The sequence below is a fragment of the Lottia gigantea genome, assembly GCF_000327385.1.
Source record: "Lottia gigantea unplaced genomic scaffold LOTGIsca_53, whole genome shotgun sequence".
NCBI lineage: Eukaryota > Metazoa > Mollusca > Gastropoda > Lottiidae > Lottia > Lottia gigantea.
In genome coordinates this window covers 462,964-535,052 of record NW_008709815.1, presented here as the reverse complement: position 1 = coordinate 535,052, position 72,089 = coordinate 462,964, and the positions used below count along the sequence as shown (strand labels likewise).

Here is a 72,089-nt window from a genome sequence, read left to right as displayed (position 1 = left end):
TAGATGCTGGCCCGACTTTGGCCCCCACTTTCATTTTTTTTTTTTGCCATTTTCCACAGTGAAAGAATGTTTCCGTCCTGGAAAATTTTGAAGCCCTTGCTCGGCCCCCTCACCTGCTTTTCAGAACAACTCTTCAGAGATAATATTAATGTACCATTAAAAGGTTTTTCATGATCTAAGTTACAAAATTCGTTAAAAAACAGAGTGGGCCTCAAGTTTGATATATTAAATTGAATAAGGTGAATTAACACTTAATTGTATAACGAGCAATTTATTTTTAGTTTGCTTACGAACTAACTAAATCGAGCACATCTCTTGATGTTTTAACTAATATTGGGTGCATAGGACAGAGTGTGAATGCATAGAAAAATTGTTTTACCACCTAAAAGCAATGACTTCCAATTATGATCATATTATATATATATACATTGTTCACAGTACAGGTGTAAAGGACCTCCCACTATTGTTATCCCTGATAACGATTGGCTATAATACACCGCGTGGTCACGTCTACAAACCGTGGTCGGGTGTTCAATCACGCCATGTTTTACAATGCATAGGTCTTTAAACATTGTTTAACCAGTAAGGCTTTACAATTATCATTATTGATTGCTGATTTCTGTAAGGAATTCCCACAAGGGATCCTTTACACTGGATCTGAGATGTTTTGATACTATATCTCTTTTGATAATCATTAAATGAATGTGGTGCATGATCCTATTTCACAACTATGGGCTCCCTTTTTGTATATATTCAAATTCATTTGGTAAAAACGCACATATACATCAAATTAAAAAACAGACAAAATAAGCTGGAAAGCAACGCCATTGCACTTTCCAACCTACTTTCGCAGATTTGGGCTTGTAAATAAAGATCTCTCCTCTACTCTAGATACTTGAGTGTTTTTATAAATGCCCTAATCCCACTCCCTTATAATATGTAATACAAATCATATATCCATGTCATTTAAGAGACAATCTGGCATAAAATCACGATTCCTCTGAAACTGAGTGAACTAGAAAGTGTGCTACATAAATCCTCTAACCAAGCTCAACACAAAGCCGACTTTAAATTACGCTAGTGTGGTCGGACTTTTTGTCGTATGATCATGTAATTTCGAGAGATAATTATTTCAAGGGAATAAAATATATGAATAATGTAACCAGTCGGTGTCTCAAGTCCAACTGATTCGGTCTAGCAGTCATGATGTACAAGGTAACCATTTTTAGTAATATCTTCTTTGAATGTCCAGTGACATAGGCGTACGGGCCGATGGCCTGTTGGTTGACAGGCTGGTTTGCCCGAAATTTTCTCACGCATTTTACCTGCATTTTTCTTTGTTTTCGGGTTGTTGTCCGATATTTGTTGATAATATTTGGCGTCTCTTACACCCATAAATAGTGATTCCAAAAATGAATTATTTACATTGGCACCACAATACAGCTCCGTGTGATATTCCTGCATTGTGGTACTGTGTGGGGAAAGGGTCATAGTTGAATATTCAGTGTTTTGATGGACTCAGCTTTATTTAGATACTTTAAAATGAATAGGAGCAACTTCGATCAAAATTACCTTTTTATATCCGGTCCTAAACATGCCGATATGATATCCCGTCCGTATATATGGTATATTTGTCGGGTTATATATATCTCAGAATTGATTTTCTTAAATTTATAGGATGTATCTTTCGAAAAAAGGGTATTTTCGAATTTGTGTTCATGTTTTTAATAAACTTTCAAAATTCTTGCGAATATGAATAGCGGTAATATGATTCGAACGCAGTTCTCATGCAACTGAATTGTGAATTGCGTTCAGTACTCATTCATTATTCGCAATCATATACACAACTGGTTATCGTTATGATGTGTGGGCACCTTTAAAATTAATCATACGATCGATCAGGCGACCAATTTCACTGTTGCACGAGGGTGGGAAAGAGGGTATATGTTGGGTATCTTTGGCATCAAGCAGGCCTGTAACTTTTGTAACTCCTCGTTCGTGTTGATCCATGGGGGTAATGCCTCGTGGTTTTAGAAAATCGAAGAAAAATTCCCAAATAAAATATCAATAGATTTGAAGATATTTCATTGCCAAAATTAACCTATACTGATTCATACAAAAAATAGCTCCGTAATTCACTCTGCAGAAAATCTTCGTTTTACATTCTGACCTTGCTTTATATTTCTCACGAACCAGACGTTGATTCTACGCGCTAAAATATCTTTCTGTTTTGATGCTGTTTAAGCGGAAATAATGAGGAATGAAAAGAGAGAGACCTAATCCCTTTTATGAATAATGCTTGCGCAATAGAATGAGGTGACAATCGAACTAGGCATGTCAAATCGTTGTAGGGTGTAGAAAAAAACTATCTTCGTGTCCTTTTAAAATAAGTCTAGAATGAGTAAAATATTATGTTAATCCGCACTGAACAGATGTGTCAGTTACGGATTTGTCAGGATTACCTCCCCTGTGGTTTCTTTTCCCATCAGCCTAACAGAACCTCATCTGTATTTCTGATCGAACTCACCACTTATTGCGACCTACTTTACAAATTATTGTGCAATTACACTTATTTCCTCAAACCGTCCGTAGGGGGGGCTTGACCCTATGCAGTTACCCCCTGGTGTCACCACTGTACATAGTAAACGACAGTCTTCTGTAGGCCTATAACACTTTCAAAAATCTGATTAAAATACAGATACAGATATTTTTTTCTTTTAATTTCTTTGGGCTTCTTCACTTGCAATTGGATCTAAGACACTTTGATGTGTCGCTGGCCACTTTTCAATTCAGTGTTATTCAATAAGGTATCAAAGCCAAATAAGAGCATAATCTTTTGAGCTCATCATGAAATAAATATTATAAACTTTTCTTAAAGAATTGAATTCTTAAACACTTTGAAATAGCAGCACTTTGTTAAAATGTCGAAAGTAATTATGTTAATTTTACCAAAATCTTGAGTTGAATAAATGGTCAATGTGGTCATTATTTTGCAACACAAACCAACCTTAAACGAGGTTTCCAAGAAAAAATTGTCTTCCGGATTTTTATATGAAATAGTGCACATTTTGAAATTTCAAAAGCAGTTTTATCATGAAATGCAAAGTGTTATGTTTTTATTTTTCTGAGCTGCCCGATATACATAATGAACACTCTATATTCTGAACGTTTGCGATTTACGATTGCCCAGTGCTGAATGGATACAAATTGGGGTCTGGATATAGGAGAAATGTTTAAGTGAAGATGATCGCCAAAGATTTTATAATATTGCCTTTTATCTTAAAAGGGGATGCCAGAATAATTATGTAATGTAGGCGTAAAACACAAAATTGTTAGTGTTAAATAGCGTTCAAACATCAATCGTAGAGCGAAAAAGCGCTAAAGAAACATTAAAATTATTATAGCTGTTTTTGCAAATTAGGCCAGCTGTTCAAAAAGGCATTTTCCATCAACCAATGTTTTGCTCTGTCCATCCTGGTCCCCAGTCAATTAGTCCATGAAATAGGCAATAAATAGATCAATTTTTAATGAATTATAATTATGAAAATTAGTTATTATTTTCATCGACTCAGCAATTTATATACCGGTATCAACATATGAAAACGAGAATTTACTACTACGATCTGTTACCAACGTTATTCGGTCGGAAACATGCTTTAATGGACAGATTAGACATCCGTTTGACCAACCGTAGCAAAGTCTTAGAAACCAGATTTTTTTTTTTTTTGGCTAAGCTAATAGTGCAGCTCACACACTGGCGGAACCAGGTTTACGTCCTACAAAAAGGGGGGGAGGAGAGATTTCTAACCTGGTTATATTTTTGCCAGAAAAACTTGCTTTCGGGGCTGCGAGGGGGTGGGGCTGCCTCCTCAGTTCACCATTTGGCTCCGCCACTGAGCTCACCGTCGAAATTTGAACCTTTAAATCCATGAATTTAGAGGTATTTCTGAAGGGATTACGCGTGTAGTACTTTTGAAGACTTCTTACATGTATTCAAGACCCTAATTAAATTGGAGAATTTGTTCCTTTAAGGTTTGCGTCTGAAAGATATATCGAATGTGGGTTTATACCCATTATGTTATATAATCACTATACATCTTATCTTTATTGCAAACTGTTCTGAAAAATTCGTTATATACAAATAAACTAATGTCTAAAAATGGGTATTGGGTGTAGGGGAGACAGGGACTTGGTGGAATTAGATGTTTACATAGGTCTATTTCAATTTGGTCCCCTTTCTCAACTTTATAGTCCTTGTGATTTTGTGTACGTGTCTACAGTCATGACGCCTTTATATTCCCTAGGGAATCGGTATAATATAGGCTGATCTTTAAAAATTTTTAAATTTTTTGTGTAAAGATAACCTTTTATATTTCTCTGTTCGACTGTTCAATAGGTCCATATACAATAAATAATGTAGGGACACAAGTGTAAGTTTTATCTCTGAAAATCTTGCTTCTGGACCCATAGGCCTACTTCAATTTTCAGTCCACCTCCCCTCTCATGTTATGATTTTATTGTAACGTTGGCCTTTCCCCTGATAATCTTAGGTTTAACCCGCTTAAATAATTTACACCTTATACTAAATATATTTTTCGGGGGAGGGGGGAGGTCTAATCCCACTACCACCACTTTTGTTCGACTTTTTTCATTTGATCATCTACGCCTACTGGCTTTAAGACAATGCTGGTTCTTAGATCATTTTACAAGTCGTGGATTTAAAGGGTGGGGTGGATATCAATTTCAATAATTTAAATTATCGACATTGTTTATTTGTTTTTTGAATCATCCAACCTGTGCGCGTGGTGTGATGTCATTTATTGAAATTATTGCGTCTATCAGCCCAGGGTTAAGTACAGAAATACTCTACTATTCTCTTAGTGACCTTATACAAGTATAAACCAATCAGAATGTCTTGTTAAATATCAGCTGACGACTCGAACCATACCGGCACAATAAATGAATTAACCACTCACTCTACATGGTAACAGGGGAGAAATTTTGAATATTTTTCACATAAAATTCTTTGAAATTGGAATCTCAAAAGGTAATTTAAAGTGTTATTTCATAATAACTCTTCTTATCTTTTTGTTATTAAATGTAGAACAACGTCTGTCGGGTTATTGACTCTTTTGTACCGAAAAAGTGCAGACGACAGTTTACGCAAATAATTTATTTGGATAATTTCAGCAGAAGTTTAATTGCCATCGCCATTCACCGAATTAACGAATACTTAAGTAAAAATAATTACCTATTTATCCCAATAAATCATAATTTTGGTTGAGAACTAACTGAAGATACATGATTTACATATTTAAATTCGAATGTCTACTGAATTCTAAAAATAGTATCATGGGACACACCTTTTGTTTCTAAAAATAGATTGCCTTCATTGGACATTCTGTGAATGTATTTTAGGCACAGTAAAATGTTAAACTTTTAAATTAATTGATTTTTAAGCATTGTCTTGAAATTATTTCTACAGAGAATGTTTTTCTATGAATTTTACGAAACCATTTTGAGTGGCTATTTTGCTTTTGTTTCTAGCTCCGCATAGACCTGAGTGATTTTCTAAAAATAAATTACGGTTATGAAAACTGTTTGGACACACGTTGTTAAAAATGATTTTCTTTCACTTTGAACTCTTGGTGACCAAAATCGAACTCAACTGAGTAGTAGATATGAAGATTCACAGAAGAAACAACATAATCTCTTAGTGCCATTCTAGATTTAGTAAGTAGGCCTACCGGTAGGCTTGACTGGACACCAAATCATAATCCTGACCCTGTCCCTGTTTTCCTGATTTATTTACAACAATGACGACTAGGCCTAACGTTCATTTTATACCTGTCATCTCTGAATAAGTCTTGAACCTGGATTTTGATTGATTTTCTCTCAGAGCCTTCCTATTTTCTTTCTCACTTTGAGATGTCATTCTTCATACTTTTGACCTATAGTATAGGCCTAACCACTCAGTGTCTCAATCTCGAGATCATCACCAGCAACCGAAATTCCATAAGCCTGAAAATTCAGATGAGACAGTGCATGAATGAATGATATATATTTCTTGATAAAAAATCAAATCGGGCAGATATTTTGCAAATACTTTTTTGCCCCTTTGAGCAGTTCCTGCAATCAAATTGAACTTTAGCATCGTTGACAAAAACTCAAAATGATAACAAGACAAAGACTAAATTAGACCTACATAGAGCTACATACCACCAGTAGTAATAAAGTATCCAGTAGATCTTAACTAGCCTATTAGGCCTACACATCTTCTGAATGATTGTTTTGTTTTCACGTTTTGACATCGTGTTAGAGAGGATGGGAATTGAATTAATGACCGGTACCATTTGTGTACCAAATTATAATAAATTAGCAATTGTATCAGTAATTGACTAATTTGGATTATCTGGACTAATTATTAATTATTGGGGCAGATCAGAAGGATAATCTGTGACCATCCCTTGCTTTAAAATCACTTTTTGTGAAAGAAGTCAGACTGTCAACATGGAACCTTGTCAAATTATCTGGCTAGCTTACTGTGTTTTTAACTTCATGAGTTTGATGAAAGTGGAAATTTTGATGAAGGTAGGCACTGTAAATTAGAGTCTAAGCAGGATGAATATTAAAGTTAAATTTTAGAACAATTTTGATGTTGATATTTAGTGTTCAAAGAAACAGACCAGAGTGTGGATCTTTTTTTCGGGAAATATGTGAAGATTTATGAAGTATATTAATTTATAATAATTAATTATATTAATGTAGTAAGAAACAAAATCAAGGGGTAGGAGATGTCTAGGGTAAAATTTTGGTGTTAAAATATTTGAAAATTAATTGAAAAAAAAACATGATGTTGGAACATTTTAAACATAATTTGAATCAATCAGGAATTGTAATGTCGTTACTGTAATTTTAATTAGACCTTTAGTTTCATTTTTTGAGAGTTCTGATTTTAGATGTAGATATTGGCGTCCTATTATCAACAAAGTTGGCTAGTGTTAACATTAAAACAACATTTTATGCAGTTTTCTAAATAATGATTGTTTTGTTTTAAAATCAATGTTTCAAGTTGGGCACAAGTTCTGTTTAAATATCACATTAACCTGATATTTTTCTGTAACACTGAGAATTATTTCATCAGAAAATAATTATGAAGGTAGTTTTTGTGATGTAGGGAAGTTAAATAAGGCTTTTTAATTACAGTGGAGTGCCTAGGTCAAAGTAATGGTTCTTCAGTTTACTTGGTTGAACTTAATAATGTTGTTTTTACAAGTCTGTACCAATTTTGTACTATTTAGTGGTTTGCAGTTTTGTAAAATTTGTGTATAATTTTGAAAATTATGTATATTTTTGTAAGATAAATAAATATATACAGATAATATAAGCTTATAGAAGAACTACTATTATGTTTTTTTATTATTTTTTTTACTTATTTTTTCGGACTTAATAAAAATTGACATTTGTAAAATACAAATTGTATATTTTCAGATAGTACCACAGTTCGCTCCTGGAAAATTTGCCATGTTGTCCAGTCTATTCAGAGCCCATGGACAATTCTGTGCCACACATCCATGGGAAGTTATAATTGGAACAGTAACTATTACCCTATGCCTAATGTCCATGAGTTTATTTACCAGTACAGAAAAAGTATGTGGTTGGAATTATATTTGTCCTCAAAATGATATCCATGTAAGTTGATACAAATTATTTTATTTTCATTGACATTGTGAAGATACTATAAATTTGGTGAAATGAATATTTACAGTTGCTTAGCATGTGCCCTTATGATTAAAAACAAAGCACGTTATAACTACATTTCTATTAAAATTTCCCCCATTGCTTACTGTATTGCTTGTTTTGTCTGTATTCAATACCCCCTGGCAAATAAGGTGCAGATCAGAAGAATGTTCAGATTTAATTTGTTTTTCAGCCTGATATGAAAAGTTCGGATTTGATTATTATGACCATAACAAGATGTTTAGCTGTGATTTATATTTATCTACAATTTAGAAATCTTCGTAGATTAGGTTCCAAATATTTATTAGGTAAGACTGAATCGTATTTTAAAAGTGTTCATCACATACAATCACAATCAGATTGGTGAAAAGTCAGGACTTCTGTCATTAAGGATGTATAGCTATTAGGGGGTGAAATACAATAAAAATGGTATGTTATATCCATGTTATGTTTTGTAATTCCAGGTGTATCAGGTGTTTTTACCATCTTTTCTAGTTTTGTATTCAGCATGGCTGTTATTCATTTACTTGGTAATGATTTGACAGGCTTAGAGTAAGTACAGTATATTATATACATAGAACATTACACACAGGCTCACATGCTATCAACTGAACATTAACATCCTTAACAGATAAAAATCAAGGAAATGTTAAAATTTTCTTCATTGCCCAATGCATTATGTATTTTCTGAAACAAAATATCAGTAAGGTTTTTGTTTTTCAGTGAAGCTCTTCCATTTTTCTTACTGTTAATAGACCTATCAAAAGCCAGTGCCTTGGCAAGATTTGCTCTGAGTTCAGCCTCGCATGCAGAAGTGAAGGATAATATAGCTAAAGGAATGGCTATCATTGGACCATCTATAACATTAGATGCTATAGTAGAAACTTTAGTTATTGGTGTGGGCACACTATCAGGTATGTTTATTCTATTCAGGGAATCTATATTTCGGTTTATCCGAACTTGTTTCCATTCAATCAACAGCCCTTTTGAAATTTATGGTCTTGATGCTGAAGCACTTGTAGTCGAATTTTGCTTTTATGTTGGATTTGAACTCAAATTAGTATGAATGTGACAATATTTCAAAAATTGTCTTTGAGTTACTTCCCCTGATCAATGTTGTTATATACATAATGTTTTGTATTATAGGTCTTCGTCAGTTAGAAACTATGTGTTGTTTTGGTTGTTTATCTGTTATAGCTAATTATTTAGCTTTTATGACCTTTTATCCTGCTTGTTTAGCCTTAGTTTTAGAGGTAAGATAAACCAAATGTATTTTCTTTGTTTTTTTTTTATCCATTTCTTCAATTGTTACATTGAGAATGTAAACAAACGTGTATCATGTCCTTGACCTCATGTCTCTATATTTGCCCTTGCTTAACTTCTGTTCATAACTTCAACCTCAAATTCTGGGCTAATTCTTTATATTATTTCTTATGAACAGATTTCTTATTGGAAAAGAAATGTAAGATGTCTTACAATTGACAGGTAAATGAGTTAAAATTATAAAACATAATGATAATCCAATAATTTAGTTGCTAAATGTTCAAATGAAAATTGTATTTTTCCAGTTGTCAAGAGAAAGAAATGGCCGCCCACTATGGCAGTTACAACAGATATCTAAAATATTACAAGAAGAAGAAGAGGAAAAAAAACCAAATCCTGTCACTCAAAGAGTTAAAATTATCATGGTAAGTGTTTATACACATATATCATGCAAAGGGATGGGTTTGAATATGAAAACTTTTCATCTTAGCATATTGGAAGGATGTATCCCATTGTCACTTGTGAATGCGATGGATACTTAATGATGATTTCTGATAATAGAGCTTTCAACTTGTGATATATATAGTAAAATCTCTTGCTGAATATTATATTATGCTTTGCAGCCGATAACGGATTTTGTGATTGATTCTAAAGAAATTACTTGTCTAAAACCTTAAAAAGTGGAAGCTCATGAAATTTCTATTTCTAATTATAGTCTGCTGGTCTAGTTTTGGTTCATGCTCACAGTCGCTTAACAGCTGGTTTTACATCACCCAATACATCAACATCAAAATTAGATATTAGTTTAACATCAGCTGAACAGGCTTTAATGGATAAACGCATCACTCCAGATATGCCGTTATGGCAATTTTATCTCTATAAGTAAGTCTTTCATAATATTATGTTTATTGATAAAATTACCACCTTTATGCATAAATTATCAGTCATCTGTGAATAAAGCATAAATAAATTATGTATTTTCAAATTACTAACCTTCAATACAGATTACAGTATAACATTTGGTCTACCTGCTATTTTCAGATTACTAACCTTCAATACCGATTACAGTATAACATTTGGTCTAGCTGCCATATTAACTATAAAATATGTATTTTCAGATTACTAACCTTCAATACAGATTTCAGTATAACATTTGGTCTAGCTGCCATATTAACTATAAAATATGTATTTTCAGATTACTAACCTTCAATACAGATTGCAGTATAACATTTGGTCTAGCTGCCATATTAACTATAAAATATGTATTTTCAGATTACTAACCTTCAATACAGATTACAGTATAACATTTGGTCTAGCTGCTATATTAGCTATAAAATATGTATTTTTTGATGAGAGTGTAGACAGAGAGGTGCAGAAATTAATCCAGGATCATGATGTAACAAAAGATATTTCAACATCTACTAGTATGAATACTATTATTCAGTCAAACGGTAAGTCATTTATATACAAAGCAATTTTTGCTTTTTCTATTTTGTGCAATATATTATGATGGTGAGTGTTAAAACTTAAACCAATACCAAGCTCTAGTCTCCAGGAGATAGCATGTTAAATGAAATGTGTGACATTCTAGGTCATATACCTGTAATAGAAGAAGAAAAAGATTATAAAAATGATGCATCATTTATAATTGGTGATTCTGATAGTGATGATGATGATAGTTCTAAAGAAGATAAAGAGACCCAAACTGAACTAGTAGATGATTTCACCCAATTAGAATTATTACAGTCACCAGCTAAACCACGTTCTTTAGAACATTGTATTGCCACTTTAAAATCTGATGTAAGTTGAATCTCTTTTTTATGAGAAAAAATACTTTTGATTTCAATGGAGTGTTTCTTAGATATTTTGAAAGATTCTTATCTTGTGATACTGCCTTAACCATCTTCACAACTGCAGGTTTTTTTCACTGACTAATAACCACAGTTCTTGTATAACGGAAGTAAGTAAATGCTGCGATTTGATTGGATTGTACACTAGCAGAGCTGTCATAATGTTTACAGTCTAACTGTCGAGGGCTCTGATTAGCTGTTTTCACTGGTGTGCAATCCAATCAAATAGCTACACTACACAATATTGGTTATTGCTGTTAGGATCTAAGACGAAAATGCAAATACAAATTTTAATGAAAAAATATTCTGTATGATTATAGAGTGGACCAAATAGTTTAACAGATGAAGAAATATTAATGTTAGTTGGTAGTAAACATATTCCAGCTTATAAATTAGAAAATATGTTAGGTGATCATGTTAGAGGAGTTGGTATCAGGTAAATATCATTTTTACTCTCCATTTGAATGTTTCTAATTTCAACATATTCTAAATATACCAAGCATATCAAGTTGATCTTTTTTTTTATATAATTTTAAATCTTGTTTCATTGTAGACGAAAATTAATATCTAAAACATTACCTGATATAGAGGCTTTACAGAAATTACCTTTTATGCATTATGATTATACTTATGTAAGTTAACAAAGTTATAATATTGTCTTATACAGATATATTCAATTGCTACAAATTAATTTCAGTAATATTTAAAGATGGGTTTCCTTATTTTTTTAGTGTCAAATTAAGCAATCTATGTGATTAATTATGAATGAATTATGTATTCATAAATTTCCATGTATATACAGTCTGAATAAACTAAAAAAAGAATTGGAATTCTGTTGGTAATTCTCTTCTAATTTAGCTAATTATGAATTAATTATTGACATGTGAGACAAACTGGTATTTTTCCATGTCATTAGAACACCTCTACTTTCTTTTCATATGATGAAAATAAGGGAACCTATCTTTAAATAGGCAATTCCATTTGGAATTTGATGAAGGGAATGATTTCTTACATATAGTCCAGAATTTGTTTACTAGAAAGTCGTCAATACTGATTTGGACAGAAAGATAGCTGCACATATACAGTCTTATGTTGTTGTTTGGTGATGTTCCATTTACTATTAAATGGTTTTGTAAATTGAATGTTTATATGTACTTGTATTATGATCTAATGTTATATTATAATGTAGGTTGAAGGAGCTTGTTGTGAGAATGTAGTAGGTTATATGCCTGTACCAGTTGGTGTAGCTGGTCCTTTATTACTCAATGATAAAAGATATCATATACCAATGGCCACTACAGAAGGTTGTTTAATAGCTAGTACTAATAGAGGATGTCGTGCAATAGAGGTAGGAAACTTACATTTTTGATGATGACCATAAACCAGCTTGCAGGCCAGATTTCAGGAATTGATTTCCAAAATCTTGAAAGGAAAAGAAACCATGAAATTAGCTGCAATAGACATGTATTTTCCTACCAGCTTTCTACAAAACATGTTTAAAAACTGAAAATTGCATTGAGACAGACATGAATATAGTTTGACAGCCATCTTGGATCATACACAACTGAAGAAATAATTGACCAGTTTTCTGTAGAAACAGCAAGCACATGCTGTCAATGCACTGCAAGTTTTTTGTCTCATTTTGTTTAATTCTGACAAAGTTTGGTTGATTTGTCTTCAGCAAAGTGGTGGAGCATTAAGTACAGTTATTGGTGAGGGAATGACCAGAGGACCAGTAGTAAGATTTGTAACAGCTAAAAAAGCTAGTGAAGTCAAACTGTGGTTAGAAAAAGAAGAAAATTTCCAACAAGTGGAGGAATGTTTCAATATGACCAGCAGGTAATGTTGACTTCTGTTTTATATATATTTGTATAGTGACAACCATTTTGCACTTATTTTTCCCCATTTCTAAACAACATTAACAAGATGATACCTTGGCATTTTTCAACCTGATTTCTCCTGTGTTATTGATGCAGGTTGGAAGGACTGACATGGAAGGGATGGGACAATAAACTGAGGTCCTGTGCATGTTCAAACTCTTCAACAGATGGAAAAGGAAAAAAAAAGAATGCTTAAGCAAACAATTTCTCACATTGCACCCTGCATAGCATTGAGAGACTGGATGTTTGATAAATTTGCTAAAATTTCAATGACATGTGTTTATTGGTCAGATATAGGATGGGTTTGAATATGACAATTTGTCACATACACGTAACTTTTTTGCTAATTTCAGATTTGCAAGGTTACAAAAATTACATATAGCTCAAGGTGGAAGATGTTTATATATAAGATTTGTAGCGTCTACTGGAGATGCTATGGGAATGAATATGTTATCAAAGGTAAGAATGGAATGCTTGTTTAGTTAAAAATCACTTAAAGAGCTAATGAAAATAATTCAAGGTGAATTGCTGTCCACTGCAAAATTTATTCAAAATATAATGTGCTTTATTTTTTTATTTTAGGGCACAGAAAGAGCATTAAATTTTATTGTAGAACAGCATCCTGAGATGGAAATTGTTAGTTTAAGTGGTAATTATTGTACAGATAAGAAACCTGCTGCTATTAATTGGTAAGACATCATACTTTCACTTTTAATGGTGGCTCAATTTTAGTTAATAAGAGTATTGCAGAAGACAGAAGAAGCTCTATAGTAGGAAAGAGATAATGCGTTACAATGGCAGGATAGTCTTAGAATTGAAATGTTTGGTTAGGACAAATATGAACTGATAACCTACAGGCTGTAAATATTGTTAAAGTCACCACCAGCTTCTCCATCTTCTGTCCTTGGGTCATTTCTATTGTATATCACTATCAGTTCTCATTAACTTCATCATACTCATGAAAATTTCATTGTATTTTTTTGCAGGATTGAAGGTCGTGGAAAATCAGTAGTAACAGAAGCTATTATACCAGCTAATATAGTTAAAACAGTATTAAAAACAACGGTACCAGCTCTTGTTGAATTGAATATTAATAAAAATCTGGTAGGATCAGCCATGGCCGGCAGTATTGGTGGTTTTAATGCTCATGCTGCTAATATAGTAACAGCTATTTATATTGCTACTGGACAGGTTAGTTTCATACTTTTATAAACACTCTTTTATGATAATGATCTATAATGAAATCTATATTGAGACAATTGCCAAAAAAACAAATTCTCCTGTTTGAAGATCATTTTGTTATCAAATTGGTTATGCTGAAGAAAACTTTGGTACCTCTTCTTATTACATGCTTTCAGAGATCACCATTCTGAAGGACTTCAAAGAGTTTAATAAATTCAACCCAATTCATTGAAATATTCAATAGTTAAATTAAACCAGGGATATAAAAGAAGGTGCATAAAATCAATTAGCACTCTTCACAGAAACACCAATATTAGTGTCTCTTATTACAGGACCCAGCCCAGAATATTGCTAGTTCTAATTGCATAACATTAATGGAAGCTACAGGACCAACACATGAGGATTTACATATAACCTGTACAATGCCATCAATAGAATTAGGTACTGTAGGCGGTGGAACTGTCCTACCACCACAAGCTGCTTGCTTACAGGTAAGGTGTTGTTGAATATTTCTATTTATAGATGTTAAAAGCTCTTGTTTCTATTTATAGATGCTAGGTGTTAAGGACTCTGTTTCTATTTATAGATGCTAGGTGTTAAATACTCTATTTATAGATGCTAGGTGTTAAGGACTCTGTTTCTATTTATAGATGCTAGGTGTTAAATACTCTATTTATAGATGCTAGGTGTTAAGGACTCTGTTTCTATTTATAGATGCTAGGTGTTAAATACTCTATTTATAGATGCTAGGTGTTAAATACTCTATTTATAGATGCTAGGTGTTAAATATTCTATTTATAGATGCTAGATGTTAAATACTCTATTTATAGATGCTAGGTGTTAAATACTCTATTTATAGATGCTAGGTGTTAAATACTCTATTTATAGATGCTAGGTGTTAAATACGCTATTTATAGATGCTAGGTGTTAAATATTCTATTTATAGATGCTAGGTGTTAAATACTCTATTTATAGATGCTAGGTGTTAAATACTCTATTTATAGATGCTAGGTGTTAAATACTCTATTTATAGATGCTAGGTGTTTATAGATGCTAGGTGTTAAATACTCTATTTATAGATGCTAGGTGTTAAATACTCTATTTATAGATGCTAGGTGTTTATAGATGCTAGGTGTTAAATACTCTATTTATAGATGCTAGGTGTTAAATACTCTATTTATAGATGCTAGGTGTTTATAGATGCTAGGTGTTAAATACTCTATTTATAGATGCTAGGTGTTAAAGACTATTATTTCTATTTATAGATGTTAGGTGTTAAAGGTGCTAGTCAAGAATCACCTGGTGATAATGCTAGGTTATTAGCTCAGATCGTGTGTACTACTGTTTTGGCCGGTGAATTATCTTTAATGTCAGCTCTAGCTGCTGGTCATCTTGTAAAAAGTCATCTGAAACATAACAGGTTAGTGTCAACTATCTTTTATGATATTTATAGGTTTGACACCAGCAGATAAGTCACTCTTGACTACTCAGTCCAAAACAAGAAATTGTGTGCTTGCTTTATTCGTATAAATGTTAGCACTGTTTCATGTTAATTTCAAGATGAAAGCATCAATGCAAGAAATTAAGTCACTGTTGAAATTCAAACAAAATAGCAAAAGGCAAAAAATATGATCTTTTATGGATAGATTTTGTTAAAATTCTATTTTGTTAATATTATAGATCCAGTCTAAATGTAGCTTCCAGTGCAAATTTAGCAAGAAGACCAAGTGAAATTATAAAAATGCCAGGAACTTGTACCAGCTTGGCATCCTGAAATCAGACAAACTCAAACAACTTGTGATAATAAGAACTTATCAAAACTTTTGTTTATTATTTATTTTATAAAAACAACTGTCTGTGGGAGAAATCTGTTTCCAGCAAAACAAGAAATTTGTTTCCAATCAAAAATAGAAATCTGTTCCCAGCAAAGCAAGAAATCTGTTTCCAGCTAAAATAGAAATCTTTTTCCAACTAAACTGAAAATCTGTTTTAAGCAGAAATTTGGTTCCAACAAAACAAGAAATCTGTTTCCAACTAAACTGAAAATCTGTTACTAGCAGAAATTTGGTTCCAGCAAAAGAGGAAAACTGTTTCCAGCAAAAATAGAAATCTGATTCCAGCAAAAGTAGAAATGTTTCCAGCAAAAATAGAAATCTGATTCCAGCAAAAGTAGAAATCTGTTTCCAGCAATAATAGAAAATATGTTGAAGAAAATCTGAATATGTTTCCATCAAGACTTTATATGTATATTAAAAAAAGGTAGAAATCCATCAACAATTAAACATGGTGCTAAAAGTTTGAAGCTGGATAATTTATTACATGCATTGTGACATAAATATCAGGAAGATTGGCACCAGCTTTTCCTGAAAGAAACATGAAATATGAATGTTATTTGTTATATTTTCAAATATAAACCATAAATTATTTTTATTTATTACTTAATTTCATTGTTTACTATTGGTTGTGTTAAATTCCTACTGGAGGGCAATATCATAAATAAGCTCTTGGTTGAGCTTAAGGAGAAAAAGCTGTCTAAGTATTTACTAACATGATGATAGAGCTGAATTTTATCGTTTTCTTCTTACCACTATAACGAATGAATTCAAACATGTAGTGGGCTTGAATAAAAATGTTCATGTAAAAAAGACAAAAGTCCCAAGTCTCCAGATCTTGGTTGATATTCTATTATGAAGATAGCATTTCTACATGTCCTAATTCTGTTAAACACAAAGCAAAAGAACCACTATATCTGTTCCATTTGGTGTATTTTCAAAAAGCCTAAGGTGTAGAATTTTGATTACCTTAAACCACAAAACAGTGTTAAACCACCTCATTAATACTTCAATGGACTAATTCAATTAACTTGCTGGTGAAAGAACATAAATGTTCATGTTAATTGTCAAACCAAATGCATTGAAATAACAAATTGCAAAGTTATGAATCCTAATGTCTTTTCTGAAGGTAAGCCTACTATAAGTAAGCTTCATCTATTGTACACTCTTGAGCCACTAAACCACATTAAAAAGGTTTCCTTGAAATATTTTCCAAAGATTTATATATTTTTATATTGAAATGGTATGATCACTATAGCTTTAAAAATACTTTCAAATACTTTCCTACTTAGACTTTGTGGCTCTTTGATAAAGCTTAAAACTTACCCTCGCTATCTTTGGAAAAACTGTCGATGAATTTTTCACTTCAACTAAATTATTGAACACCTTGAATAAATACTTACATGGTTTGTTAAATTCCCTTCGGCCCAAGTACTGGATCTGTTAGTATGAAAGAGCCACACTCACTGTGTAGAAACTAAACTGTTATAGTATGATAAATTGAGTTGTTTACGTTTTGTTAATTTGTTGTAAATAATGAAATAAAAAAAAGAAACACCAATGGCTCATTTCATGGCAGTAAATACAAGTCAATGTTGGAATTGGTATCAAGAGCTATATTGACAAATGGAATGCGTTTTTGAAATGTGTATTTATTATTGAGAAGATGTGCTAGTTCCGCACAATGTCGTGAATAAAGACTGTAGTCAAAGCAACAAATTATGTCCACAACATGTGCTTTCTTTGCTCTTTGTATTCTGATTTCATTTCAAGCTAATGTTTTAACTCTGATGAAAAGTTAATTACTAAAGAAAGTTATTTGTTTATTCTGGTTACTAAAACTTTGCAATGATGTTAAGTTTCTTTGCGGGCACATTCACAGAAATGTCAAGAGATATGAGCCAAGTTTATAAACATCTGGATTGCGATACGTATTATCGTGTCTTGTTCTGAAATCACAAGGATATCTCCAGTAGATATTACTAACCCAAGTGATATGTAAAAATGGGCTTTTACTTAAAGTAGCTCTCTGGAATCTGGAGAGCCTTGCTGGAATACCTAAAGGATCCTACAATATTCCAATGCTTGGAACCCATGGAGCAAGATTCCGGAAAATACATGTGCAAACTAAAGAAAATAAATTGTTATTTTATTAATCTTGGTAATTGAAATGGAAATAGGTCAGTGTGGCAATTTACTAGAGTTTCAGTAGGGCATTTGACAACTAGGTTAGTAGGTCAGGGGCTTATAGTTTCATTAGAAGGACAGCAGATTAATAGGTCAAGGGCTTATAGTTTCATTAGAAGGGCAGTAGCTTAATAGGTCAGGGGCTTAAAGTTTCATTAGAAGGACAGTAGGTTAAAAGGTCGGGGGCTTATAGTTTTATTAGAAGGGCAGTAGGTTAATAGGTCAGGGGCTTATAGTTTCATTAGAAGGACAGTAGGTTAATAGGTCAGGGGCTAATAGTTTCATAAGAAAGACAGTAGATTAATCGGCCAGGGGCTTATAGTTTCAATAGAAAGGCAGTGGGTTAATAGGTCAGGGGCTTATAGTTTCATTAGAAGGGCAGTAGCTTAATAGGCCAGGGGCTTATAGTTTCATTAGAAGGACAGCAGGTTAATAGGTCAGGGGCTTATAGTTTCATTAGAAGGGCAGTAGGTTAATAGGTCAGGGGCCTATAATAGTTTCATTAGAAGGGCAGTAGGTTAATAGGTCAGCGGCTTATAGTTTCATTAGAAAGACAGTAGATTAATCGGCCAGGGGCTTATAGTTTCAATAGAAAGGCAGTGGGTTAATAGGTCAGGGGCTTATAGTTTCAATAGAAAGGCAGTGGGTTAATAGGTCAGGGGCTTATAGTTTCATTAGAAAGACAGTAGGTTAATAGGTCAGGGGCTAATAGTTTCATTAGAAGGGCAGTAGGTTAATAGGTAAGGGGCTTATATTTTCAATAGAAAGGCAGTTTGTTAATAGGTCATGGGCTTATAGTTTCATTAGAAAGGCAGTGGGTTAATAGGTCAGGGGTTTATAGTTTCATTAGAAAGACAGTAGGTTAATAGGTCAAGGGTTTATAGTTTCAATAGAAAGACAGTGGGTTAATAGGTCAGGGGCTTATAGTTTCATTAGAAAGGCAGTAGGTTAATAGGTCAGGGGCTAATAGTTTCATTAGAAAGACAGTAGGTTAATAGGTCAGAGGAAAAGTTTCAATAGGAGTCAAGTAAGTTAATAGGTCAGTGGCACGGGAAGTAGGTCAATGGTTTTAGTTTCATTAGAAGGGCTGTAGTTTAATAGGTCATTGGTTTCATTAGAAGGCGGTAAGTAGATCAGTGGCCTATTGGACGGACACTAGGTCAGTAGGCTATTACAAGGGCAATTGGTTAATAGGTCAGTGGCACGGGAAGTAGGTCAATTGTTTTAGTTTCATTAGAAGGGCAGTGGATTAATAGGTCAGTGGCTTATATTTTAAATAGAAGGTTAGTGGAACAGTGGCTTATAGTTTTATTAGAAGGGCAGTGGCTTATACTTTAAATAGAAGATTATCAGTTTCGAGTTTCATTGCACACTGACTGGCATTGTCCGTCTTCATTATTCTAATAGGGCAGTAGGTTAGTAGGTCAGTGGCTTATAGTTTCAATGGAAGGTTAGTGGGACAGTGGCTTATAGTTTATAATTATGGGGTTGGTAGATAAGTGGGTTTTTTTTATAGGTGAGTGGCCTATTGTTTCTTTAGAAAGGCAGTGGGTTAGTAGGTCAGTGGCTTATATTTTAAATAGAAGGTTAGTGGGACAGTGGCTTATAATTGTATTAGAAGGGCAGTGGCTTATACTTTAAATAGATGGTTATCGGTTTCGAGTTTCATTGCACACTGACTGGCATTGTCCGTCTTCGTTATGCTAATAATGTGCAGAAAAATACAATTTCATTTGTAATTCGGTTTATAATCATTTCATTATTCGAGGACGTGAGCGTTAATTGGGAGATGTGAAAAGATATATTAGGACAGGAACTAAGACACTATATAGCCTATATTGTTATTAGATCAATTTTCATGATTCTATGGTTTAATAATAGGTCTAACAGGTTTCTTATAGATGAAGGATGACTCCTAAATGTTTAAACCTTAAATTTGAGGTTAGGCTACTTATTTATCCCTCTTAAGTCTTTTATTAAGTGAACGTTATTTGTATATTTAATTCCGTGATTGTCCGGAACTCTATAATAATCATAACGTCATAATACTAGCCGAACCTCCGAAAAGTTCCGAAGCTAAGCGTAGCGTAGTTACTAACAATAGGACACATAGTGACCGGCATTAAAACAGTACTGTAAATTGTGTTATCTTGTTTTCAAGTCAATTTATTTTGGAATATGGGAGGCTTGTTTTCGGGTTGTCGGAAACCTACAGAACGGAAAAATGTCCGAAATATTCAAGTTCTTCCAGTCGGAAGCGTTGATGGTCATACACAGAAAACTGATTATGGAGTTTTCTGTGTATCCAACACAAAGTCTGTGAAGAACTCGACTACTGGTGAAACTTCTGATACACCAACAAAATCTTCATCACCAACAGAAGATTTTAAGTTGGAAGACGAAGAAGATAGTGTTTCAGAAGAAGGAAAGAAAGAATGTCCACCTCAGAAAGGAGAAGTGCCAGAATCTCTTGGTAAGAATCTGTGTTTATAAATTGAACTAATATATCTGGTTACAGAACTATCTTTAATAACTTATTTTATAAATCATTGTGAAAATAAAACCGATTGTGTAAATTAACTTAACATTTAATATAAAATACTACCTTATTATAGGAGTGAAGAAATTGAGTGAAGAAAATGTGAAGACCATACTGGAACAAGAAGGTCTGGTTACCAATCTCAAAGGTCTTTCATCTAAAGGACTGGCCTTTGAGATTGTGGAAATATCAAGGGATGATGTAGTACCTCCAGCAAGATTGGGGGAAATAATAAAAAGCAGAGAAAAGCGAGCAGAACCAACTGTGGAGGAGATAAAGCAAAAACTCTTTGAAGCAGAACGGCGCCGCAAAGTAAGTTTTTTTTCTATTTAAACTTATCATCATCAGACATCAGTCCATCAAATGTATTATATGTAAGAATGATCATCATCAACATCAGTAGCCATTAAATCTATTAATTTATTCTTCTCCTATTCTTGTAGCAATTGGAAGAGGAACGAATAATTCGAGTTCGAGCCATGAAAAAAACAGAAACTGCTGGTGCTATCAAGGCCTATGAACAAAAGCAAAAGGCCTTGGAAGACCAGCAGACTCAAAAAATGGATGTCGCCGTGGCTGCTCGCCAGAATCATCTCCGTGAAATCAGAGACAAATTAAAGGAGAAAAGAAGACATGCCAATCTAGTTCGTCAGCGAAAAAATCTAAACCTGGATGATATGGATCCACCACCACCAGAAGAGCCACGTTTTAGATTTCATCATAACTGAATTATTTGTTCTTTTTTTTCTTTTTTTGGAGCGGGAGGGGATTAATAATTCCTGATTTATTTCTCAATAGGCTAGTCCAACCCCAAAGTATTTACTACAGTATACACAGTTTGATACGTTTGTGGTGATGATGAGATCAGTAATGATTAATAGTCAGATTGTATTTTGTAGTTGAGGCCAATATCTTATTCGTCAGGTCCTTAAAGGGATTGTAAAGAGTTTTTCTTTTTTTTGTGTATCGGGATCACTGATAGGTTCAATTTGCACCATTCTAATTTCAATCAGACGTTTGTGCTTTCCGCAATTCTACAGAAATTTGTGTTGGATGACGTCACTAATCGCAAACTATGCCCAAGTCCCTTGCGATTAGTGATGTCATCAAACACTTAGTTTTAGTGGAATTGCAGGATCTATTGACGTTTAATTGAGATTTAGAGTGGTGAAAATTGATGCTATCAGTGTCCCAGATATACAATAAAAATATCATTGTGTATATCTGGGACACTGATAAGTTCAATTTGTACCATTCTAATTTCAGTCCGACGTCTGTGGTTCCTGCAATTACACAGAAATTTGTGTTGGATGTCGTCACTAATCGCAAAATATGCCCAAGTCTCTTGCGATTAGTGACATCATCAAGCGCTTAGTGCTTCCTGCAATTCTACAGAAATTTGTGTTGGATAACGTTATTAATCGCAAACTATGCCCAAGTCCTTTGCGATTAGTGATGTCTTAAAACACTTAGTTTTAGTGGAATTGTAGGATCTACAGACGTTTAATTGAGATTTGGAATGGTGAAAATTGATGCTATCAGTGTCCCCGATATACAATAAAAATAGCATTGTGTGTATCTGGGATACTGATAAGTTCAATTTGTACCATTCTAATTTCAGTCCGACGTCTGTGGTTCCTGCAATTCTACAGAAATTTGTGTTGGATTACGTTATTAATCGCAAACTATGCCCAAGTCCTTTGCGATTAGTGATGTCTTAAAACACTTAGTTTTAGTGGAATTGTAGGATCTACAGACGTTTAATTGAGATTTAGAGTGGTGAAAATTGATGCTATCAGTGTCCCCGATATACAATAAAAATAGCATTGTGTGTATCTGGGACACTGATAGGTTCAATTTGCACCATTCTAATTTCAATCAGGCGGCTATGGTTTCCGCAATTCCAAAGAAATTTGTGTTGGATGATGTCACTAATCGCAAGATATGCCCAAGTCTCTTGCGATTAGTGACATCATAAAGCACTTAGTGGTTCCTGCAATTACACAGAAATTTGTGTTGGATGACGTCACTAATCGTAAAATATGCCCAAGTCTTTTGCGATTAGTGATGTCATCGAACACTTAGTCTTAGTGGAATTTGAAGGATCTACAGACGTTTATTTGAGATTTGGAATGGTGAAAATTGATGCTATCAGTGTCCCCGATATACAATAAAAATAGCATTGTGTGTATCTGGGATACTGATTCAATACAGGTTCAATTTGCACCATTCTAATTTCAGTCCGACATCTGTGGTTTCTGAAATTACACAGAAATTTGTGTTGGGTGACGTCACTAATCGCAAAATATGCCCAAGTCCTTGTGCTTAGTGACTTCATCAAACACTTAGTTTTAGACGAATTGCAGGAACCACAGACGTCTGATTGAATTTGAAAAATTGTAGCTACCATTGCCCCCTATACACATGAAATTTTTAGAAAACCTTTTTACAATCCCTTTAACATTTTATATTATATTTGGTAATTTTAAACTCATACTGTCGGGAGATGAGTCAACATCCTTCAAGCTGGTCTCGAGTCTGAGTAAATCTCCTCTCCTCCCCTCTGACTTCAAGTAAAGTTTTTGTTTTTTACTGTTATAAAAGATTTATTATTAATAAACTTAAATAGAAGAATGTTTTTTTTTTAATTAATATTACCTATCAAGTATAGTTCATGTGAGAAAAGATACAATACAACACTTCAGGTATTTTCGCACCTTCACCCAATCTGTTCCGATGCCTTTTATCCAGTCAGGGGCTTATAGTTTCATTAGAAGGGCACTAGGTTAATAGGTCAGGGCCTTATAGTTTCATTAGAAGAGCAGTAGGTTAATAGGTCAGGGGCTTATAGTTTCATTAGAAGAGCAGTAGGTTAATAGGTCAGGGGCTTATAGTTTCATTAGAAGAGCAGTAGGTTAATAGGTCAGGGGCTTTTAGTTTCATTAGAAGGACAGCAGATTAATAGGTCAGGGGCTAATAGTTTCATTAGAAGGGCAGTAGGTTAATAGGTCAGGATCTAATGGTTTCATTAGAAGGGTTGTAGGTTAATAGGTCAGTGTCTTATAGTTTCAATAGAAGAGCAGTGGGTTATTAGGTCAGTGGCCTATGATTTCGTAGTTAAGGAGGTTAGTAGGTCACTTGCCTTTAGTTCCATAAAGAGGACAGGTCCATAAGGTCAGTGTCTTATGGTTCCAATAGAAGGAAAGTAGGTTAATTGGTCAGTGGCCGATATTTCATTAAAAGCTTGGTAGGTAAGTAGGTCAGTTGCATTTAGTTCCATAAGGGCGGTAGATTAGTAGGTTTGTGGCCTATAAGAAATGCAGTAGATAAGTGACTTAAAGGTTCATTAGGGCAGTAGGCCAATGGCTTTAAGTTCAATTTAAAGGGTAGTTGGTCGGTGGCATCTAGTTTCAATAGGAGTCAAGTAAATTTATAGGTCAGTGGCACGGGAAGTAGGTCAATGGTTTTAGTTTCATTAGAAGGATGTAGTTTAATAGGTCATTGGTTTCATTAGAAGGCGGTAAGTAGATCAGTGGCCTATTGAACGGACAATAGGTTAGTAGGCCATTAGAAGGGCAGTTGGTTAATACGTCAGTGGCACGGGAAGTAGGTCAATTGTTTTAGTTTCATTAGAAGGGCAGTAGGTTAATAGGTCAGTGTTTTTTTTATAGGTGAGTGGCCTATTGTTTCATTAGAAAGGCAATGGGTTAGTAGGTCAGTGGATTACATTTTAAATAGAAGGTTAGTGGGACAGTGGCTTATAGATTTATTAGAAGGGCAGTGGCTTATAGTTTAAATAGAAGATTATCAGTTTCGAGTTTCATTGCATACTGACTGGCATTGTCCGTCTTCATTATGCTAATAATGTGCAGAAAAATATAATTTCATTTGTGATCGGTTTATAATCTGTTCAATATTCTAATACGAGAGCTTTAATTGGGAAATGTGAAGAGATATATTAGGACTGGGACTAAGGCACTATATTGTTATTAGATCAATTTTCATGATTCTATGGTATAATAATAGGTCTAACAGGTTTCTTATAGATGAAGGATGACTCCTAAATGTTTAAACCTTAAATTTGAGGTTAGACTACTTATTTATCCCTCTTAAGTCTTTTATTAAGTGAACGTTATTTGTATATTTAATTCCGTGATTGTCCGGAACTCTATAATAATCATAACGTCATAATACAAGCCAAACCTCCGAAAAGTTCCGAAGCTAAGCGTAGCGTAGTTACTAACAATAGGACACATAGTGACCGGCATTAAAACAGTGCTGTAAATTGTGTTTTATTGTTTTCAAATCAATTTATTTTGGAATATGGGAGGTTTGTTTTCGAGTTGTCGGAAACCTACCGAACGGAAAAATGTCCGAAATATTCAAGTTCTTCCAGTCGGAAACGCTGATGGTCATTCACAGAAAACTGATTATGGAGTTTTCTGTGTATCCAACACAAAGTCTGTGAAGAACTCGAGTACTGGTGAAACTTCTGATGCACAAACAAAATCTTCATCACCAACAGAAGATTTTAAGTTGGAAGAAGAAGAAGATAGTGTTTCAGAAGAAGGAAAGAAAGAATGTCCACCTGAGAAAGGAGTAGCACCAGAATCTCTTGGTAAGAATCTGTGTTTATAAATTGAACTGATATATCTGGTTACAGAACTATCTTTAATAACTTTTTTTATAAATCATTGTGAAAATAAAACCGATTGTGTAAATTAACTTTAACACTGCAACAATGTAACATTTTATATTAAATACTACCTTATTGTAGGAGTGAAGAAATTGAGTGAAGAAAATGTGAAGACCATACTGGTACAAGAAGGTCTGGTTACCAATCTCAAAGGTCTTTCATCTAAAGGACTAGCCTTTGAGATTGTGGAAAAATCAAGGGATGATGTAGTACCTCCAGCAAGATTGGAGGAAATAATAAAAAGTAGAGAAAAGCGAGCAGAACCAACTGTGGAGGAGATAAAGAAAAAACTCTTTGAAGCAGAACGGCGCCGCAAAGTAAGGTTTTTTTATTATTTAAACTTATCATCATCAGACATCAGTCCATCAAATGTATTATATGTGAGAATGATCATCAACATCAGTAGCCATTAAATCTATTAATTTATTCTTCTCCTATTCTTGTAGCAATTGGAAGAGGAACGAATAATTCGAGTTCGAGCCATGAAAAAAACAGAAACTGCTGGTGCTATCAAGGCCTATGAACAAAAGCAAAAGGCCTTGGAAGACCAGCAGACTCAAAAAATGGATGTCGCCGTGGCTGCTCGCCAGAATCATCTCCGTGAAATCAGAGACAAATTAAAGGAGAAAAGAAGACATGCCAATCTAGTTCGTCAGCGAAAAAATCTAAACCTGGATGATATGGATCCACCACCACCAGAAGAGCCACGTTTTAGATTTCATCATAACTGAATTATTTGTTCTTTTTTTTCTTTTTTTTGGAGCGGGAGGGGAATTAATAATTCCTGATTTATTTCTCAATAGGCTAGTCCAACCCCGAAGTATACACTACAGTACATACAGTTTGATACGTTTGTGGTGATGATGAGATCTTTAATAATTAATAGACTGTATTTTGTAGTTGAGGCAAATATCTTATTCGTCAGGTCTTTAAAGGGATTGTAAAGAGATTTTCTTTTTTATGTGTATCGGGATCACTGTTATGTTCAATTTGCACCATTCTAATTTCAATCAGGCGGCTATGGTTTCCGCAATTCCAAAGAAATTTGTGTTGGATGATGTCATTAATCGGAAGATATGCCCAAGTCTCTTGCGATTAGTGACATCATAAAGCACTTAGTGGTTCCTGCAATTACACAGAAATTTGTGTTGGATGACGTCACTAATCGCAAACTATGCCCAAGTCTTTTGCGATTAGTGATGTCATCAAACACTTAGTTTTAGTGGAATTGCAGGATCTACAGACGTTTAATTGAGATTTAGAGTGGTGAAAATTGATGCTATCAGTGTCCCCGATATACAATAAAAATAGCATTGTGTGTATCTGGGATACTGATAGGTTATTTGCACCATTCTAATTTCAGTCCAACGTCTGTGGTTCCTGCAATTACACAGAAATTTGTGTTGGATGACGTCACTAATCGCAAAATATGTCCAAGTCCTTGCGCTTAGTGACTTCATCAAACATTTAGTTTTAGACGAATTGCAGGAACCACAGACGTCTGATTGAATTTGAAATGGTGCAAATTGATGCTACCATTGCCCCCGATACACATGAAATTTTTAGAAAACCTTTTTACAACCCCTCTAACATTTTATATTGTATTTGGTAATTTTAGATTCATACTGTCTCGAGTCTGAGTGAATCTCCTCTCCTCCCCTCTGACTTCAAGTAAAGTTTGGGTTTTTACCGTTATAAAAGATTTATTATGAATAAACTTAAATAGAAGAATGTTGTTTTTAAATCACTATTACCTATCAAGTATAGTACATGTGAGAAAAGATACAATACAACACTTCAGGTATTTTCGCACAAAGTCATTCACTCACCCAAATCTATTCCTATGCCTTGGAGCCTTTTACCCAGTGTCGTAGTCAGGATCAAGCCCGAAGGGGGGGGGAGGGGGGGCTGCCCGAGATTGCCCGAATTTCTAACTAATTATAAGATTTATAAGTTATCTTGCTTTCGGGACTGTGGGGGGTGGGGGCCACTGCCCCCTCTGTCCCCCTATGGCTCCGCCACTGCTTTTATCCTCTCCACTTGCACTCCACAATCTGTTGTATTTGTTACTAGCAGAGAAACGAAAACGGTCGGTTAATAAGTCCATTAGAAAGCTAATTTGGCACGATTTTAGCCAAGTCAAGGGCCATAATAATGAATGATCAAATACAAGTAAGATTGCAACAAGATATCCAATACCTGTATCAAAACTAGATCAAAACTATCTATGACCGCCATAAACATCTGCATCGAGAAGTGGACATTTACAAATTAAACTTAATGTCAAAATTTATTCACGGTTTTAATTTCTTTGACATGTTATAATTGTGATGTTCAAGATCATTGCCGGTTTTCTTCCTTTTCATTTTAACAACTGGTTTGGTACTGTCTAATATTCCATCATATAATCTCGTTCTCATAGGCCATTTCTGAAACATATAATGTATTTTTGGACTTAGAAACCAACAGGCTATGTTATCTTGATACAGTAAAGGTGTCGGAGTTAGACAACATCTAACCTTTGATATAGAAGTAATAAGAATGCCATTTTGTAAGGGCAGTTGCCTTTTAGGGTTCAGTGTTCTCTACAGTATGATACAAATATATATGTAGGATGACAGCACCTCGTTTGTGCTCAGAAAGTATTCTGCAACTATAGAAATTTATTTTAAAATACGTCTGCCTTTACAATATCCCATACAAACAATTTAAGCAAAATGTTCTTACCTTAACTGGATGGTAAACGGGAACTGTTGAATTTTCAGTAGCACGAGATAAACTATAACTATCTAATGTTTTCATTAAATGAGAAATATATGTAGTAGCAAGAACTAACACATCTAATTTAGAAAGTTTTGTATCTGGTGGCACCGAGGGGAGAATTTCCTGGAGGTTCAAAAAGGCGGTACGAAGAGTCTTCACCCTGGATCTCTCCCTAGCTGCATTACTTACTGGTCGTCCACGACGTCTGGAACTATTTTCATGGGATGAATTTTCTATTCCTTCGTGATAACATTGAAGTTCGTCCTCCGAAACGCTTTGCGAGCAATTTGAAAACATTTTGAGGGTAAGGTCTAGTATGCTCCCGTTCTGTGTGACCTTTTCCTGAATATTTAGATCCAAAACAGCCAATGCTCGGGAACAGACAATTATAAATACTAATTTAATATTAAATTTAAAATCCAACAAAACATTTTCAAGCGTCACTTCACCGAACTGGTTTGCAGGAAAATAAACACTCTCAATGGTCAATTCATTGACACCTTATGCTTACCCGAATTATGTAACTACACTGAAGGCAAACATGAAATAGAATACCAAAGTTTATGCTGAAATCGAAACTCAAAGCACAGTTGCACTTTAATGGTTCAAAGTTTTTATTGTATATTCCAAAATGCGTATGATATCGTGTCAAACTGGGATATCACTACCATTTCCTTCAAAGTGGGATTTTGACATTCTGTTCCATACGTAAATAAAATAATAGATCTAATACACAATCTTGAATGACATTCATAAATTCTCTGTTTTCTATGTGATACCAATAACATTTTCTTTCATAAATATCAGAATTTCTTGGATGTGATATTGAACTTGGGCGATACGTACTAGCAGTTTGTCTAATTCATTGCTAGAGTAATTTCATGCACTCATATTACATGTTATTATTCACCGGTGTAAATTCTAAGCTTGTAAATGTTCTGTTGTAAAAAAAATTCTAGGGGGAGAGAGGAGTGACTTAAAAAACATCATTGAAAAAGGTCAGGCGCATAATTTTGTAGGGTGTTGTATGTTCTTCATTGGCAAAAAAGCGGCACAGAACGGACATTAATATGCCTATGACACATCTCATTCATCGTTGGTGTGTGCCATTTGAATTTTCAGTTTGGTGTCTATAGTCAAATGTCAAGAAAGATCTATATTTTGACACAGATCGTTTTGTTTGGCGCACAACTACCTATCCCATGTCACTATGTTGAAATAATGGATGCTGTTACTGAAATGGACACGGAAAGAAACAACAAGCCCTCTTGTGCTAGTCTTTACAACATAAGAACAGTTTGTAAATAAAAATAAGATAGTTTTGTGCAACCGTTTCGCATGCGTCATACACGGGTGTACTTGTATCGCCCAAACTCACTTACAAGACAAATATCGCAGAGAGAAAAATTCAAAGTGGATATTTCCTGGGTTAAAGCACGTATATTGAGATTATCTTACGATGTGTTAGTATTGACTCTCAGAACATTTAGATTATTCATCAATTGTCAATGAAACAATGGAATTCTGAGAAATCTGGTTCTACTAGACCTTTTAAAACAATTCACAATTAATAGAGAAACACCCTGAGGCATTGAAACTGACACTCTCTATAACATTATTTTCACTTGACAATACATTCCTCCCTGGACCATATACATTTCTCTATCGTTTTATTTGATAGCAATGGAAAGGGGTGAATGGTGCACATTTTCTCCAAAAAACACGGACTGGGGCACACCAATCCTTAACTGCCCCTAGAGGTTAACTTAGTATCCAGGCATATGTAGCCCTACATGTATTTTTTCTGATCGATATAAGAATGAGACAATTTAGCTTCCTTTAAATATCAAATTAAACCCATGTGTAGATTGGTTCCATGGGTTCCAAGCATTGGAATATTGTGGGATCCTTAGGTTTTCCAGCACGGCTCTCCAGATTCCAGCGAGCTACTTTAAGTAATGATCCATTTTGTGGCCCTTGCCATGTCTTAAATAATATGTTTAATTAGCTTTTTCAATCTCTTATCAACCGACCCTTTTCGTCCCCCTGCTAAATACATTAAGGAGTGCAAGCAGAAAGGATAAAAGGCATCGGAACGGATTCTGGTGAATGAATGACTTGTTGCGAAAATACCTGAAGTGTTGTATTGTATCTTTTCTCACATACTTGATAGGTAATATTGATTTAAAAACAACATTCTTCTATTTAATTTTATTCATAATAAATCTTTTATAACAATAAAAATCCCAAACTTTACTTGAAGTCAGAGTGGAAGAGAGGATATTTACTCAGACTTGAGACCAGCTTGAAGGATGTTGACTCATTCCCGACAGTATGAATTTAAAATTACCAAATATGATATAAAATATTAAAGGGATTGTAAAAAGGTTTTCTAAAAATTTCATGTGTATCGGGGGCAATGGTAGCGTCAATTTGCACCATTTCAACTAGGTGTTTGGCGACGTTACTAAGCGCAAGAGACTTGGGCATATTTTGCGAATAGTGATGTCATCCAACACAAATTTCTGTGTAATTGCAGGAACCACTAAGTGCTTGATGATGTCACTAATCGCAAGAGACTTGGGCATATTTTGCGATTAGTGACGTCACCCAACACAAATTTCTGTGTAATTGCAGGAACCACAGACGCCTGATTGACATTGGAATGGTGCAAATTGAACTTATCAGTGTCCCAGATACACACAATGCTATTTTCATTGTATATCGGGACACTGATAGCATCAATTTCCACCATTCCCAATCTCAATTAAACGTAGATCCTGCAATTCGACTGAAACTAATCGCAAGGGACTTGGGCATATTTTGTGATTAGTGACGTCATCCAACACAAATTTCAGTGGAACTGCGGAAACCACAGACGTCTGATTGAAATTAGAATGATGCAAATTGAACCTATCAGTGATCCCGATACACAAAAAAAAAAGAAAAACTCTTTACAATCCCTTTAAAGACCTGGCGAATAAGATATTGGCCTCAACTACAAAATACAATCTAACTGTTAATTATCACAGATCTCATTATCACCACAACCGTATTAAACTGTTGGACTAGCCTATTGAGAAATAAATGTAACAATCAGGAATAATTAATCCCCCTTCCGCTCAAAAAAAAAAAATAAAAAAGAACAAATAATTCAGTTATGATGAAATCTAAAACGTGGCTCTTCTGGTGGTGGTGGATCCATATCATCCAGGTTTAGATTTTTTCGCTGACGAACTAGATTGGCATGTCTTCTTTTCTCCTTTAATTTGTCTCTGATTTCACGGAGATGATTCTGGCGAGCAGCCACGGCGACATCCATTTTTTGAGTCTGCTGGTCTTCCAATGCCTTTTGCTTTTGTTCATAGGCCTTGATAGCACCAGCAGTTTCTGTTTTTTTCATAGCTCGAACTCGAATTATTCGTTCCTCTTCCAATTGCTACAAGAATAGGAGCAGAATAAATTAATAGATTTAATGGCTACTGATGTTGATGATGATCATTCTTACATATAATACATTTGATGGACTGATGTCTGATGATGATAAGTTTAAATATAAAAAAAACCTTACTTTGCGGCGCCGTTCTGCTTCAAAGAGTTTTTGCTTTATCTCCTCCACAGTTGGTTCTGCTCGCTTTTCTCTACTTTTTATTATTTCCTCTAATCTTGCTGGAGGTACTACATCCTCCCTTGATTTTTCCACAATCTCAAAGGCCAGTCCTTTAGATGAAAGACCTTTGAGATTGGTTACCAGACCTTCTTGTACCAGTATGGTCTTCACATTTTCTTCACTCAATAATTTCTTCACTCCTACAATAAGGTTGTATTTAATATAAAATGTTACATTGTTGCAGTGTTAAAGTAAATTTATTCAATCGGTTTTATTTTCACAATGATTTATAAAATAAGTTATTAAAGATAGTTCTGTTACCAGATATATCAGTTCAATTTATAAACACAGATTCTTACCAAGAGATTCTGGCGCTTCTCCTTTCTGAGGTGGACATTCTTTCTTTCCTTCCGAAAAACTGTCTTCTTTTTCTTCCAAATTCGTATCTACTGTTGGTGGTGATGATTTTGTTGGTGTATCAGAAGTTTCACCAGTAGTCGAGTTCTTCGCAGACTTTGTGTTGGATACACAGAAGACTCCATAATCAGTTTTATGTGTATGACCATCAGCGTTTCCGACTGGAAGAACTTGAATATTTCGGACATTTTTCCGTTCGGTAGGTTTCCGACAACTCGAAAACAAACCTCCCATATTCCAAAATAAATTGATTTGAAAACAATAAAACACAATTTACAGCACTGTTTTAAGGCCGGTCACTATGTGTCTTATTGTTAGTAACTACGCTACGCTTAGCTTCGGAACTTTTCGGAGGTTCGGCTTGTATTATGACGTTATGATTATTATAGAGTTCCGGACAATCACGGAATTAAATATACAAATAACGTTCACTTAATAAAAATCTTAAAAGGGATAAATAAGTAGCCTAATTCAATAGAATGGATTTGATATATCCAGATACAGATATCTATGTACTATAACAAAAGTGATGCTGTTTAATGTTTAAACATTTAGGAGTCATCCTTCATCTATAAGAAACCTGTTAGACCTATTATTAAACCATAGAATCATGAAAATTGATCTAATAACAATATAGGCTATATAGTGTCTTAGTCCCTGAATTCATATGTTTCTTCACAATTTCCCCATTAAAGATGGGTTCTCTTATTTATGAAAATACTAATATGCTAACACTTATATGAATAGAAAGTACAGGAAAAATACCAGTTTGTCTCACATGTCCATAATTAATTCATAATTAGAAGAGAATTAACAGCAGAATTGCATTGTAATTATTATCTATAGTCCAGGTAACTGTCATGTATCACAAATTAAACTTTTAATTAAAACTATTTGTCTTTTGATTTAACAGTTCAATTTACTAATATTGAGAGTCAATATATCTTATTGATAATTCAACACATCTTCCGGATCTGGTATGTTAAGTATTTGGTAAAGCTAGGTTGTTTCAAATGACTGTTTGCAGTAGCAATTTCTAACCGATTATCATTTCAGAAGTTGTCTCATATTCCTTCTCAATCTGGAACCTTCTTGTAATTCAACTATAGATCGGGGAGAACCATGAGTTTCTATAACTTTCCCTTTTAGTAATTCTTTCTTTTCTTTTTTGACAATAGGATCATTTGGTTTTAAGTTTGATAAAGTTTTACTTCTGCTTTGTTATAATAAAACTCTTGTTTCTTCTGTTTCTGATAAAGGATATCTTTAATTATATAACCATCATCACATTTTTCTAGCCAGCCTCTTCCTATTGTTATTTTCAATTCTGTAAAATTTCATCTTCTTTATTGTATCTCTGGAATTCTTCATTCTGTTGTGGAGCTAAATTGGTAAGTATAAATTTAACTACATATTTCATTCACGTCTACTTCAGGTATTAATGTTTCAGTACTTTCAGGTAAGTAGTATCTTGATAATGTATCGGATACATACATTTCAGTTCCTGGTTTATGTTTATAACATTAAAATCATATTTTTTTAATGCGAGTATAAATTTTTGTATTTATGGAACTTCTAAAATGACTTTTTGAAGATATTTTCAAGTCTTTAAGGATCATTCTCAACATTAAAATGTCTTCCATATAGGTATTTGTGGAATTTCTGACATCTAAATAATATGGCTCAGATTTCTTTTTCTATCTGGGCTTATCTCTTTTGAATTTCATTCAAAGCTTTTAATGCAAAAGCTTTTGTTTATTTTTTCTTTAATGGAATTGATTCATCTATTTTAATATGGTGAGTACCTGGCATACATCCAAGGCCATTGAATAATTGAAAATATTCAGCTCCAATACCATGTATAGTCACAGTTTTATACAGGTATAAGCTCCTATAAGTGACATTGATTTAGTATTGACAATATGAAATTTAGTCTCAATTTCTATATCTTTTAACTTTCATCTGGACAACTTTACCTTCATTTATTAATCTTTCTCTGATTAAGAAGATTTGGTGCCAAAAACCAATTCTGTCTCGAACACGTTTATCTGGTTTCCGAAATCCACAGCTTTTCACCCAAATTTTTAAAGCAGTGATAAATTATACTACTTTTTCATCAGGACCCTGTTTCTCAATAAATCGTATGACCTACTACTTAAGACTAATGTTAAGATTGTCTTAAGTTTGCGATTACGTACAATAGAAATGAGTGAGCGATTTTTTCGTCATCTGATAGCCATGAAAACAATTTCCTTTTTCTCCGACCCCTAGCATATGATAGGGCCAATTCTCTGCTTATTTTTTTTTTTATCTTTTTATAGTCCATAGTCTATAGGCAAATTCAGCATGGCTTTTAAATGGTTTCCATGCCACAAGCAGATCTGAAGAGTTCCTGTCCATAGATGGACAACATTCTGTTAATGAATCCATATTTCTTCACTATAATTTATCATTTTAAATTGTTATTGTTCATTAAAAGCTTTTTCCGTATCATTTTTGCCGGATGGTTTAATTGAATAGCCATTTTCATTGGATTTCTTCTGACACTGTGTAAGATTTTGGTACGGACACAACCATCATTGTTAACATTCATTAAAAACTAACTTTTACAACAGAAGATTCAATACAGGGAAACAACTCAATATAATTCAGACCACAAAGTAATAATCATTTTTAGTCCTGTAACCAAGTAACTGTCATAGCCTCTTCTGCTCTTCTAATGAACCTCTAAGTCACTTATCTACTTCGAATAGGCCACAGACCTATTAATCTACCGTACTGCACTTCTTATGGAACTAAATGCAACTGACTTACTAACCTCCATACATAACAAGCTTAAATGAAACAATGGACCACTGACCTATTAACCACTGCTCTTCTTTCTTTAAGACCTATTAATCTACTGCCCTTCTAAAGCCCCTGACCTATTAACCTTCTAATGAAACTGTTGCCAACTGACCTATTATTGAAATTGTCACCAAATGCCTTACTGAAAATCTAACAAATTTCCCAACTGACCTACTTTCATTTTAATGACGAATTTTAATATAACATTTTTTATTTTCCTTTAGTTTTGCACATGTATTTTCCGGAATCTTGTTTGTATTTGATCATTCATTTTGTGGCCCTTGATCTGGCTTAAATAATATGCTTTTTCATGGACTTATCAACCGACCCTTTTCGTTTTCCTGCTAATAGCAGATGCAACAGATTGTGGAGTGCAAGCAGAAAGGATAAAATTCTGCAAGGCATAGGAATAGAAAATGCCGGAAGTGTTGGATTGTATCTTTTCTCACATGTACTATACTTGATAGGTAATAGTGATTTAAAAACAACATTCTTCTATTTAAGTTTATTCATAATAAATCTTTTATAACAGTAAAAAACAAAAACTTTACTTGAAGTCAGAGGGGAGGAGAGGAGATTTACTCAGACTCGAGACCAGCTTGAAGGATGTTGACTCATCTCCCGACAGTTTAAAATTGCCAAATATAATATAAAATGTTAAAGGGATTGTAAAAAGGTTTTCTAAAATAGTTTATGTGTATTGGGGGCAACTGTGTTTGATGACATCACTAATCGCAAGAGACTTGGGCAGTATCAGTATCCCAGATACACACAATGCTATTTTGATTGTATATCGAGGACACTGATAGAATCAATTTTCACCATTCCAAATCTCAATTAAACGTCTGTAGATCCTGCAATTCCACTAAAACTAAGTGTTTGATGACATCACTAATAGCAAGGGACTTGGGCTTATTTTGCAATTAGTGACGTCATCCAACACAAATTTCTGTGTAATTGCAGGAACCACTAAGTGCTTGATGATGTCACTAATCGCAAGAGAATTGGGCATATTTTGCGATGAGTGACGTCATCCAACACAAATTTTTGTGTAATTGCAGGAACCACTAATTACTTGATGATGTCACTAATCGCAAGAGACTTTGGCATATTTTGCGATTAGTGACGTCACCCAACACAAATTTCTGTGTAATTGCAGGAACCACAGCCGCCTGATTGAAATTGGAATGGTGCAAATTGAACTTATCAGTATCCCAGATACACACAATGCTATTTTTATTGTATATCGAGGACACTGATAGCATCAATTTTCACCATTCCAAATCTCAATTAAACGTCTGTAGATCCTGCAATTCCACTAAAACTAGGTGTTTGATGACATCACTAATCGCAAAGGACTTGGGCATATTTTGCAATTAGTGAGGTCACCCAACACAAAATTCTGTGTAATTGCAGGAACCACAGAAGTTGGACTGAAATTAGAATGTTGCAAATTGAATCTATCAGTATCCCAGATACACACAATGCTATTCCACTGAAACTAAGTGTTTTTTTGACATCACTAATCGCAAGGGACTTGGGCATATTTTGTGATTAGTGACGTGCTCCAACACTAATCTCAGTTGAATTGCGGAAACCACAGACGTCTAATTGAAATTGGAATGTTGCAACTTGAACCTATCAGTGATCCCGATACACATAAAAAAAGAAAACCTCTTTACAATCCCTTTAAAGACCTGGCGAATAAGATATTGGCCTCAACTACAAAATACAATCTAACTGTTAATTATCACAGATCTCATTATCACCACAACCGTATTAAACTGTTGGACTAGCCTATTGAGAAATAAATGTAACAATCAGGAATAATTAATCCCCCTTCCGCTCAAAAAAAAAAATAAAAAAGAACAAATAATTCAGTTATGATGAAATCTAAAACGTGGCTCTTCTGGTGGTGGTGGATCCATATCATCCAGGTTTAGATTTTTTCGCTGACGAACTAGATTGGCATGTCTTCTTTTCTCCTTTAATTTGTCTCTGATTTCACGGAGATGATTCTGGCGAGCAGCCACGGCGACATCCATTTTTTGAGTCTGCTGGTCTTCCAAGGCCTTTTGCTTTTGTTCATAGGCCTTGATAGCACCAGCAGTTTCTGTTTTTTTCATAGCTCGAACTCGAATTATTCGTTCCTCTTCCAATTGCTACAAGAATAGGAGAAGAATAAATTAATAGATTTAATGGCTACTGATGTTGATGATCATTCTTACATATAATACATTTGATGGACTGATGTCTGATGATGATAAGTTTAAATAAAAAAAAAACTTACTTTGCGGCGCCGTTCTGCTTCAAAGAGTTTTTGCTTTATCTCCTCCACAGTTGGTTCTGCTCGCTTTTCTCTACTTTTTATTATTTCCTCTAATCTTGCTGGAGGTACTACATCCTCCCTTGATTTTTCCACAATCTCAAAGGCCAGTCCTTTAGATGAAAGACCTTTGAGATTGGTTACCAGACCTTCTTGTACCAGTATGGTCTTCACATTTTCTTCACTCAATAATTTCTTCACTCCTACAATAAGGTTGTATTTAATATAAAATGTTACATTGTTGCAGTGTTAAAGTAAATTTATTCAATCGGTTTTATTTTCACAATGATTTATAAAATAAGTTATTAAAGATAGTTCTGTTACCAGATATATCAGTTCAATTTATAAACACAGATTCTTACCAAGAGATTCTGGCGCTTCTCCTTTCTGAGGTGGACATTCTTTCTTTCCTTCCGAAAAACTGTCTTCTTTTTCTTCCAAATTCGTATCTACTGTTGGTGGTGATGATTTTGTTGGTGTATCAGAAGTTTCACCAGTAGTCGAGTTCTTCGCAGAATTTGTGTTGGATACACAGAAGACTCCATAATCAGTTTTCTGTGTATGACCATCAGCGTTTCCGACTGGAAGAACTTGAATATTTCGGACATTTTTCCGTTCGGTAGGTTTCCGACAACTCGAAAACAAACCTCCCATATTCCAAAAAAATGGACTTAAAACAAGAAAACACAATTTACAGCACTGTTTTAAGGCCGGTCACTATGTGTCCTATTGTTAGTAACTACGCTACGCTTAGCTTCGGAACTTTCCGGAGGTTCGGCTTGTATTATGACGTTATGATTATTATAGAGTTCCGGGCAATCACGGAATTAACTATTCAAATAACGTTCACTTAATAAAAGTCTTTGAGGGATAAATAAGTAGCCTAACAGGATAGATTTAAAATAATCAGATTCAGACATCATTGTAGGAAATATAATGCTGTTTAAGGTTTAAACATTAAATAAGATGTCGTCCTTTATCTATTAGCAAAAAGAGCTAAGGTGCAATCTTGTTATTAACCATCGAATACTAAGTCATCGTGGAAAATAAGCTAAAGTTAATTTAGCAATATGGGCTACATATAGTGCCTTAGTCCTTGTCTTTATGTCTCTTCACTTCTTATTTTTCTCCACCGAGCCTAACGAGGACGGACAATGCCAGTCATTGTGCAATGAATCTCGAAGCTAATAACCTTCTATTGAAACTATAAGCCACTGACCTATTAACCCACTGTCCCACTAACCCTCTATTGAAACTATAAAAGTATAAGCCATTGACCTTTTAATCTACTGTCCTTCTAATGAAACTATAAGCCTCTGACCTATTAACCTTTCAATAGACCACAAACCTACTGATCTACTGAACCCCTGACCTATTAACCTACTGCCCTTCTAATGAAATGATAAGCCCCTGACCTACTAACCTACTGCCCTTCTAATGAAACTATAGGTGCTTGACCTATTAACCTACTGTCCTTCTAATGAAGCTATAAACCCCTGACCTATTAACCTACTGTCTTTCTAATGAAACTATAAGCCCCTGACCTATTAACCTACTGCTCTTCTAATGAAACTAGAAGCCCCTCGACCTATTAACCTTCTTATGAAACTGTTTCCAACTGACCTACTAACTTACCATTGATATTGTTGCAAACTGCCCTACTGATATCCCTCCTTTTTAATGACAGAGATTAATATAATAACAGTTTATTTTCTTAAAATCTAAAATTTATAATTTACATATATCTACAAGATAAAAATACTACATCACAGAATAAATAGGTCATGTAAACAATAACAATAAATAACATAATTATATAAATAATATAAAACAGGACGGATTACCACTAAATTTCAGGAAAATGAAATAAGGATGGATTTATTGTGTGATAATAAATACCCCTTAATTTGTTAATGAACTTTTCCAAACATACATGCTAGATATTCATGTGAAGATTTCCAATTTATCAAATTAATGGTGAAATGGTTTCCAAGCTTTAAAATGCTTATGGTATGCACTATAAAAGTCATGGAGGGTAAAATTTGAAAAGGCACTAAATTTAAACTGTTCAAAGTTCATTTTTGAGCCAATATTTAAATTAAAATTTTACAAATAAAAAGAAGACTGATTCATTCCAATAAAAACAAGCATAGCACTAATAAAATCAATAAAATTATCGCATGGCTCAAATGTTCGAAACATGATTTCATTCAAAAATATTTTTAGTGAGGTTTGATAAAAAATTAGAAGCCGAGTGTTTAAAATTCATTGGAGTAAAATGGAATATTAAATTTCACTAATAAAATTGTCTTCCACAAAAATGTAATATAAATATATTAATGGGTAAAATGATATTAATATCTAGTTTTTCAAATACAATGTATCATGAACCAAAATATTGTTGAAAATTTCTACCCATTTCCATTTTGCACTAGTATACATCCTTAGACAATTTATCAATAAAAATTATGATTTGCATTAAAACAGCCTCGTTAATCAATGAATTTGTAGAGAAAAATTTCTAATAGCAAATCATTGATAAGCTATAAAAATCTTGAATTAACTGAAAAAAAATAATTTATTATCTCTGAAATTCTAAATTTACAGTAGAAAATCATTCCTAATACATGACATTCTAGAATTATTGGAAGAAAATTATTGTTTATCTATGAAATTCAGTAGAACATCGTTGTACATGTAAATTATTTAGTTAAAGAGGCAACATAAATCCATACAGATAATACAGAGTTATTATAAGCATGTATATATACAGCTAGAGCAAACTCTTCAGCTGATTCTTGTGTATGTACTCCTGTAGAAAATACAGCTTCTACTAACTTCTCTAGATCTACAAACGGCATGTTCATTGGGAATCCAGACACCTGAAAAACATTCAATAATTCATTTATTACTCCCAGTACTTCATGGACAAGAGCTAATATTATTTAATAACTAGATCCAAAATAATGCATAATTTTTGTTCTATGAATTTTTTGAGCCATACAATATTTTTTATGTAGTTTTTGAGCAGGATATTTTCGTTATTCATTCCAAATTTTATCAATTTCTTTTTACAGTAAAATCTTAAACATGAAATCATGACAGAGCTTTCTACCTAGACTTATAAATGATCTCATTGAACAGTAACATGTACACACCTTATAAGCTGAGAACTGTTTTTCTAATTCTTCTAAATGATGTTGGCTAATCTCCTGTCCTCTACTTTCTTCTAAACTGTAATATATAAACAAGGTTTCATTTAACTGAATTTAAAGGGGACAGTCTAGACACCAAAACTAGTTTAAACTGCTTACTTAACTTGCACTTAGTACAATCCATTCTTTTATTAGTTAATAGAAGTTATAAGTGATAAGTTAATAGAAATACATAGAAGTTCATTTTTAAATCGTTTAATTTTCAATAATGAAAATTTTGCATGCTGCCTCCATAAAGGCTATGTTATTGGGAACCAAAAGGCTGAAGACTGGTGTCATTGTGTAATATTCTGATGTGTAAATAACCTGGTGTCAGAAAGTATACCATATAATTGTAAATATAGCGCGTACCCCTTTACTATTGAGTTTTTTTGTAAATAATGAGATTAGTAGATTAATGTTCTATTTCAGTTGGTTTTTCAATGTTGGTATATAGATATACTTACATAGGTAGTAATTTTCTCATAATTTTGGTACAATGTCGGTTCCATCGTGTTAATGTACGACTTCTCCAATCCATTATCTTATTCTTTAAATGTTGTTCTATTCTCTCTTGTAGATCTTCAGCATGTTTTTTATCAGTGGCTACATATTGTAACATTTCAGGCTGAAACCAATATATTGTACTGAAGTTTAATCCAAGATAAATCTTATGCTTCAATTCAAGGCAATTCTATCACCTGAATTTGAATTTTGGTTTTTGCTGCATGTATCTACTTAAAAGGATAGGTTCGACATTTTAGTAAATACCTAAAATTTTTCTATATATGTCTTTTCTATATATAGCAGTCGTCATTTTAACTTTTAAATGTGGATAATTTTGGATACACATGGATTTGAAGGCTCAAATTTTGACGGTGAGCTGTGAACACCATTACTGATTGTCTTAACTAAAACATTCCTGTTTCTGAGACTAAGGTACAACTGGTGAAAAAAGTGGCGAACCTATCCTTTTAAAACAAAATCCTACTGTTATAAAGTTTTAAAGACTGCAGCTTAGAGAGATTTTTGAGATATTTATAAGAGAAATTACCTGAATAGAACCTAACATTGGGCTAGGATAAGATCGGCTAAATATTGGTCTCCAGGCTGATGTATTAGCTATGTTGAAATCCATTTGAACTGGTTTCTCATATGACTGAATATTTCCCCACACCTACAGAAATAATACAAGATTCAACATAAAACATAAAAAAAAACAGAACACCTGATGCCACTGTTAGATCAGCTAGTGAACTCAAACAGTAAATAGTAAACATATATAAAATTCATGAAATTCCATAAAAGAACGATAATTTCATAGACAAGAAAACATATTTTTGTATTTCTTAGAAAATTTCACAAATCAACATGAAAAATTCACTTTATTTGGGACCAAGACAGTAAGGCTGAGGTTTGGATTTTGAAATCCTGCAACTCTACTTCCAGGAATGAGAACTCATCATTACTTACATTATCTTGATTCATTATACAACCAACTACTTGTACTGGACAATTACTATCATGATAACTAAAATGTTCTCCAGTAGAGGCATTCCAGAACCAAAAATCACTACCTTCTTCTGTTAATACATAGGCTGTAGGTCCTTCTGGTATAGCTGAACCTAAACATTTAAATTTCAAATTGATGTCTAGGTTTCACAATCTCTTTCTATATATGTCTTTTCTTGATATGGCATTGTATCAAGAAAAGACGAGTCGTCACTCGTAACTTTCAAGCACTGATAATTCTGTACACACATGTATTTGAATGCTCAAATTTCGACAGTGAGCTGTGAGCATTATTACACGTTAGCTCAGATTGAAAAAAAATAAAAAGTCTTTGAGACTAAGGTACCATTGGTAAAACAAATAGTAAATGTGTCCCTTTGATTTGTAAGTATAATCTGCTTATAGATAGAAAATGATGAAAAATGATCCAAGCAACTATACCTATCAATAAATAAGCTCGTTTGCCCAAGTGTAAGAAATAATTCATCAATAAGACCGCATGTTCTTCTTCATCACCAGCTAACATACGTAAAAATTGCTGAAATAACAGAACTCTGCCAGTTTAATAATGTAATTAAGGCTTAGTAGTATTAGTATGTAAAATAGAATTAGTTGTAGAAACCTCCAACCTGATTCTCAAGAATATTACGAAATAGTACACTTAGGACAAATTTTATCACATTTAAACCATAAAGCTCATTTTTACCTAGTATGAAATAAATACTTACATCACATGTGCTCCAGATATCACATAAACCAGGAAATACAACAGTATCAGATACAAATGGTATCATAGATACATAATGGGCTACTCTTTCCTAAAAATACAACAAAAATATCACATAAACCAGGAAATACAACAGTATCAAATACAAATGGTATCATAGATACATAATGGGCTACTCTTTCCTGAAAATACAACAAAAATATCACATAAACCAAGAAATACAACAGTATCAGATACAAATGGTATCATAGATACAGAATGGGCTACTCTTTCCTGAAAATACAATTAAAATATCACCTAAACCAGGAAATACAACAGTACAAACTACTCTTTCCTGAAAATACAAACAACATCATATGAACAATGAAATACAACAATTTGAAATCATTGCATTGATTATTTAGCTTATATTTTGCCTTGAAATATTTCATCAGGATCATCACCCAAAGAGCCATATGATCTCATTCATTATATAGTTATCATACTTACAGCAGTGCCCTCAGTTGTTAAATTTAAATCTTTAATATCATCTGGTATGTTTAATGGTTTAAAATATCTGGTTACAAATACACTTTTACCATTGACATCAATAACTGAGGGTTTATATAACCGTTTGGGATGTTTGTTTGTTAATTCTTGTTGCCATTTTTCAGCATGTAATAACAGTTTTTCATCTTCATTGGTCGAAAACTAAAACCAAATTAGAAAGCCAATAATGTATTCAGTAACATTCTTGTATCTTAAATGGGGAGTATGTATGGTTTCAAACTAGAATTGTTCATCCTTTTGTACTCAGATTTATCAATTTTGTTAATATTATGAAGTAAGGTTTTTCCATCAATGTCAATAGAGATAGAGAAAGAGAAAGCCTCTTCCACAATCTCTTTCATTTTTCACAAGAATAAAATATAGTTTACAAAAAAATGCAATGTGAACAAACCAAGGGACAGACAATATTCGTCCACACAGAGAGATGTGGGCGCATAAAGAATAGGGGAGTAGAAAAGTCATTTGCACAGTTCATTTCAATCAGATTGTGAGCCCAAATAATGCCCAGCCTCATCAGTAAGATCTTACCCTTTCTCTAACTGGTTCTGGTGTTATTAACTGAGGTTCAATGGTTAAGAACATACTGATGTAGGTGTTATGTTCTGTTTTCGTTAAAACACTTTCTAAATCACTACGTTTCATAGCATCTTCATAAACATAACCTAATAACACTGGTGGCGTATTAACACGGAATGTACCATCAATCTATAATGATAAAGTGGTCCATACTTTCTGATAATGCAGGACTATTCCAGATTATTTGTTGATGAAAATGAAATGAGCTCCTGGTTGGGCTGATACTCGTAAAGAAAACAATGATTTTTATGAGGAGGAACCAAGTCAATCAACGCCATGCAGTGTCAAGGAGGTAAATTTTGTCAAGACAGATGCATTAGTTTACTCTGTTAGAGTTTCTGACTGTTGAGTTAAATTTGTTAAATTTAAGCTTTTAAACACTAGCAGTCACATAATGTTATTTTATACTGGTGTATTTTCACTGGTGGGAGTTCAGTTCAGTTTATGTTATTCACAATCAGTGATCAATAGTTAATGTATTCTATCTATAAATTAGCTGACAAAGCCTTTATAACCTACCTTGGTGTTTAAGTAAATTGTAGAGAATGGTATTTCTAGACTGCCTAACCATTTCTTCTCTAATTTCTGATGTACCACTGTGCCTTTTTCTCTATCATCCTAAAAATAATATAATCATTTCAAATACTATGACAAACAGATCACTTGTCTTAAAGTTGCAAGTAAAACCTAGTTTATGATTGCCGTGTTTAGTAATATATATCATTTTGAGATATTTTAAACCAGGAATTGATGAATAAGCTAAAAAGCATATATGTAAAGAGCGCAATGTCAGCTGTTTGCTGCCCAACCTGTATAGAATTATGAGAAATTATTATCTTACATGACTCATATCCACTACCATTTCATCAAAGAGATTAATATACACAATATCATTCATAGATTGTAAATTATTAGATGAATAATCATCATTCGTTACTCTAAAAAATAAAAAACCAACAATTGAAATCATCTACATCAGAGAAGAGTAAATGAAACCAAGCATTATCCTTTTGTCTTTGAAAAATTATATTTAATTGACAATCTCTATATATAACGAGGGCCAAATATAGAGCATGTTGATTTAAACATGTTTATATTGGGGCACTTGATTGGTTTGCCAGTTTGGGATTGTCAACCAACCAGAAATTCAATGAAACTATTTGGAACAGGGTTCAGAATTTGTTCCACATGTGCCGTAAAAAATTAGGCCAAGATAGAAATAGTTGGGTGAATTTTGAATTGATGTAACCCAGTTTAATTGGACCGAACTTATCACTCCGAGCAATAATAAGAAATCATCTATACTTCAGTGGTTAAAATATCTTACTTGAGAGGAAGTTCTAGTTCTTCATTAAAACTGGGATTTGGCCCATCACCAACACTTGTACGAACTGTATTCCGTTGAAACATGACTTCTATATAGGGTCGTACCAATGGCTGAAATAATAAAATTTGTCTATGTATAAATCTAATAATTGTATAGAGCAGGTGTTTAGAGGGAAAAAAAAATGAAATGAATTGAGCTTTACATCCTACAACACCATGCAGTCAACAATGAGAAAAATCATACCAGGACAGCACCATAAGTCTCTCTTTCCATTTCTTACTGTCAAGGGATCTTTTATGTGCACAGCCTGTACCACACAATACTTAATAAATCTAAATTTACCAAAGAATGTCAAGTAATTATGACTTACCACACCACTAAAATTATTCACGTTTAATTCTTGATCTCTCATTGGAATATTTCTATCAACAAAAACAAATATAATACAATAAACAATCATGCCAAAAAATAGTCACCAGCAGAAATGAGTCTATATTTTAATTTGGAGGGATGATATTTTTAAATTCATAAAACTAAAATGAAATATAAAAGATGAGGTCTCTTTGATATAATTTGTCACATAATCTGTAGATTTTCTGTTGGCATTAAGTTATACTTATATCTTTTACAAAGTACCATTTGAATATTATGCATATTAATCTGACAAATAAGAAGATAAGTCACTGGTTTTTAAGTATGAGTAGGAGGTGAGAGTGAAATATAGGACTTATGTGGTTTTTGTGTATTTAACAGGCCTATGCAACTTGCATAACTTTTCTTGAAAAAGACATCCATATCACTATAGTGTTTAGCAATGTAGGTGAAAATTCCTCAAAAGAGTTGAGTTGTGTTCTTCCAGAGACAGAAATTTGTGACAGGAAAAGAAAGATAGAAGGGTACTAGCTAACTAGCGAGTGAAATGTGGCAGAGGACAAACTCTGAGAGAGTTTTGTGAAAGTCGAAGATCTAAAGTGAAACAATTAGCCTTAGAGTTAGCTATAATTTCCACACATAAAAATAGGATTGTCATAGCACTTCAAGATTTCACATGAAATTTCAAGTCTCAAAACAGCAGATGCCTAAAAATTTATGTATTGTCAAAATAAGGAACTGAAGAAGACATCAAATTTTTAATTTCATTTGCTTTTAAAATTTCCAATGTTGCAAGCAATCAATGGAAATTAAGACTAAGATACTCTGTGACTTTATGCCATAATCAATCCTATTTTTATATCAAACATGTTATATGTTTTATTAATACCATTACCCATTATCATTATTCAAAGGTCTAAAATAAGTATAATTAATAAACGTAATTGATATACATCTATATCGTTCTCCAACTTTTTAGAATACAAAGTCACAATTTGCACTTGAAATACTCTTGATTATCAAAGCTGCTTCCTACAGATTTACTCACTTTGGAAAGTGATTTTGCACGGCCTTGATGCCAGTAGAGAAGACATCTTTTTCAGCCACCCTTAAAATCTTACACAGCGGTTATAAAAAACTGGGACAATGGTGACCTGCTATTCCCTTTTCATTCTGCAAAACAGGTTTAAGTCTGACTGGGCCAAATCGATTGAATAAATGGTGGGTTTTAAGTTCAAGGCCACACTCATGGATCTCGGATCACAGATGTGACCAGGAGAAGTGAAATACTTTGCCATAGAGTAAGCTACAATTTCCACACATAAAAATAGGATTGTAATACTACTAATAGATTTCACATTTAAAAGTTAAGTATCGAAACAATATATCATCTGTATTTTTCTGTCTTTTTCTTTGAAAAAAACCCCAAAATCCTAGCTCGAAATATGGAACAAAAGTTATCATTTTAGCATCTTACAAGCTTTTTGTACTAGGCATTTCTTTCAAAATGTTCATCATAGTGAACAATTAATAGAAATAAAGACTTAGATAATATGTGATTGTATGACATCCTATTTTCATATCAAACATGTTTTATTAATACCATTACCCATTATCGTTATTCAAAGGTCTAAAATAAGTATAATTAATAAACGTAATTGATATACATCTATATCGTTCTCCAACTTTTTAGAATACAAAGTCACTAAAAAAAGAGGAAATCATATAATCTGCTTTCAAACTACATGATTATCCCCTTAGTGAATGTCTTTGATCAAGATGTAAATGGATGCATATACATATAAACCCACAGTTGATTATCAACGAAATGAAACAGAACTAAGATTATATGAAACCTAGGTTGTTTAAGAATGTATAACATAGACATTTTTATATGAATTTTCCAATAAAAATTGTTTTACATAATATGCATTTTAGTTAAACTTGAAAAAATAACAGCAAATTTTCATAGATTTTACCCATTGTCCACTCTTTGCCAGTCTATTGAAGCTTCAATAGCTGACAGTATTCTGGGTCTCAAAGGATATTTTTCTTCAAAATCAGCCAATTTATGTTCACAAATTGGTCAAGAATATTTCACAGATCAGTCAGTTAATGTTTTTTTCACATATTGACACATAAAATTGGTAGTAAATATCAATTTACAAACTAAAATGTCAAAATTAACAGCAGTCCTAAATTCATCTAAATAAAATAATACAAACACTGAGACTTACCCGGCAGCAGATTTTCGAATTGGTATAGATGAAGCTCTTATAATATTCAATAAAATCTTGACTTGTTCTCCTCTTACAGCTGTAGCTGTTACTTTCTTTCTCTCTTTACGTATAGGTCTTAATGGTCGACGTGGCTCACCAAAATGTAATAATCTTGTAAACACAATACTGAAAGAAAAATTCACATGATGTATCTAAAAATGGAATGTGGCTTCTGTTTCACAAAAAATGTATTTTAATAGCAAAAGTATGCTTTATCACATAAGGTGAATGCGAGTGGTGAAAATTGATGCTATCGGTGTCCCTGATACATATAAAAATTTTAGAAATCCTCTATACAATCCTTTTAATGCAAAAAATAATTATTCATTGGCATACAAATAAAGAAAATGCTTGGATTTTGATTAAGAAGCTTACCCAATATTAGGAACAACTTCTTCAATAACAACATCTTCTAAGCGTTTTTGATGTTGAGCTAATCTAAATCTTCTCATAACTTGTTCTCTAACCTAGAAATAAAATAAAGTTTTCATCCTGCGTTTCTACTCATGATTGGGCTTTTGCAATGGGAATAGTCTAACTCTCCACTTTATGAAAGTAAAAATGACTTACTCTCTGCATGAATCTGTTAACGGCAGCTCTGTGGGCTTCTATATCTTCTGTTTCTTTAATTCTTTCTTCTTCCCTCTGTTTACGTTCATATTCCTACAAATAACGGAAATTTTAATAATCAATTGGGCTTGGTATGATATAGCGAAATAGAATAACTTTAGCATTCATGTCAGACATTCTAATTAATAAAGCTATGAATATATAGACTATGTCAAGTTGGCTCATGACAAACATGGCTCATCATTTTTCAGTGAACTGTTTAAAAGAAGACCCAAGCAACAAAAGTATATTGTGTGATTGTTAAACAAGGCCTCATACGAAGAAACTTTAGGATCGAGACAATTCGGAAAAAAATGAACTGCAAGAATTTTGAGATTCAAGACAGTAGGCTTACAATATCATTCAAGTTATTTCGAGATTTAAGACACTTTTGTAAGATTTTCTCACCATAAATAAATCTCTAGGTAATTCTCTCTCATAAGCTGGTGCCATTTTGTAATTTTTAAATTCTGGTATTTCATTATCTCGTAAAGTTAGCAACCTAAATCTTCTATTAATAGCCATCTCCTCATCAGTGGCTAGATCAAATTCTTGTTGTAGTTGTTCTAGTCGGAAAAAATCTCTGGACTGCATGACGTTTGTACTTTTAGACTGTAATAGATATTTTCAGGTAAAGTAATAAGTAATAAAGAAAAAACTTCATACAGTTGAAACCTTGATATTGGACTTACAGATATAGAATAAAATCTGCTGTTTTCTTATGACTTTTGTTACATAATAAATTCAATCATTAAGTTATGCAGTGAGTTCAAGCATTTAACTTGAAACAATGAGAAGCAATATGATGAGTTTTTTCTTTTGCCTTTCAAATAATTTGGATCTTTCCACAAATCATATTGAATTTCAAACAGCTAAAGAACAACCAATCTTACCCCTAACATAAAGACTAAATCAGCATTATTGGGATCATTAGGATCTAATCTAGATTCTTGAAACCATTTAGCTAATTTATCTAAATCAACTACACCACTGGCACCAATAGCTGCTACTGGATCCATCATTTTCATAGCACTGAAAATAACAAGATATATAATGATCATATCAAGCCATACATAATTCAATTCAAATTGCTGTTTGTTTGCCATTCAATATTTCTTATGATGGGTCAAAATTCAAATGGATCAGTATACAAAATACAAATGGACTAGTATACAAAGTACAAAGGGAATAAAATACAAAATACAAAGGGAATAGAATACAAAATACAAAGGGAATAGAATACAAAATACAAAGGGAATAGAATACAAAATACAAAGGGAATAGAATACAAAATACAAAGGGAATAGAATACAAAATACAAAGGGACTAGTATACAAAATACAAAGGGAATAGAATACAAAATACAACTGGATCCCCAATGAATAAAATACTTAACAACTTTTGCTCTAGATTTTGCCATGATTTGGACAAGATTTTAATTAACAGAATTGTCTTGCTTGTATAGATTTTATTTTTTTTATCACATAATAATTTATGATTTAAAGTAGTGTAAAGATAAAACTTACTTATAGTAATTAGTAGGTGCTATAGAAGTAGTCGGTGGTACTAGTGGTGTACCGTCTGAGTCAACTGCCCATGCTACACTACTACATAGTATACCAGTTGTCATTAATATCATAGTATTAGTACCATGAACATCAAATGTGAATGGTACACCTGAAATAATTTAAACGACATAAAATGAAATGAAATAAAGATTTACATGCTTCTTTTCTGATCCTGGAAGCAGCAGAGTATACTTCAAAATATCAACAGAGTGATCTCTGGAAATAAGAAACAAAATAAGAATAACAACTTAGGTTCAGTGAGGATCCATTCAATCAGCTATTGCTTGGCCAATCCTCATGGCATTTCACAAGTTGACCAAAATGATGGCTCTTACTGTGCTACAGAACCCCAAAATCTGACCCTTACCACTTCCAACACCTTCATTAGTTTTATCTATTTTTAGATCAGTACTAAAATCCATTTCCTCTAATTGTACACTCTGTGATGTTACAGAGGGATCAGGTATACCAGCATATAGATCAGCTAATAGATCATTACCTAGAGCTCTAGCTTCAAAGATCTGAAATAAACAATATGTTCCGTAATTTCATCCTCTTGAGCATCTTGCTAAGAGGACCTTTTGGGGTTGTAGGTGAAGAGTTTCCTACAGTTCTTATACCTTAGGGTATGGAAAAATGCATGCTTTTTTTAAGACTTTCAAATCCTTAAGAAACACCAAAATTCACAATACTTTGTGAAAACAGAACAAAACAAAACAAGTTTCAAAACTTACAGTCACAATAAGAAGTATAATTATTAGTATAGTTACCTGAAACTTAATTGATTCTGGCCATTGGACAATTTTTAAATTATAAATTTGACCAAAGGTCACTCTGAAGTCTTGTGATAATGGTCTGGAATAGAATGAAATATTTAAAGAAGGAATTCTTTTCAGTAGAACAGAAGATCATCACCAGAACTTCCCGTTGAATTTTGTGTGACAACTTTTCATGGGAAATAACCACAATAATTACAGCATATTTCGACCGCCCATTAGATAATCTGTTGTATTAAGATAAGTATTGTATAAACTATACTCACTTGGAGGGGGTTCTAGAAACTTCTTTATCATTAAACAATATCTTAACAAACACCTTCGTTTTAGATACATCATCTCTTCTCTGTTGTTCACCTCTACAAATATATATAACAAAATAACCATCAGGAGAATGGAAACCACAGCAAGTCTGAACTATTCACTGCTAATGGTTGATCTTTAAGAGAACATCTTAAAGCTGCAAAGCTAATGATATCATTTTTAAATTTTGATCGAGATTATTTTGCTTAATGCTTAAATTGCATAAAATGTCCAAAATACAACTTTATCTAACACTTTGACTAAACATTTTATTTTGTCCAATCTTGAAACAATAGTTACAATTATGATATCATTACAATATAAAACCTCTAATGTACTTTTATCTATAAGTTACCTGGGACACTGATTTGTTGGAGTGATTGTAGCAGTATTTGACAACTCAGGAAATAATTTGGGTTCCCCTGAAACATTAGCAAAACATGAATATTAAAAGCCAGTCAGTTATTTAATGTAAAAATTGAATTTGTAATTTCATGAAAATGTGAAAAGCCCCCAAAATGGCTTCTTGACAATTGAAATTGAAATATACTGGAGTTAATATTTGGAGACATTAGTAGTTTAGATCTTCTCCCAATAGCCATTTTTTTTCTTGATTTATGATTATTGTATTAATACCTTCTTTCCATTTATCCCTAGGGAAAGTAGAGTAATCCTTTTTGGCTTCATGTCAATTTTTCTGACTATAATATTAAAGAAGTTGATATCTGGACTATATTTAGTGAATAATCATTACCTGGTCTACGTCTTATGGCCATAGCCTTAGCTTTAACCTTTTCTCGTGTTAATTTGACATCAAATGTTTCTGGCATTACTGGTTGTAGTAGATCTTCTTCATTTAATAATTCTCTATCAGCTGCTGACATCTCCTACAAAATATCAAAATAAAATATAGGTTGACCATACAGCTCTGTTATTCTAGGAGTATGTGGCTTTGGATGGGGGATGGTTGGGGCATGCTCCTCTTGGAAAATAACCCCTCTTTGGCCTTTTGCTTAAACATTCATTAATATATAATAGTGATACCAGGTAAACAATTTAAATAACTGCTGCTATCAAGTGACCAGAAGAACCCTTTATTTTTCCTACATAATAATAACTTTTTCTTTAATTTTTTTCTTTTTTTTTTCTTGGGCCTTTGGGAATTTCATCTGGCCAACTATCAATAGTAACCATCAGAGATCAGCTATAGGAGAATGTTTCAGCATTAGGTCAGTAAGAACAACAATATAGACTCTTGTAACACATCTTTGGGACAATCAATGTAATGTGATTCCTGTATATTACCTGATAATCATCTTGATCCATTGTACTATGTTTTGATCCTCGTTTTTTCTTTTTATTTCTTTTTCTTGCTTCTTTCTAAAAACAGTTTTATTATTAATTCTAGTAAAATCATATCAAATAGTTGCAAAGAGTTAGCAAGATGAACCCAAAGTGAAACTCCAATCTTAATGAGTTGTCTAAATATTGTATTGCAGGCCATGTAGTGTTGTTTTATGGACTTACAAATTACTTTGAAAACTACAAATATAATTAAAGATAAGATTTCAATATTGACATTTGTCCTTGGTGATAGTATCCATTTTAAAATATATATGTGTCAAAGGAAAATTCAAAGTAAAATTCAAGTCATTGTGAAACAAACCTTAGCTGCCTGTTGTTTTTCATATCTGTCTAAATCTTCCTTGTAACGTTCTAATTCTTTTCGATAATTTTCTTCAAAATCTTCTTGTAATTCTCCTACTTCTTCTTCTATTTCTTGTTTCCAATGTAATTGATCTTCTTTCTTACTTGTTTCCTCTCTGAAAGTTTTCAATGATACATTATACACTTGAAATGACTAGACGCTTGGAAATGTCACTGTAAATAATGTACACCCCATTATAAACAAGTTAGCACTACGCAGACACCATAATATCAAGCTCAAAATTTCCTCCTCTTTTACTCCTTGTATTTTTTAATATCATTTAGGAATAAATAAAATCTATATCTATAATGAATTATTTTACAAAATTAGTTTTATAGTTTCCATGACAGCAACATGGCTCTGTCTATCAGATCCATACACGTAAAATAACATGACAAATCTGCAGTTACTCACTTAATAACTTGTAATTTTATAGGAGTATTATTATAATTCTGAAATTCTCGTATACTTTTTAATTCTTTCCATGTATGTATAATATTCTTTAATAACTGTCTATCCATTTCTTCCTCTTTATCTTTGACTGTTCTAGTATGTCTACAAAAACAATGGAGTTTGAATAAGAATTTTTGACAACACAAAGTAATTATTGGCAACTTTAACACAAAGTTTGTTCTTCAATATCAATTTTACCCCCAAGTGTAGATCACAAAGATAAATCAACATATATTCAAATTGCAATTTGTAAGTGAAATCTATAATACTGTCTAGCCAAAATTGATAAAATACAAAAATTATTGCTCATTGCGATGATCCTTGCAGGCAAATGCAAATTACTGTTAAGTACGGGGAATTTTTATTCCTAATTTGACAATTATTGGTAACGTTCCGTTGAGAGATGGTTCCTGAAAAGGGTTTGAATTCTCTTAGACTTACTTGATATCATATTTATAATCTTGTAATCTTTTCTCATAGTTAGCTCGGTCACTTACAGCCATTTCTCCCTAGTAAAATAGATATTAATATTTCTTTATGTAGAATTTATCTACTATTTATTTAACAAAAACAATTCTAATAGACACATTCGAATACACTAAACCACTTTGTAAATCCTACATCAGAGGTGAAAGTCATGCGTTTTATTTCCATCAATTAAGTAGCTTTTTCTTTGTCTCAAAAAAAAAATCCTGTAAATTTCAAGACACTTATAATTGCTCTGACACAGTTACTCATTTCTTTAAGAGATGCGTTATTTTCTGTATGCTTACCTTATGATTCTGGATGTACTCATGTAAATGTAATGCTGAACTTTTTAATGCTTTCATCTGAAATAGGAAAATTTCAAATATTCATTCATTTCTAGTAACAAAAAATATTCGTGACATTTGACTGCATGTACAGAGCATGAAACAAGCTCAAAGCCTACAGCAAAATTAGCACTTTTTGTCAGAGATTCCATTAAGCTTACTTTACCATTCCAGTTCAGTAGCACATTATCTACAGTAACAGAGATTTTTACAGATATATTAGTGGGTATTCCCAATTATACGGTATCAAAAAATACAAGCTAAATTAAGATGTATCTCCTTCTTAATGAAAGTGCTAGAAATTTGCTTTTATCAGATTTGAAATAATTAGCTTTCTCTCTTCAAGCAGAATTAGTTACCCATGTTGTTGTTGAAGCCAAAAAATGTCCAAAAAAGTCACAATATGTACCTTCTCTATCAGAAATTCAGTCATATTTTTCTTTTTCCTAGCCAGATAGTCTTGATAGAGATCTGTTAATCTAGTTGCTAGAACATGTTCTCTACTAAATAAATGATGATGTGAGAAAACAATGGAGTTGATATCAGCATCCAACTGATAACGTCCTGTACCATCTATGGCACCATCAATATAACGATAGTCAAATTCTCTCATAACAGCCTGAAAATAATTTCACAAAATATGTTCCTTTGAAACAGCAAGAAATTCCACAAGATTTCAAAATAAATGTGGTACATATATACATTAAGGCATTGCATAAAAAATTGGCCATTACATATAGATTTTAAGTCATTAACAGTAGCTTTTCTGCCAAATTTACACCAAAATATCAATTTCCACATTCCAAATCCAATCCAAGCTCAATGTTTTAAAAAAAAAATATTAAATCCAACAATATAATAGACTCAGTTACTATTTGAATATGGAAGTTGGCTGGCATTATCTGATGTACAAAATTTAGAGCCGTCACACAAAGTTCACACAACAACAAAAGATGACCTTTCCTCATTCTTTTCAAAGCATAATGCCTCGATATTTCAATGAACCAGAAACTTACCTTTCTAAAGACAGTTTCTAAATAAGGTTCTTGTTCATCTGTCATAAAAGGTCGTGAAGGGTTTTTCTTTAAAGGATCAGGTAAGGCTTTTAATCTTCCATCTTCTCCAAACCATTTCCGTCCCTATTAATACGTAATATATCAAGACATGTAGAAAATATCACAGTTTAATTGTAACAATTTTGTATATTTTGAAGCTGACATATATCTTCTCTTTAATAATAATATTCTCATACCTTATCAGGTTCATGTAATAATCTATTCTCCATTTTGTTTAAATTTCTATTAGCAACTGATGGTCGTACACCAACATACAATCCTTCTTCCTCTAAAAATCTTGGCATCTTCTCTGTTGCTAGCTTCTCATTTAGAGGCACTGAAAGAAATATGCCTTATCTACAAAACTTTTGATAAAATATAACTGTCAAAGATGGATACAATTTAACAGGCAACAAAAAATACCCCTCATTTAACAAATGAGCTCTTCCAATCAAACATATAAATATCATATTGATAGAAAATATGCATGTGTGGAAGAGTTCACTTAAAGATAAGGGATGTCAAATAGAGGATTTGAACACCATTTCCAGTTTTGAATGTTTGACAAGTATCTCAGAATTCTTGGCCAATGAAAGGATCCAAGATGTTATTTTGAATTCAAAAGGTACATCCTAAAGTAGCCATTCATAAAGAGAAAATGTAAAAAATTTACTTACTGGACATAACAGAGGGTATAAATAGTAACCTGTCATCTACTTCCTGTTTCTTAGATCTAGGTATATAATCTGATTTACGAACAGCTATCGGTCCAATACCTTCATCATCATGAGGAAACTCATCTAATAATGGTCTTTCTTCTAAAAAATAACAGACAAACTAATCTATACATACATAGTTATGGTGAAAAAGGTGAAATATTTGAAAATGAGTCAAAACTGAAAATTTGGCCACAAATAACAACGGATCTCATTGAAAACTTTTTCTTTGTTGATGGTAGATATTAATTAACTCTAATTATAGTTTCTATACTATTTTTTCTCCAACAGAGAAACTTGTCAAAATATTTCCAAATGACCTACCCTCTGGTTTACTCTCATCTATTTCTTTCTCTTCTTCCTGCTGTAGATAAAAATTTACATAAAATAGTACATTTGATCACATCAAAGTTCAATCTGGTAGACAGAAATATAATTTGGTTCAGTTTTTTGCATAATCCTTAACCCTTTGAACACTAAGTGTAAATAAAATAAAACATCTTGTAAACTATTTCATGTGTATTCCCTAATAGTGTGTGATATTAACATTACATAGATATCACATTATATTGTAGCCAGTAGAGCACTTGGTAGTGTTTAGAGGTTTAAAGCTCAAATCTTGAAAGCAACTAAACATACATCTTCTTCTTTTTTACTAACAGTTTCTTCATCTTCATCTCCACCTTCTTCTTCCTCATCATCTTCTTCACCTTCCCTCTTCTTCTTCTTCTTCTTTCTCTTATTAGCTTTAATTTTTTTAACAATTGCAAGATCTTCTAATTCTTCTCTCTCTGGTTCCCATTCTCTCGTGAAGAAATCATAAGATTCTTCTGCAGTTGGTAAACGATCGCCCTAAAATAACATGAAACTGTGAAGCAAATAAAGATAACGAGTCCTAGTTTGAAAAAAGTTTATCTACTCACATTTATACATTATTACAATTATGATAAATACAACATAAAATTGTTTGAAAAAGGGACATAGTCATTGTTTTATAATCAATTCATGGTTAAGATTATTAAAGAAAAATAAATTTGCTACAAACTGAGTGAGTTATTATCGAGTAAAAAGTGAAAAATTGATTACTTATTTCTGTTTAAATTTCTTTTCCTTAAAATATTGTGCCATAAAGCTACAGTATTAAATTGAAAAGAGAAGTTAAAAACTGGTTGTTCAAACTAAAATCAAAAGCTTAAAAGGTTCAGTGTAGATGAACAAAAGGACCATGAAAAGCAAAGACAACCTTATTCCTTCTTAAAAACACTCAAAATACAAAATAAATGGCATTTGAAAATCACATTAAATCTTTTACATTTCAAATTTTAATCTAAACAAAAAGCACATTGCAGAATTATATTTTTATAATAATTTGAGAGAATATTACAGATCTAGGGATATCAATAAGGTTTTGGTTATTTCAAATAAAATAAAATTGCTAGCACTACTGTCTGTGTCAAATCAAAATCCACTGATTGATTTTAATTCAAGATTTCTACAAGACCATTAACAGGAGTGGAAAATCTTACAAAATTTATAGGATTTTATTCTAACATGTTCCGTATCTATGTCTATAAGCTACTTCTTATTGTCACATCTACTGTGTAATATTTCATACAATTTATTGTCTGCTGAAGTGAAAAGCCAACGATAAAAATGTGACACTTGCAAATATGATTCAATACTCGATTGCTCATTCCTTTTTGAAAAAAAAAGCTGCAAAAATCATAAGTCAAGGCATTCTTGAGACCTATATCTCTGACGGTAAGAAAGCCTGGTTGAAAAATCTGAATTTATCATCTCGACATATGCCAGGATATAACCAGGACCAGGTAAGCAGGCAAGTGTCAAACTAACTGTGCCACAGTTTTATATCTGGCAATATTATAAGCTACGACGTTTTTAAACTACAAATTTTTCTTTAATTCTAATATCTCTGTAAAATTTCTACTTTGTTAAGCTTATTTAAAACTAAACACATATAAACAAACAAAAACAAAATTTACAGAGTGACTAATACAATGGCAGAATGCTATCAGGTGTCTTATTAAAAGGGTTTTACCCTCAATAAAAATACAGGATGTTGGAGCTAAGAAATATGAAATAGAAATCGAAAGAATAAGCATGCACATCTGTTATTTGCAAAGAACATCATTAGTAACAAGAATTTCAAAAAATATCAATTCAGTCAATACAAGAAATTGTTGTTTTGTTGAACCATACCTTCATGCCTTTGAAATTTTTCATTAGTCACCAAAATGATGAGAAACTGGAGATAAAGCTCAAAATCAACAGCCTTGGCAATAATATTTCACAATTCATTTCTAAGTAATTATGTATGAAAGTTTGATTCAATTTCGAATTTCAGCATAATCTGCCAGGTTTAACAACAAAAAATATTGTTTTAAAAATCGAATTTATTCTCAATGGATTTTCCATATTATGATTAATTTAATTTCCTTTAGAATGGTTCAACAAAATTACAATTTCCTTGCAAAACAATCTGAAATCTAACTGCGAAATGGGAATAAAAGCAAATTTTTATTCAATCTATAAATATTGGAAAAAATAAAGTCACAAGTTCAACCATTTACCCTTATTTCAAATGCCTGTGAAACATAAAAAAAATACACAGAATTTAGAAGAAAAAAAACATTATAGACACTACTATTCTTGCAGATTTGTGACATTGCAAAATCATGCAACTATTGGTTATGACATTACAAGAACATCTTCGAACAGCATACAATTTGTGTTGTGTAATGAATGCAAATACATAAGCACTTTTCTTTTTTTTTTTATCTAAAATTTGCCTTTCTACATGAAAAGAAAATAATCTATTTCATGCAACACACTACTCAAACAAAGAGGTAGAGATAAAAATTTAAAGTATCCCCTCATTTGTTGAAAGTAAAGGAAGCCATATGACCTATATAGAATTCATGCTATATATTCCCTCAAACACAAGTTAAAATAGTTACTGTATCCAATGTGCTCAAAATATTAGATTATTCATTATTTGTGTGACAAAAATTTGACATTATTAATATGTGTACTGAAAATATAAACATAAACCAAAATGTGACATTATGGTTTAAGAGTATTTAGAATATCAACATGCCACAACCATGCCAATTACATCTAGAAATAATTTTTTTACGAATATCTTAGCTTACCCTTTGTCCTAATCTCTCCATCCTTTCTTTCCTTGATCTAAGAAGTTTAGATTTTTCTTCCAACATTCTTTCCATCTCTTCTTCATCATACTGAAAAAGTCAACCATTTTAAATTATTCAATACAGATAATACCTTAAATTTGACCTTCGCTCCCATCCTTTGTAACAGTTTGTTATTTTTGTGATCAACTCACACGCAATGATGGCTAAATCAGACAGAACAATGCCTGTCATATGACTGAAATGTTTTATGAAGATATGAAATATTAGTTTTCAGTTTCTATGTATATTTTTCCACATAAAAACAAATGTACCGGTAATTGCCATAAATTATATGCTCAGTGTACTTGTGCTACTCTAGACGCAAAACTTGAATCAAACAAGCCTCAAGAATCTAACTCACATCTTTATCAAATCTTGTTTTCTTTTCTCGTTCATCTTTTAATCTTCGTCTTTCTTCTCTCGCTTCCTCTCTTATATCAATTTCAGCTTTTTCCTTTTAAACATAATCATTTATCTCTTGAGTTTTTTAACATTATTTAACAAACCTTTAGGTCACAGCTTAATTTCATCAAAGTGAAACCAATTGACGGAAAAATTTCATTTCTTATTTTCCTACAAATGGTTGGCACTTCAAATTGACAAAAATGATATATCAAATTTTGTGCTTTAAACCAACAATTAAAACTAAATCCAAGGGCAGTCTGAGACTTGTGTACAAAATCACACAAAACTCAGAACAAAACTGATAGCCATCAGCAGGCAAATGAATCCAATATTCTAAATTTCAATAATTTACTTAGTACAATCAGTTCTTTACCTTGGCTTTAGCTATCCTACTACGTAATCTTTCTCTAACAGATGAACCTTTAGATGCAGCTCTTGTCATAGTAGAAGCTGGTGTTTCATCAGCACCAGTACTCTCTAATGTTCCTGTTCTTTCTAATTTCTTATCTCTTTCTAAAATCAAAATATAACACTGTTTTATTCAATGATAATTAAGACATTTATAAAGTTATGACTGAACTGTAGAAATTTTAGAGATCAAAATGAATGCTCCACTTTAAAGATTGCTAACATGGAAGGGCAAGTTCATCTTGTGGCATACTTGTTAAAACTTGATAATCATTTACAAAGATTATTTCCATATGAACTGTACAAGCCAAAAATGGCAAGAACTTACAAAGATGTGAGCTAAAGCTAAGACAAACATAATAAACTATCTTTAAAAAAATAACTGAAACCCACCCTCAGCTCTGACTGTTTCTGAAATGATCTCTAACTGTTCCTGAATCCTAGTAGTGGTGGTAGTAGTTGTAATACTTTCTTCTTCATCTCTTGGCATAGGTACAGTACCATCAGCAGTATAGTCAGCAGATGTTTCCAGAGCAGATCTTTGAGCTTCCAGTTCTTCTAACTCTGTTTCATCCAATTTCTTACGGCTCTTCTTCTTTACCGTTTTCATTTCTCCCGCTAAATCATCTGCAGGACTTTTTAGTTTAGACAGCTACAATTTCAAGATATAAAGATAATGATATGAGTAAATGCACAGAATCTTAAACCCTCACCTTATTCAAATAAAAAAAAAACATATAAGCTTAATACTTAATTCATAACTTACCTCTCTGAGTTTCTTTCTGTGTTTAGTTCTTAATTCTTTCTTCAAAGCCGTAGAATGTGCAGCATCTTCCAATATCTGAAATAGATAATATGAAATAATAATGCTATGAGTTTGAATGCAAGTTGATATGATATCACATATTTTCGTATTATATAAACTCAGACATAGGCTAATTCTTTTAAATATCTCACCTCTGCAGCAGATGAATCTCCTTCATTTTGTGAAAAGGCTTGATAAGCTGCTTCTGTGTCTGAATCCTGAAATGACACAAAAGTATGTGAGTTTGCTACATGGAGTAGTCTACAAACTCTCCAATATTCTTAAATTACCAGCTACCATCTATCTAGCATGTGCTTCAGTTGTTACCAAGAAATCATCCTTTTCAAAAAGATATCAATAGTTCTAATAAAACTTCCATTTTGTTTAAGAATCAGATGCCTTTGAGGAAAATCAGCCTTAATTGTAACTTACCAAGGCAGGATTTGAATGACCATCTCCATCAACCTCTTCATTATCTATCAATGGTTGTCTTTTACTTCGCTTTTTACGTTTTTCCGCCATTCTTAATCTGAATAGTGATTCATATAAAGTAATCTATCTCAGAGTAATAAATATAATAAGGATTTTTAGTCTTGTTGACTTGTACAATAAAATGTTTAAGCAGTAACTAAGAATAAGAACATAAATAGGTCTTAACCAATTCCAGGAATGGACAGGGTCATAATCATACATGTCATCATCTAAATTTGTTTAACACCTGAAGGGTGTTAAGGGTCTATAAGGGCGAATTTTGTGTCAGAGGACTAAAATCTCCCCCCCCCCCCCCTTTTTTTTTTAAATAATTCAAATCAAATACCAACCAATCTAGCAAATATCTACCTTTTTTTAAGAAATATTACATGAGAAATCGTTCGAGGTCTCTAATCAATGACTTAAAACTACTCCATAAAAACCACTGCTTCAGAAATCCATTATTTCAGATCTATTTTGCAAATCCAAACGTGAAAAAACTTGTTAACATCGCCGACAAAAGGAGAATGCATGTAAACATTAGAGAGTTCCAAACAAGGGGAATAACCATTTTCATTCAGACTACTATTAAATTATCTTAGCCATCGTTAGAACTCAAGCCTACAAATTGTCCAATATTTTGGATAAAAATTGCCGCTTGTAAAAATGATTCCATGAGCCATGTTTTTATTTATATCTATGCAAAGTAATTTGAAGACTTATGGTGCTGCTTTGAGTATCATTCTAACAAGTAATTGAAGTGAGTTTAGGTGCTGGCATACACAAGACAAACGGATGACATTCTCAATCATTGCATGGCAAATGTATTGAAAGAATCTTTCTAAAAGAGGTATTCAGGGGAAAAAAGATTCTATTTTGCTGACAAAGGGCTACTTTCTCGAATAATCATCAAAATAGAAATATATCTATAAGGTAAGGGTCAGGAACCAACAGATGATTCTTCTGGTGTGGGTAAAGTTGAACTTATAGGAGAATATGCATTGCATTAGCAAAATCATCTTTGACCCAATTAATATAAAAAAAAATTACAAGGCAAAAGTAAAAGTAATACAAAATTTATTTTGATCTTCAATTATTTTTGTTTCCATTTTCCTGGTTTTTTCATTTAGCTATTGATTCTCGGAAACTTCCATAAATAGATGTTCATGATATTTCAATTTGTACAAGTTGTACCAAAATATCCAGGAGGACAAATACAGTTAAATTCACCATTCGAGTTTTCAAAACACATACCTCCATTACACGGATTGGGTGTACAACCTATACTTGATATTCTTGATTCACATATCGAACCCTGAAATTAAAATGATAGTATAATATGAATGAATATACAAAATAAAATGGAGTTTTGCTGAAAGTTTTCTGCACCTGACAGAGTAGGCCTATTGATGTGGTCAATGCCAGACACTGTATGGTAGCCTACATTCAAACGATTTAATACTTTTCAAAACAGTGTAATACATCAGCAAAATGTCTGAATAAATAGAGCAAGCATTATTATTTGCTTCTGAAAATGAGACTTACAGTGAAGCCATTAGGGCAGTCACAAACTGGTTTGTTTTCCACAACCCAACAATCAGCATTATTTAAACAGGGACTTGGTGTACAAGCATCTACAGTAGCTAAAAATATATCAATTATAAAGGTTATTATCTATGGTACATCGAGTCAGATAGAATGAATTATACATCAAATCAATTATACTTTCCAAATGATCAAATTCTTCAATTTTAAAGGTAAATAAATGAAAGCTGTAACTTTGCAGACTATCTATTTTAAAACTGTCAACTAACCATGATATGTAATACGTAGAATTAAACATTATAAAGTCTCATTAGCATACTTTTTAAGTTTGCATATTGAAAGTTATAAATGGTATTGATAGAATGGTATAAATCAAATTCTATAACAACGTGCTATATTACTATCAGGAAATTGTCAAACAAATTTACCCTCACAAGATATACTTACAAACAATATATTGACAATATAACCCTTCATATTTACTGGGACATTCACAAAATATACCAAATTCATCTGTAAAACATGTTCCACCATTTTGACAAGGCTTCTGGTTGCAATTTGTCAATTTAGTTTCACAGCTTTTTCCTGCAAATATATCTTTTATTAGGAAAAGTTTCAGAATCTGATTTCAAAAAAGGGTGCCAACTATATTTGCAATTAAACAGTATCAGTGATCAACTGTAACTCCACTTTTCTCTACTCAGTCCAGTGATATCAGAAACATTACCTGTATATTCTGGGGAACAAGAACAGAAGAAATCTGTATTTCTAACTGAACAAACACCATTATTACATGGATTGGAACTACATGGATCAAATTTAGTACCACAATTTTTACCTAAAATCGAGAATTTCAAGTTTATTCACTATACATTATCTTAAGAACATCTTTTTAATGAATAAATATCAAGTGAAAACTTCTTCTACAATAATCTTAAATTGTTTGGACATACTTCACTTGGTTCTTGCCTTCCCTTCCCTTTATTAGTAACTTACATAGTATGAAACCATGAACCAAGAACCAAAGAAGTTAAAGGGACTTTCTGTTGTTTTCATGGGTTGAAAAAATTTATGAGAACTTTACATCAAAATCTAGAAAAAAACCTGTCCCATAACTTATCTGAAAGTTTTAACTTTACGTTTTTGGTACCATAATGAAAATTTTACATAATGCCCCATTAAAACTAGAATATGAATATGTTTACCTGTAAAACCTTGCAGACATAAACATTGATAGACTGTACCAGTCTGAATACAGGTAGCATTATTTAAACATGGTTTACTATCACATGGTTGTTTTATAATCTCACATTGAATCCCTATAGAATAACAAAATGAAGATTTTACATATTTTTGATTGGTGGAAATGTTGAACACGCTGTTCACATGTCAATGTAAGATTGTGAAGGAGTATAATAAATAAAATATATCTCTGGATTTGGGGTAGAAACTATATGACTGAATTTTTAGCTTTAAGATCATTTTAAATTTTGATTTTCATCCTATCTATCTTACTAGTTGTAATCTTTCCTGACATGGCTATAAAAAATAAAAATAATTTACCAGAATAGTTTTCACTACAGTTACAAGTGAAACTGTTGGCGGTATTGGTACATGTACCATTATGAAGACAAGGACTACTATCACAGGCTTTAACTTCTGTTTCACATTTAGCACCAGTATACCGTAATGGACAATTACATCTATATCCATTAGTACCATTTCTTTCACAAATACCATTGTTTAAACATGGTTTCAAATCACAGGGTGACTGTTGTGTTTCACAACTACTACCTATAAGTGGAAAGCACCCTTTAAAGCTGAACGTTATCAATCATATGGACAAAATTAAATGATATTCATAAGTTGAAGCAATATTTCCAAGATTCATTTGGATTTGCAACTTCCAGAGATTGTCCATTAATATCTTCTGAGAGATATCCAGGGTTGCAGCTATGGTGGACAACAGTATGAAATTGAGAGCTTGTTCTCTTCGCCATTTTGAGTAACTACTTAAGCTATGACCCTGAAGGTATCAGACATTGAATGTCCGTTAAATCTACAGAAAAGCATTCCAACTGACCTGTGAACCCTGTTGTGCACTGACATTTTGGTTCACCATTGACAATGACACACTGTCCATTGATACAGTTGGTTTGATCACAAGTTGGTAGACGTGTATCACAATTCTTGCCTGTAAATCCTGGATCACAAATACAGCCATAGAAGGTTGTGTTGATGTTACTACAACTACCATTGATACAAGGGTTGACAGCACAAGGCAGCCTGGTTTCACAGGTAACACCAGTGTATTCTGGCTCACATCGACAGGAGTACTGCAAGCCATTCGTGGAACATGATCCATTATTCAAGCATGGTGAACTACCACATGGGACAGGGACATCACAATTACTACCAGTAAAGTTTGCTGGACATCTACATGTAAAAGATGAACCATTGACGATGCATGTTCCAGAATTCAAACATGGCTGTCCTGAACATGGAAGTAATGAATTCTCACATCTTTGTCCAGAAAACCCACCATCACAGATGCACAAGAAGTTGTCTCCATTCAGAAAGCAGCTACCATTATTCATACAAGGCGAACTTCCACATGGGTTGTATCTAGAACAAGTAGGTCCAACATAAAATGCAGGACATTGACAACTATATGAAAATCCCACAGTTGTACAGTTTCCTCCATTTAAACATGGGGAGCTCCAGCATGGGAGATAATTATCACAGCTTTTACCAGTATACTGAGTAGGACATTGACAACTATAATCCGTTAATCCAATATTATTACATTGACCATTGTTCAAACATGGGAAACTGGCACAAGGAAGAATAGATTCACAGTTCTTTCCTGTTGTACTTGGTGAACATGTACAAGAATATGTACTGTTGTCAACATTGATACAGGCTGAGTTCTGTTGGCATGGACTTGATGAGCATGAAAGGAAAGTCTCACAAGCACCCCCAGTATATCCAAATGTACAAACACATCGATAACCTGTGGCTGTTTCAACACAAAGTCCTCCATTTTTACATGGCTTGTCCTGACAAAATAGTCTTCTGGTACAGCTTGGACCAGAAAAGGGTGGAGCACATTTACATTCATAACTATCTGCTTTATTAATGCAAGAACCACCATTAGCACACTGGTTTGTTGCACAGGGCTGAACAGCTTCACACAAGGATCCTGTATACTCCACAGCACAAGAGCATCGAAATCTTTGAGATTGGCCAATTAGATTAATACACTGTCCATTATTTTGACATGGAAAGGAAGAACAAGAAAGATAACTCTCACAAAATTCTCCAGTGTAGGCAGACGTACAAATACAAACCTCTCTGCCATTCACTAAAGAGCATGCCGCTCCATTTTGACATAAATTCTTCTCACACATTTTGATTTCTCGGCAGTCTGGTCCAGAAAATGGTTCTGAACACTGGCAAGAATAACTACTTCCTACAGTTTGACAAACACCATTGTTAAAACATGGTTGAGATCCACATGGATTAGGTGTGTCACAAGTTGGTCCAGTAAAGGTTAAAGAGCATGTACAATATGCTGCATCATTTCTAAGAGTACACATTCCTCCATTTTTGCAAGGTGAGAGTAAACATTCATTAACTCTCATTTCACAATTATTGCCTGAAACATAAAATATAAACAATCTTGATTCAATACAACCTAAAATAAACAAGGACAATCCACTAATATCTGAGGTAGCATAAATAACATGCAAGAACCTTCATTAACCATTAACCAATGTTTTTTTGATGTTTCAAATGTACAAAGTTTGGTCTCATATGTCATTGACAGACTTCATTTAGTATGTAAACGTTAAATTTCTTTTTAAGGCTTTCTCTAACCACATAAGTGAACATAGTAATATTTTTTAGGAAGAAAGTTGAATACAAATGTTCCCCTCCATTCCATATTTCCAAGGATAAAAATTACTAATTCACCTGTAAATCCAGAAACACAATAACATTCATAATATCCATCTGCTAGTCCTGAGGCACAGAACTGTTTTCCTTGACGACAACAATAACCGTCATTTTGACAAGGCTGTGATAGACAGGGATCAACCTTGATAGAACATTTGTCTCCAGTATACCCAGGTGAACATTGACATGTATATTTATTAATACCATCTATACATTTACCTACAAAATACAAATTGAAATATGACCAATGAATTTTTTTCATACTGCCAATCATAGACTTTCACACTTTCAAATTTTAAGCTTTTATTTAGGTAACGAATATGGTGACCGATTTCCTTTCCTCAATATCAGAAGAGCTTTGAAGTTTGAAGAAATGTTGGGAGTCTAGGTGTGATATAGGGTACTGTGGCAGGCAAAACTAACATTAGTTTTGGGGTCTTCTTGCCCTCAAATAAGTTTGAAGACAAAGTTCATCATGATATTCCTCTCCGTAACTTGAAAATCATGTCCTATGACTGAGACATGTGAAAGAAAGTAAGTAACAAACCATTTTGTCCACAAATGTTTGGTTGACATTCATTGATATTACTTTCACAGAAACTACCAGTAAAACCTTGTAAACAAACACATGTTGGTGATGAGCCAGGTAGATTCCCTGGTAAACAAATTCCATGATTCATACAGGGATCTACAACAATAAAAGGGTTATCTTAAATTGATATAGGTTTCCATATAATAGATTAACCTGTTGATTAAGTCTTTAAAATTTGTTCTCAATCTCCATCTTTATTTTGTTTTGAAGTAAAATAACTAGCACTATAATAACAGTGAAAAAATTGGTCTTGTTTATGTCCCTAATTGTACTGGAGGTGCTTTAATAACTCTGCTTGACCATATCCATAAATGAATAGATTAAAGGGACAGATGCGTCATTTTGATTTTAGTCTTGAATATATTTAAAAATTCTTCAGGAGTACTAGAAATGTTAAAAAATCGCATAATTCCTTCAACCTAGGAATTTTACTCACTATTTCTATTTGTCTTTTCTCTATATCAAAGGGTATCTTAAAATGAGTCGTCATTTTAACATTCAAACACGGATTATTTCAGACACATGGATTTGAGGGCTCCAATTTTGACGGTGAGCTGTGAACACTATTACTGATTGGCTAGGCCAAAAAATTCCAGTTTCTGAGACTAAAGTATGATTGGTCAAATAAAATGGTGAACCTATCCCTTTATAGTATAATTGCGAATATAATACGCAGCATGCCTTAATTCCTTACCATTATTTGTACAAAGCTGTTGTCTCTCACAATTTGCCCCAGCTCTGTTAGCAGGACAGACACACACATATTCATTGAGTCTGGATTCACATACACCATTAAATAGACATGGTTGAGAAAAACAATAGTTTATCATTGATTCACATTTTTGACCTTAAAACAATAATTATATCTTTTAAAGGGAGTGTTTGTTGTTAATAAATAGATTAGAACTAATCAAAACACGACTTATAGAGGAATTTTTCAGATCATGGATGGTAGGAGTAGCTACCTATAGCCTACACTACGCGAATAATATAAAATTCCCTTTTTCAACAGCACTATTCTGAAATTTCATAGATTTGCAATGGGTTCTAAGCTGAATAAAGTCTATTGGCTAAGTTTGCCTATTTCCAGCTGGAAAATTGAATAAACCAGCAATATGTCACCATGGCCAAGAATTGGTCCCTTAGATTTTACTTACCAGTATAGCCTGTCAAACAGGAACAGGTGAAGCTGTTAATTAAATCTGTACAAGTACCATTATTTAAACAGGGATTAGACTGACAATCATCGATATCTATTTCACATTGTCTTCCAGTAAAACCTGCTTGACAACTACAGTTAAACTGATTGTTTATAACCTGAAAATATAACCTCCCTATTGTTTATAACTGGAAATTCAACCATCTATTTATTCATAACTTGAAAATATAACCACTAAATAGTTTATAATATGGAAATATAACCACTAAATAGTTTATGATATGGAAATATAACCACTAAATAGTTTATGATATGGAAATATAACCACTAAATAGTTTATAATATGGAAATATAACCACTAAATAGTTTATAATATGGAAATATAACCACTAAATAGTTTATGATATGGAAATATAACCACTAAATAGTTTATAATATGGAAATATAACCACCAAATAGTTTATAACATGAAAATATAGTCACCAAATAGTTCATAATATGGAAATATAACCACCAAATAGTTCATAATATGGAAATATAACCACCAAATAGTTTATAACATGAAAATATAACCACCAAATAGTTTATAACATGAAAATATAGCCACCAAATAGTTTATAATATGGAAAGATAACCACCAAATAGTTTATAACATGAAAATATAGTCACCAAATAGTTTATAACATGAAAATATAGCCACCAAATAGTTCATAATATGGAAATATAACCATCAAATAGTTTATGATATGAAAATATAACCACCAAATAGTTTATAACATGGAATTATAACTGGTTAACGGTCAGTCTGCTGTATACCCTAATAATTTTATAATTAATTAATTCATTTTGATAATCTATCATATAGAAATAATTATAAATATATTTTATATCTGAATTTTATTAAAAAGCTAATTGGTGAAAAATACCAAATGACTCAAATAAACTCTTTAAATATAAATTAACATAACCCTGCATACATATCTAATACTTGTTTCTGTTATTACCTAGAAGTAAGATAACAATTAATTTGTTAATTGTCTTTCTAATTGTTTGCATAATTAAGAAATCTAAGATGTATCTTATCATAATTAAGTCCATCTTAAATTACATAAGACTTGTTGTCAAATTGAAATTTCTCTCAGTTGAGAGGTGCATTCCACTTTGTAGTGTTGTCATTTTAACAGTTTGAAGGTAAAAGTATATCAAATTTTTCTCACTTAAAAGGACCAAAAAGAAGTTCACCACAGAACAGGGTGGTATTTATACTCAAATCAACTCAATGAAGTTGAAGCAGTGACTTTGACTTAAAGAGATTCATGCTCAAACAGAATCAAAGCATTAAAAGCTTGCTGTTTAAGAATTTGTTTAAAAATAATACAGGGGATCGTCCGCAAGTGTTTTCTCTTCTTATTGTAATCTGCAAAAAGAGTCAATATGATACTGCATGAAAGCCAGTTGGGCAGAAAGTTTGATGAGTTTTTCTGCATTTCAAGCTTTGCTTCAAAATAATTTTCTTATGATTAACTTATAATTAATTTATTTTTTCCATATTCAGATCTAGAAACAATGGAGTCAGCCAACAGTACTAACACCAGTAGTACCTTCCACAAAAGAGCAAATTTTGACTATCTTGATACAGTACACAAGGTTGCTTTAGGGATGTCCATAATAGAAACCATTGGAATGCTAGTCTGTAATGGTCTTCTCTTGATCACTATATTCACTTCACCAAAATTGAGGACAAACTTTCAATACATTATTGTGTGCAGTGTCGCTGTAGGAGATTTACTGATTGGTAGTCTTGGTCTACCAGCTGTCACAGATTTCATCATACAGCAAAAGATTACGGTTCGATGTGAAATTCATGTAATCATTCAAATTTTGCTACATTATGGTCATGTGAATATTACTTTAATTGGATTGTTCATGATCAGTGCTTACTATGTGCTCAAACAATATTCAGTGCCACTGCCAGAATTAGGAGAGCGTCTGCATCGCAGTCTTTCCATTTTCTTGGCCATTCTACCATGGATTCTGACATGTGTTGTGATTTCGGCAGTTGTTCCTGTAGGAATAAATCTTTTGATATATAAATTCTGGAGAGCAAATTCGTGTCCTCTTCACTTGAAGACCTGGGCCAACTATACTATTTTCTCACTATGTTTTTGTCTTCCTGTAATTTTCATTATAATCACTTCAAGTTTAATCATTAAAAAATGGTATTCTGTGGCTCGTGGAACTGATGCCTTCCAACCACATCTGATGAAAGAAGAAGGATCACTTATTCATCCAAAATACATCATTATTATCAATATTGTCAGCATTTTGCTTCTGTTGCCAGTTCAAATAGTACAGAACAGTAAATCCAGTTTTCCAAGTGTCAAACTTCTTGTGATCATTATGTTTGCCACTTTTGAAATTTCTTTGTTTAAATCAGTCGTCTTACCCTGCATTTGGCTGTGTGTACCAGAAGTTCGTCAAGAATTTTTAGTGAGATGTAAAATGAGTTATTGGAGACGATCAAAAGAATCATTAAGGCATGTTATTAATAAAACATATCAAGAATACAAAGAAGATGAACAGAAAGAGGACAAAGGACAGGAACCATAAATGAGGTGTTACATGAAAGTTCTGAGAACTACAGAGATGAATGAAGTTTTCTTATAATTAATCAAAATCAATAGACGTTTTGTGGCTTTTTGTATTATGGTCTGTTATAAGTTTAATTTGAACTTTTTTCAATTTCCCATTTAATGCATGTGTTCATATAACTCAAGAAAAATGGGATCAAATCATGTATGTATGAAAAATAAGTTTTAAGATCACCGCTGATTAATAAAAGCAGTCTATAGGTTTTTGTTGTTGTTCATCTCTTAACATACCTCACTTGGACATAAATGTCGCCATTTTATTTCATGATGGTTTGTAACATCTAAGATAGGCAATAACATAACGGCAAAACACTAGCGAATACAGCCAATCATAGCCTCTGATTACCTGTGCAACCAAATTCTTACTGACTTTCTCTTGAGCACTCTTATTGGCTGTATTCACTAGTGTGCAGTCCAATCAAAGCGATGCATTCACAAACTTCTGTGATTCTGTGATCCAAGAAAGGTGGCTATTGAAGTCAAGGGATTAGAAGAAGTCATCGGCCATTGTTTTATTTTGTGTTTAATGAATAAATACCAACCTGACATTGTCCATTATTAAGACAAGGGAGAGAACTACAAGGATTAATTGTTTGCACACATCTGTCTCCACCATAACCTAAAATATACAACATCAAATTATCTTATGGAACTGAATTATGATTTTACAGACCATTTTAAATATTTTCATTTCTACGTTTGAAGATTAGAATTTCCTTTGAGAACACAATAAAAGAAATGGCAGTCTTCATAATATCCGTTGGTTTTAATATAACTACACAGGGCACATGGCTTCAATTTGACCTCTTTTCATCATAACACTATTTCAGTGAAGGTCGAACAGATTATCCAAAATCAAAATATTGAACATGACATATGCAACAATATGGAGCAGGAATTAAAAATGAATAACTGATTTGGCTATTTTGTCAAGCTAAAAAATCTGTCAAACAAAAACTACCTGGAATACAGTTACAATGGTATCTGTTGTTTCTAAGTTGGGTACAAACACCATTAATACAAGGATTTGGTGAACATGAACCAACACTTCCAGATTCAGTTGTGGTTGTTGCCTGAGTGGTGCTCCTTGATGATGGTGAAGTGATCTGTGCAGATGGTGAGGTGAGCTGAGTTGATGACGTTGTGACCTGTGTTGGTGATGTTGTGACCTCTGTTGGTGATGTTGTAACCTGTGTTGGTGACGTTCTGACCT

At 32.9% G+C, this 72,089-nt stretch overlaps 8 protein-coding genes across 8 annotated transcripts in view; 3 read left to right on the top strand and 5 right to left on the bottom strand.

Moving 5' to 3' along the window:
- Positions 1–7,524: 7,524 nt before the first annotated feature.
- Positions 7,525–15,387, top strand: LOTGIDRAFT_126248 (hypothetical protein; the record flags this gene model as incomplete). The annotated part of the gene is made up of 18 exons (XM_009062758.1): positions 7,525–7,692; positions 7,934–8,048; positions 8,205–8,292; positions 8,464–8,654; positions 8,887–8,993; positions 9,309–9,428; positions 9,719–9,885; positions 10,276–10,360; positions 10,552–10,803; positions 11,174–11,289; positions 11,407–11,485; positions 12,043–12,201; positions 12,535–12,692; positions 13,087–13,192; positions 13,316–13,422; positions 13,720–13,924; positions 14,248–14,406; positions 15,181–15,387. 18 exons carry the CDS (start codon positions 7,525–7,527, stop codon positions 15,385–15,387), a joined length of 2,589 nt encoding a protein of 862 aa, XP_009061006.1.
- A 4,725-nt stretch (positions 15,388–20,112) lies between these two features.
- On the top strand, positions 20,113–21,201 carry LOTGIDRAFT_165729 (hypothetical protein; the record flags this gene model as incomplete). The annotated part of the gene is made up of 3 exons (XM_009062757.1): positions 20,113–20,407; positions 20,550–20,785; positions 20,917–21,201. 3 exons carry the CDS (start codon positions 20,113–20,115, stop codon positions 21,199–21,201), a joined length of 816 nt encoding a protein of 271 aa, XP_009061005.1.
- A 3,595-nt stretch (positions 21,202–24,796) lies between these two features.
- Positions 24,797–26,893, top strand: LOTGIDRAFT_234616 (hypothetical protein; the record flags this gene model as incomplete). Its single annotated transcript, XM_009062756.1, has 3 exons — positions 24,797–25,091; positions 25,251–25,486; positions 25,616–26,893. 3 exons carry the CDS (start codon positions 24,797–24,799, stop codon positions 25,898–25,900), a joined length of 816 nt encoding a protein of 271 aa, XP_009061004.1. The 3' UTR covers positions 25,901–26,893.
- A 1,063-nt stretch (positions 26,894–27,956) lies between these two features.
- Positions 27,957–28,118, bottom strand: LOTGIDRAFT_70568 (hypothetical protein; the record flags this gene model as incomplete). Its single annotated transcript, XM_009062690.1, has 1 exon — positions 27,957–28,118. A coding segment is annotated over one exon (162 nt), but the record flags the coding sequence as incomplete, so codon positions are not given.
- Positions 28,119–31,086: 2,968 nt separating this feature from the next.
- On the bottom strand, positions 31,087–32,193 carry LOTGIDRAFT_165726 (hypothetical protein; the record flags this gene model as incomplete). The annotated part of the gene is made up of 3 exons (XM_009062755.1): positions 31,087–31,371; positions 31,504–31,742; positions 31,902–32,193. 3 exons carry the CDS (start codon positions 32,191–32,193, stop codon positions 31,087–31,089), a joined length of 816 nt encoding a protein of 271 aa, XP_009061003.1.
- Positions 32,194–36,683: 4,490 nt separating this feature from the next.
- Positions 36,684–37,786, bottom strand: LOTGIDRAFT_165725 (hypothetical protein; the record flags this gene model as incomplete). The annotated part of the gene is made up of 3 exons (XM_009062754.1): positions 36,684–36,968; positions 37,097–37,335; positions 37,495–37,786. 3 exons carry the CDS (start codon positions 37,784–37,786, stop codon positions 36,684–36,686), a joined length of 816 nt encoding a protein of 271 aa, XP_009061002.1.
- Positions 37,787–39,834: 2,048 nt separating this feature from the next.
- Positions 39,835–55,299, bottom strand: LOTGIDRAFT_219375 (hypothetical protein; the record flags this gene model as incomplete). Its single annotated transcript, XM_009062753.1, has 30 exons — positions 55,150–55,299; positions 54,914–55,036; positions 54,298–54,516; positions 53,047–53,246; positions 52,591–52,747; positions 52,043–52,078; positions 51,679–51,811; positions 51,280–51,346; positions 50,888–50,980; positions 50,616–50,700; positions 50,213–50,366; positions 49,804–49,954; positions 49,171–49,309; positions 48,686–48,889; positions 48,239–48,331; positions 48,044–48,135; positions 47,627–47,794; positions 46,400–46,483; positions 45,018–45,146; positions 44,532–44,628; positions 44,210–44,308; positions 43,643–43,819; positions 43,055–43,255; positions 42,567–42,656; positions 42,280–42,376; positions 41,800–41,951; positions 41,381–41,503; positions 40,794–40,954; positions 40,291–40,366; positions 39,835–40,014 (listed from the first exon to the last, which is right to left on the bottom strand). Exons 1-30 carry the CDS (start codon positions 55,255–55,257, stop codon positions 39,835–39,837), a joined length of 3,888 nt encoding a protein of 1,295 aa, XP_009061001.1. The 5' UTR covers positions 55,258–55,299.
- A 6,733-nt stretch (positions 55,300–62,032) lies between these two features.
- The window catches only part of LOTGIDRAFT_234614 (hypothetical protein), a 12,120-nt gene continuing 2,063 nt past the window's right edge, over positions 62,033–72,089 (bottom strand). Inside the window, exons 4-16 of the mRNA XM_009062752.1 lie at positions 71,838–72,089; positions 71,419–71,495; positions 68,224–68,383; positions 67,761–67,913; positions 67,022–67,162; positions 66,493–66,693; positions 64,601–66,175; positions 64,033–64,311; positions 63,723–63,836; positions 63,245–63,355; positions 62,965–63,102; positions 62,518–62,615; positions 62,033–62,287 (exon numbers count right to left, since the gene is read on the bottom strand). The exon at positions 71,838–72,089 is cut by the window's right edge and continues 531 nt beyond it. Of these exons, the coding sequence (XP_009061000.1) occupies positions 62,147–62,287; positions 62,518–62,615; positions 62,965–63,102; positions 63,245–63,355; positions 63,723–63,836; positions 64,033–64,311; positions 64,601–66,175; positions 66,493–66,693; positions 67,022–67,162; positions 67,761–67,913; positions 68,224–68,383; positions 71,419–71,495; positions 71,838–72,089 (3,440 nt within the window). The 3' untranslated portion in view covers positions 62,033–62,146. The remainder of the gene's footprint in view (positions 62,288–62,517; positions 62,616–62,964; positions 63,103–63,244; positions 63,356–63,722; positions 63,837–64,032; positions 64,312–64,600; positions 66,176–66,492; positions 66,694–67,021; positions 67,163–67,760; positions 67,914–68,223; positions 68,384–71,418; positions 71,496–71,837) is intronic.